The following is a 72089-nucleotide window of genomic DNA, read 5'->3' on the forward strand; positions in this document are numbered from 1 at the left end:
TAATTATTAAAATAAAATTATTTTAAAAAAAATCGTAATCGAACTTCAAAATAGTAATTAATATATATTTTTTATTTTATGTAATTAAAAGTTTTTACTTGGATATTTTAATCATAACATAAGCTTACAATATATTAGTTACTGATCTATTATAATTAATAATTGAAGTTTGGCAACTATAGTTAATATTTAAACATTTTTAAGTGTTTAATTTAAAAAATAAGTCATTTAAAAAAAAAATTAGAGTGTTCGGCAACCATTCAAAATAGCTTTTGAAGTGTATTTTCAACAATTTTTGTAAAAATTGTTTAAATAAAAAAGATTTTTTTTTTTTTTTGAAAAACACTTTTTTCTCAAATTAATCCAAAGGGCACGAAAAATTGAAGTAGACGTTTGGAGTGTCGAATTAGTTACTATAGTCAATGACTATAATAGTATGCATTTTTAGATGTAGACTATTTTAGCATGAGAGAGGAAGTACTCATAGGCCAAAGCAAGTTTAGTTTAATGGTATTGACATGTGCTAATATAATCTATGAGATTGTAAGTTCAATCCTGTGGGAAATAATAAATAGTTATTGTTCATAATCATGGGTGGGTTATAGTAGTCTAAATACCCCAACTTGAGGGGTAAGATTGTAATTTGACACTTGAGTTTAATTTGAAATTAATATCTATATTATATTAAAAGGGGCAAAATGGGAAGAATCTTTACTCCCAATTTTTCAAATAACTGTTTTTTTTAAGTCTCCCACTTTTCTAATAACTGTTTTTTTAAGTCTCATATCTTTTCATTATAGAACTTTCATAAAATTAATTTGTTGCAGAGTGATTTCTTTGTTAAAAGTTGTCGAATCCCAATAACTATGTTCAAGATTTCTGAAAGGTTAGTGGTTGTTTAATTTAGTTTCATAATTTTTAAAATTTTGATGATGGGCATGGGTGAATGGTCATTGGATTCACATACCATTCATTCATTACCATTGATTTATTCAGATTTTCTTACTCCACTATAAATTTCTACCGGTCTTTATAATTTGTGCAAATTGAGGATTTTCGTGGATTTGATCTTTTTTTACAAAAGTAAAGGATGAACAAATCATTTGAAATTTGTGATCCTATTATGAAGTTTAGGTTTGGGTTTGATTTAGCTGGTTTTTTCTTTTTATATTCGTCCATAATAATAATTTGTAGATTTTTATTTTGTATCTTGGATGCAAATATATGCATGTTACTCTTCATTGATATTTGTGCAATCTCCAAAGTCCTTGCTATAATGTTTAAAAAAGTATAATTATTTTTTCTTTTCATTTATATATATAACGTATGTAAACCATTTTTATTCTTAAATTTTGGATTTGATGGGCAATTTAAAGGTTAATTTAAAGGGTATTATGATATTTTGATATACAATTTTGTGATTTTTTTATTCAAGTTGTATGAGTTTTTGTGGCATATGTTCATCTTCATTTGTAGTTTTTGGTATATTATTAAGTAGAGACTTTTTTGTTATTGATATATTTTATTGCTTTTTTTTTAATTACAATTTGAGATAAGTTTATTTTAAAATGATATTTATATTGTAAAGAGAAAGAAGAAAGTTGATTGAGATATGGAGAAAATCATTGGATGTAGAAAAAAATAAAGAGAAAATAAGGGAATGGGAGATATGGAGGGAGAGTAGAGAAAATTAGGGAATAAGTGAATAATGAATAGAGATATAAAAATAGGGAGTTATTGTGTAAAAATTCATTTAATTTTATTCTTAATGTTAAAGGTACAAATCATCTATTGGTTTTCATCTCTGTAATCTCATAATTTTAAGTCTCCATTTCCATAATCTCATAATCTTTCACAAGTTTTTTTCTTATTTCTTTCCCCCAATATTTTCTTTCTCTTCGTTTTTTTATTCTTGGTTCAGTCGCCTTGGACATGTTCAACCAAATTTTAGGTAAGTACTTATAAATTTATTGACTTTTTTCCATTTATTTTACCTTATTTTTTATGTGAAAAATATTAATGATTACTATTTTTTCAATTCCTCCATTTTGAAACTTTTAGAAAATCTACATCTTAATAAAAACACACAATTCCAATAAATTAAACATCTCTTCGGCAACATTCATCTCATGGTTCAAATCACCACCCCCATTTATACTAAAAAAAATCTCTTATGCAAACAAGGTAATGACCAATTTCCATATTTTTTTTAATCTTTTTATATGAATTTTAAGGAGACGACAGAGATAAATTATGATAAGTTTTTTTCTTTCAATTTGCTAAATGGGTCTTCTCCAAATTGGTCAATTATTTAATATATGAAGTAGAATTTGGATTGAACATGAAGAAGCAAAAATAAACAAGAATTAAATCTTTTGAGAAGAAATGAAAATGAGTTTGAACGGAGAAAATGGGACGAATAAGAGATGCGAAAGTAAAAATAAGATTCAAGAGAGAGTGCTAATAATGACGATTATTTTGTATTCACAAATATAACAGTTGCAAATTGCGACTTGGCCTCACAAGACATGAAACGTAAAGATGCCACAATTTTATTCATTACTGTGTGTTCCGTTATTTGTGAGAAATTACATGATACTTTTTAATTTTAATTTTCAAGTTCAAATAGATTTTCTCTTAATTGGCAAAATATTTAGTCTATTTTAAAATTTTTTCCTTTTGGTAGCGCACAATTTTATTGAGTATCCCTTTTCAACCATAAGAAAGATTAATAAATTTGTCTCATTTTTAGATTATAATGTTAATGTTGAGCATGTAGTCTTTGTTAGTTCGTGAAATTTTATATTGTTGTTATTTTATTATTTTTAGTTTGATCTTTGATTAGATTTCTAAGAGCCAAAATTTTTATTTGGTTTTCATGTGTTTCAATTTAATATTTTTCATTCATTATGTTAGGAGAACTACCCATGCCAACAATAAAGAATAACATAATCAAATTCGATAGATTCAAAAGATCTAAAAAAAAATATATCAGTATATATCATACATATCTCTCACTTTTTATCTTAATTTATTCTCAAATTTTCTCCAATAAAAAGAGTTGCATATTTTTTGGATATTTGAAATACTTCAAACATAAATTTTGATGATTGCTAGTTTTACTAGTATGTTTGGTTATGAATTAACCTAAAATAAGATATATATAATTTTGGTTATTAATGGTTTTGTTTTAATTCTCATGTTAGATATTTGTTATTTACATTTAATAAAATCTAAATTCATTTGTTCTTACATTTCATAAACAAAATGAATGTTTTTAGTCACGTGGACCGTATGTGTTTTATAGCTAGTTATAACAAAAGGCAGGATCAAAATTCTGTTCACATGGCTAGACGGTTACACACAAATCTCTTTCGCTCTCGCTCCAACATGCTACCATATAAATAGCCCCACCGACGCCCTCCAATTACCGTAAATTCTCAGCGGCAAAAATCAAATCTAAAACAGATACCAGTGAACATAGCGAAATCGAGAGGTCTCTGTGAAGTTCTATTTGACCTAGCCGCTCACAGACCACTTCACTGCCGCCACCGCCGTCGATAGTCTGGAGTTTCGGTCATAATGTAATTTGTTCTTCAGCTTTCTGTATGGAGTGAGTATCGATCAATTCTCACTCGTCTTTCGCTACTTTTTCATTTCTCTTGATCGGTTAGTTTAAACTATATATTCTCTACACTTAATGTATTTATCATTTGATCTTCCTAGCTAATCTTGATTTTCTTTATGTTTTTACTCGATCATTTATCTGTGTTGAATTGAACTGATCGTGCTGATGGATTTCGTTACATTTCGCTTTATTTTATGTATTTTTCTTTACAATTTTCTGATACTTGCTTGAGAGCTACCCTAATTTACTTGATGATGCTTGAGTTGTTGTTAGTTAATGTAAGACTGAAAAAGTAAGATGAAAATGAATGCTGCAGAATATGAAAAGCGAAAAGATGAAGGGTCAAGGAAGCTTAAGGGACAACTTTCTCTATCGAATTTCTTCTCATCAATCTATTCAATCGACCTTTACAATTAAATATACAAACCCTAAGACAAGAGGACAAAATAATAAATGAATAAAGAATCATTAGTATACAGGTGTCAACTTTTTGTAGGTAGTCCTTGGACCAATTATAAATCTCCCTAAAAAATTTTGTTGAGTGGGAATAATCCTAGTCACCTGCTGACTGTTGTCCCAGGTGGCTCTACAGCTCCATCTGTTTTTCTGACGTGGACATCTTCTTTCTTTCCTCAATACCCCCCTTAAACGAGGTGGTAGTTCAACGACTTCGAGTTTGTCTGGAAGAGTGAAGAACTGACTATGTGTAAGTGTTTTGGTAAGGCAATCAGCCACTTGATCAATCGAAGGGATATACCGAACATCTAGGAGGCCTTAGAGAACTCAATCTCGTGTAAAATGGATGTCAATCTCAATGTGTTTTGTTTGGGCATGAAAAACTGGGTTAACAACCAATGCACCAGCACTTAAGTTGTCACACCATAGGATAGACTTGCTGCGTTGAGGAACACCACGTGCAAGTGCCCTATACTCAAATTTAGTGCTTGATCGGGCCACCACTAATTGCTTTTTCGAAGACCATGACACAAGTGTGCTGCCAAGGAATATACAATAAGCCGCAACTGACTTGCGGTCATCTATGTTTGCAGCCCAGTCAGCATTGGAGAACACTGAAATGGACAGATCAAAATTTGATTGGATGTAGAGACCAAAGTGTTTGGTGCCACTGATTAGATGACTTGCGGTCATCTATGTTTGCAGCCCAGTCGGCATTGGAGAACACTGAAATGGACAGATCATAATTTGATTGGATGTAGAGACCAAAGTGTTTGGTGCCACTGATATATCGAAGAAGTCGTTTGACAGCAGACCAATGCCTATCAGTGGGACACTTTAGAAACTGATTGAGTTGATTTACTATAAAGGTTATGTCAGACCGAGTGTTGGTGAGATATTGGAGAGCCCGATAGTACTTCGATAGAGGAAAGGATCAGCAAGGGGAGTGCAACTGTTAAGAGACAGTTGTTTGTTCATTACATTTGGTGAAGGGGCAGCCTTGAGATCAGACATATTCAACTTAATTAGAAGGTCTTCAACATACTTTTCTTGGCTAAGTAGGACACCTTGTTCTAGATAATGAATCTGTACACCAAAGAAATAGTGAAGAGGATCGAGGTCCTTTAAGGTAAAACGATTATCTAGCATGGTGGCCAATCTTTGTATAAGGGCAACATCATTTCCAGTCAATATCACATCATCCACATAAACTAATAGCAGCACAACCGTTGAACCTCTTTTGAAAATAAATAGGAAAGTATCTGACCTTGCGTTTTGAAATCCTTATGACAATAGTTCTTCTTTAAGAGTGTTATTCCAGGCCCTCGGAGCTTGTTTGAGGCCATAGATGGCCCTATTTAGCTTGCACACATGCTAGGGATGATGAGGATCAATGTACCCTGGTGGTTGGCTCATGTATACCTCTTCTTGTAGCTTGCCATTGAGGACGGCATTGTTGAAGTCAAGTTGTCTCATCGTCCAACCGTGGGCTACAACAAAAGTGAGGACTACTCGAATGGTTGAAGCTTTAACAACAGGACTAAAAGTCTCAAAGAAGTTCACACCTGGAGTCTGATGGAATCCTTTGGCTACTAGTCGTGCCTTGTAGTGTTGGATCATACCATCATGATGCCTCTTTATTTTGAAGACCCATTTGGCACCTACAACATTCAAAGAGGGAGAGAAAGGAATGATGTTCCATGTACCATTTTTCATCAAGGTAGAGTACTCTTCATCCATTGCACTTTTCCATTGTGGTGTTTTGAGTGCATCAGTAACCCTAGTAGGCTCGGTGATGGACCAATCTCTTTTTGACTGAGTAAGTAATATCCAGGGTTTGAAAATGCATCTCTTTTTGACTGAGTAAGTAATATCCAGGGTTTGAAAATGCCAGCCTTCCCTTGGGTTATCATAGGATGAGTAGGGAGAGGGAGTTGGGCTGGTGGATTGATTATGCTTGATGATTGGTTAGCTGTGGTAGGAAGGGATGTTGGGGTTGAAATAGGTGCATCAGGGGATGATTGAGAGGTAGGGAGTGGTGATTGTTCTAGAGACTGTAAATTATGTTGGTTGGAAGGCAGAGAGTTGGTGGAGGGAGTGGCTGGTGAGGCCATGCCATGAGTAGGACATGATACTGATATATTGGAGGGGTCTGGTGTGATGGCTGAGGCAGGGACATCAATGTAAGGGTAAAAAGGGACTGGGGAAACAGTCGACACTGTAGGGGCAATGGGTAGCCAAGAAACCGAGGTTGATGGTTGTGTTGACACTTTTTTTGCACCTGTAAAATTGGACTGAAAGGGAAATTCATCCTCATTAAAAATAACATTTCTAGATATGAAAAGCCTGCTAGACATGTTTAAACACTTGTAGCCTTTGTGATGTAAGCTAGGCCCAAGGTAAACACATTTTTCCTTGCGATAGCTCAGTTTTTGGTCATTATATGGTCTTAGGCAGGGAAAACAAGCACAACCGAACACTTTTAAATCTTCAAACACTAACCTCTTACCAGCCAATAGTTCAATAGGAGACTTATCTTGTAGGACCAGAGTTGGCAAACCATTGATGAGGTAGGTAGCATAAGCAAAGGCTTCCCACCAATAGGAAAGAGGAATAGAGGCCTAAGCAAACAATGTCAATCCTTTTTCAACAATGTCCCTATATCGCCTCTTAGCCTTTCCATTTTGCGCCGAAGTATAAGGACATGAGAACCTTGAGAGGGTACCCTGTTGTCCACAAAACTGATGCACTTTGGCATACTCCCCCCCATTGTCTGATTGAAGTATTTTCATAGCCCCATTGTCTTGTTGTTTAATCATAGCAGTGAAGTGTTGATAGGCAGCCATAGTATCACTCTTTTACCATAGGGGATATATCCAAGTGTACCTACTATAATCATCCACAAATATAACATAATATCTATACCCTTCAGATGACAAGATTGATGCAGGCCCCCACAAATCAGTGTGTACTAAATCAAACAAATTAGTAGATCTCGACTTAGAATTTAGAAATGCAAGAGAATGAGATTTCTCATATTGATAGTAGTCACAAAATTGAACTTCATCATTCATAGTAATAGGAAGATTACAATGTTTAATGACAAGTTCTAGAGTTCTCAAGGCAGGATGACCAAGACGTTTGTGCTTTAAGTTTTTAGACACTTTGATTCTAGGGGACTGACTAAGACTAGACAAACTTAAAGCAGACAGATGGTTATTTATATGCATTGTATGCTTCTGATCAGACTCTTCAATAGGACTTCCTCTCGAACAGACTTTAACATCCTCAAGTTGATATAGACCCTCTTTAAGTTGCTCCTTCAACATGATTAGCCCTGTATCCTTGTCCTTAATGAGACAAAAACCATTGTGAATCTTAATAAGTATGTTGTTATCTTTAGTAAGTTTGGACACACTCACAAGATTTTTGGTAATATTAGGTACACACAATATATCTTTCAAATTCAGCTTAGTATTTCCATTCACAAGATAGGCATCACCTATATAAGAAATCCTAAGATTGTCACCGTTTGTAACTACAACTAATTCCTTACCTCCATATTCATTCGGGTTCCCTAGGTTGGTGTATTCCACTGTTACATGGCTTGAGGCACCACTATCAGCATACCAGCTTGGATTAGTGAGGATTTCAGGACCTGCCGTGTAGGGTTGGGGAGTATGAGAAGCCACAAGAGCAGATTGATTGTGAGGGAGGGGTCCCTTGTTTTGCTATTGACTGGTGTGACCTCCTTGTTTTGTGAGAAATTTAGTGGTGCCAGCTCTCTGTTGTAGCGCCCATAACAATAGTATACAGTGTGACTAAGTCGACCACACACTTGACAGGTTAGTTTGTTGCCTCTTCCCCTGCCTCAACCTCTGTTACCATTATTACCTCTATGATTTCCGTCTATGCTATTGTTGTTACTTCCTTGAGACCTTGGATTTGAACTGATAGGGGGGCCTCTTGTGTTAGCCAGATTGACGTGGCATTGTGACTAAATCTGTTTGACACTTTGTGCATAGCTTGATGGTCTAAGCATTGCTCAAATAGGAGCAATTCTGACTGCATATCTAACCAGGACACATCCGTTTTGCTTTGAATAGTGGCCACCACTGCATTGTATTCCTCATCCAAACCTAGAAGAACCTGTGACACTAAAGCCCTAGTAGAGACTGGACTACCAGCTTGTTCAAGATTGTCAGAGTTGTTTTTCATGATCCTTAGATACTCTTCCATTTTCAAGTTACCTTTGCGAGTGGAATGAAAAACTTGCTTGAGGTAATCTTTTTCAGCGTGCGATTGAACACCAAAAAGTTGGTTGATGCTGTCCCATAACGCTCTGGCACTCTCACACCCCATGACTTGAACCGTAACTTCAGGGGTCATTGAGTTGTACAACCACTCAAGTAGTAGCTAATCAACTGCCATCCAAGCTTCATATTGAGGATTCACCTCAGTGACCAAGGTGGAGTTCGAGCTTCCTGCACTTCCACTTAAGCCTCCATCAGATGTGGAAGCTCCGACAGCAACTTTGCCGAACAACGCAGCTCCTGAGATAGTTGCATCTCCACTTGCAGGTTGAAGATAGCCTCCATCAGATGTGGAAGCTCCGACAGCAACTTTGCCGAACAACGCAGCTCCTGAGATAGTTGCATCTCCACTTGCAGGTTGAAGATACATTGGAGGACACGGTTTTTCACCGGTGAGATGGCCTTCAATTCTATAGCTCCTCAAAATCGGTAACGCAAGATTCTTTCACAACAGAAAATTGCTTCGGTTGAGTTTTATCGAGGTGATTTGATTAAGGAGTTGGTTTAGTGGAGGGCTGTTGAAGACTGTATTCGAAGGGTTAAAAAAGAAGTTGGTATTGGAATTAACATTGGCCATAATAAAGGCTCTAATACCAAGTTAATGTAAGACTGAAAAAGTAAGATGAGAATGAATGCTGCTGAATATGAAAAGCCAGAAGATGAAAGGTTGAGGAATCTTAAGGGACAACTTTCTCTATTGAATTTCTTCTCATCAATCTATTCAATCGACCTTTACAATTAAATATACAAACCCTAGGATAAGAGGACAAAATAATAAATGAATAAAGAATCATTAGTATACAGGTGTCAACTTTCTGTAGGTGGTCCTTGGACCAATTATAAATCTCCTTAACAAATTATGTTGAGTGGGAATAATCCTAGTCACCTGCTGACTGTTGTCCCAGGTGGCTCTACAACTCCATCTGTTTTGCTGACGTGGACCCCTTCTTTCTTTTCCTCAATATTGTTTCCACTTGATTTTCTACTAAGTAATCAATTCGTTCGTCTGGTTGTTTCTTCTTTTTTCGATTATGCACGGTTAAATTAAGAGTCATTTTGCTTTTATTACTGTTTCGTTTTGTTTCCGGCTAGCATTTGAAATGCTCACGAAAAGTGAAGGATGTGTTCTTCTAATCATTGAAGTATTGCTTGTATTCGTGTGAATGCATTTGTTCTTTGTGCATAGCATTCACTCCACTTGTATTCGTGTGAATGCCTATGTTCTTTGTAGATTATGTATTGACACACCACAATCGGCTAAATTTTATGTTCTTTCACAAAATTTTGTAGTTTAAACTGGCGTTGTAGTTTAATTTTATTTTTTTATTTGAATTCCCCCTGCTTATTCACTTTCAATCTCATTAAAAATGTAATTATACTTTAGGTATCAGTTTATCTAATTCATCATTTTTTGTTGGGTAATTGCAATCGATAGCATTTTTGGAATAATAACTAAGTGTATAACATCATTTAAAAAAAAATTACAAATATATACAAATCTATCAGCGATAGACTTTTATCGTTATAGACTCCTAAGTATATCAGCGATTACTTCTATCGTTGATAGACTTTTACCAGTGACTATCACTGATAGACTTCTATCAATAATATGGTGTAACGACCCGACCCCCTAGGACTTAGGTTAGGTCGTTACTAAAATAAATGCATGCATAGAATTTAAAACGACGCACAGTTATGTTGAAATAAATGTTAATTAAACAAGAGAAGTTCAAAAGACATTTATGAAATGCAATTGTTAAAACAATAATAGGGTACCCGTAATTCGTAAAGACTATTAAAAGTATATTAAAGAGATAATCCTTAATAATAAGTTTAAAACAATAAAACTAAACACTTAGGGAAAAATAAGGACTCTAAATGTCATGATGCAGAAGCGTAAAAACTAGTCCTAGTGGCACGATCACGAATTCCGCTGAGCCATCGCCAGTGCATCTCTACCTTACTTGAAACATCAACATAGGAAAGAATGAGCATAAAATACTCAGTAAGTAACCCCACCACTGGGGTCAGACTAGGTATCTATGTCCTCTAGATACCCATCGATGACACATAAACAAATGGAAGAAACGAGAGACTAAGTCCTATCCTATTGTAGTTAAGTATGCCCACAAAACTGGTGAATCCCGAAGGAAACACAAAACTGGTGAATCCCAAAGAAAACACAAACTGGTGAATCCTGAAGGAAACACAAAACTGGTGAATCCCCAAGGAACCACAAACTGGTGAATCTCAAAGGAAACACAAAACTGGTGAATCCCGAAGAAAACACAAACTGATGAATCCCGAAGGAAACACAAACTGGTGAATCCCGAAGAAAACACAAACTGGTGAATCCCGAAGGAAACACAAACTGGTGAGCATCTAACTAATCAATGAGGATATTCACACAGTCTTAACGTGCTAAGATTCAACATTGTACAATTCTAAAACATACATAAAAATTCTTGATACCATGGCTTCATCACATACACATATTTCTTAATAACATATTATACATCATCCATGTATAACTTACATCATAAATCCACAACATGTAAGTATGCCTCAACACCAGCAGATCAGACATCGACATATGAAAACACATACTATCACATATTAACGATCAAGTACTTAGGTGTGTACGTAAACAAAACAGAATTCGTGCCAGAACATAATTTGATTCAGGTCATACTGTCAATCAACATGCTAACATTTACCATAACATACACTTATCATGCTAGCATACAACTAAAGCCTGGCCCGTGGGCAGTTCCAGTAGTAAGATTACTTACCTCGGAATCAAATTCCGATTTTAATCCAAGCTAATGATCTCCAAACAAAAACCCCTGAACTAAGTCCCCTAATACAGAACATAACACAAATTTTAAATTTTGGGAACCAAGATCCATACATACAAATTAAATTTAGGGATCACCAATGAACTTACCCAACGAAACTTGATCAACCAATACTCGCGAGATTTCGACTCAAAATTTCCTCTTAGCAGATTTTAGAACCCAAAAGACGACAACTTGGAACCTTCGAGAAACTAAAACCAAACTCTCCATCAGTCCAACAACCAAAAGGTGCCTAACAATCAACAAGAAGGGTCACAACGCTTACCAAAAATACTTGCCGAACGAACTCAAATCTGCTAAACAGTACGCTGCGCACTCTGAAGTACTCCAATCTTGGATCTGGATTCCAAATATAGAGATAACAAATTTTTAACCCAAAATCCAAATAGGTAATCAAACTAGATCAACCAAAATCTTGTCCAAAAAATAATCAATCGCTTACTCAAAACACAAGTCTAATGGTGTAGGCGGGTCCTAGCGACGAACAGGGCTGGCGGCGCTGGAAGCAGTCGGCAACGATGCGGTGGGCGATGGAGGAGAGACTCGGCTCGGATCTGGGCGGAAGAGGACGTAGGCGGCTCGAATCTGGTCGGGCTGAGAGCGGCAGACGTACGACGAAGGAGTCGGCTAGACAGAAGCTTACACGGCGAACGGCGGTGGAGACCAGCTTGGCTCGGGTGGCGGCAGTCTGGACGAGCGCTCGACTGGAGAGCTGGGCGACTGACAGCATGTCTGACCGGTGGGATCTGGCCAACCGGAACCCATGAACGGCGACGATTGGATGGCTGAGAGGTGCGGCGCAGTGAGGCGGCGTGAAGCAGAAAACGGAGGTGGGGGGGGTCCTTTTTATTTAAAAAAAAAATACTAATAATAATAATAATAATAATAAAAGGAAAATAGTATAACCCTAATTAAATCCTTTCCTTAACCCACTTTATACTATTTAATTCCTTTCCTTTTTCCAAAAATAATTAATTCCTGCCATAACTTTTCAAATTGAATAATTTTTGAATAATTTCCATGACAACACTTAAATCCTCGCACTTATATTTTAAATTCAAAATTCCAAACATGCCCTTCAACTAAGGACAATTACTGAAAAAGGAAAAGTTTTACATTATTAATAAATAAATAAAAAGATGTGGGATGTTACATATGGTCTATCACTGATAGACTTCTATCAATAATATGGTCTATCACTGATAGATTATTTAAATTTGGTCATATTTGCAATTTTTTTTTACATTATATTATATCTGCTAATACTTTGGATCTAATGTCTATATTTGCAACTGTCCCTTTTTTGTTCTAAATCATAGGTCCTTTATACAAAAGATAGGAGCACTAATCACCAGAGGACTCACGTATGTTTATAAATTATAATTGTACTCTCGATTTATATGTTTGAAATTCTTGCTCTACAAATTGTAATTGAGTTTTGACCGTGGCGGTAGGATGATTTTGGGCTATGCCTATCCTGCTTATGAGTGCTACAAAATTGTTAAAACTAGCCAGCCAGAGATTAAGCAACTTCATTATTGGTGCCATTACTGGCAAGTTACACAACTCCTCAAATTTCATCATCATCATCATCATTATTATTATTATTATTTAAAATATCATGTGAACAAAAATGTTGATGTATCAATTTTATTAATTAACTATTGATGAAAATTTCATTAAAAGCTCATATAACCAAGGTTTAAAATATTTATAAAATTTTCTTAAAAATTTATAAAAAAAAAACAAAAAGTTTAATAAATGAACATCCCTTTTTAAATAAGCTAACATATTATATTGAAATTTTGTTGTTGGTTTTCTTTTCTTTTCTTTTTTTTTTAAAAAAATATTTCATGAACTTTTTGCGAAATAAGGAAAATATCTATTATTTTTTTTATGTTAAGATAAAGTCATAATATTTAAAAATATCAATAAAAATGTCATCGACATATCATTCATAAAACCTTGTTCCGAAGTAGTTGGATATTGTACAGTTTTTCTTAAAATTATTTTTTATGATTGTATTTACGAATGGTATGACATGCTTTCTGAAACCGTTGGAATTTTTAACGTGCTCGAAGAAAAATGTTGATATTAGAAATCACTTGATCACGCTGTCTAAAAATTGGTTTTAATTTTTTTTTAAAAAAAATTGTTTCATTCTTATTCTCATACAAATTTCAAGTTCCTTTCTAGTTTCTTAGAAGGTATCTAAATTCCTTTTAATTTGAGAATCTTGAAATTATTAAGAATAGTCTTTTAATAAAAATAAAACCTAATAATAGAAAAAGTGTCCGTTAATCAAATGTCAAAAGTTTTTCAACTCAAACAAAAGGACAATGATTAGTTGCAGTCTAGATTGTATCCAATCCTTATGGGGATCTTTAAATGACCACATGTCATTTTTCCATTGGGTTGTACCCAAGTTTTTTCCCAAACAAAATATACCTTACTTGTGATACCCTCACCTAAGGATAATTAAATAGGGTGGTAAAAATTGGCTAAGTACAAAATTAGACATGTGTGGGTGTTAGGTAACCAGGATGCATGGGGCTTTGTGTAGGAGTGGCTAGGATTTCCAAAGAGTCTGCAAGGTTATGTGGAACCTAAGAATAAGTTAGGTGTTGAAATCGAGGCTTGGATGCATAGGGTAAACTTCCATAACACGTGGATGAGAGACCAAGCCATGAACATAAGGTATCATGAGTAACCGTTGATTAACTTTAAGTTGAGACTTAACAGGTGGACATTTGACTAATTGTTGAAGCCTAAGACAACCATGCATTGAGGCTTGTGAGGCATGGGCGCATGATTATGTGTTAGTCTTCATGTGAAAGGGTGTCATGTTGACTAAGAGGTGGATGCATAAAAGACTATGCGTTGGTATAGGATGCGCGACCAAAATACCAAGCTTTGAGTCAAACTGTGGTAGATGTATGATGGCCGAGCGTGGGCATGAGGTCGGGGTTGGCATGACAAAATGCTGCTCATGCATTGGGATGATAAGAGGGATGGACAATAAGCACAAGGCGCTAGGGGATGGAGCATGTGCGCGGACGATCGTGTAGTTGCTTACAGTGCTAGACGATACGTTAGGCGTGAGCGCTAGATAATGGGCATGATGCGTTAGACAATGGAGTTAGCGCTACACGATGAGCGACAGTGAGAGCTATGCGATGGGCGCAAGCACTAGACGATGAGCGACAACAAAAGGGCTAGATGATGAGAGACAGCGAGAGATAGCTAAACGATGAATAGCAGCGAGAGGGTTGGATGATGAGTGACAACGAGAGATTATTAGCAATGAGCCACGCGATGAGTGCAAAAGATATACGATATGCTATGAGCTAAGGACATCTGAGGGCTGTGGGCTGAAAGAACTTAACCAGACATGTGGTAATCAAAGGGATGTCTGAAGTCCATGCAATTTGACCTGGGCGAAAGAGAAGGCATGCAAATTGGTTAGGTTGAGCTGGAGGAAGAAGAGGCAGACACTTCAAGCTGGTGGTGGCAAGAGAGGGCGTTGGCAGCCTGAGTAGGGGATGCCTGGGGATGCAACAAGCTGGAGGTGTCAAGACCAAGTGAAGTGGGAACGCCTATAAATAGGGCAAAGGACTTTACTTCAGTTCACAAGAACATTTCCACTTCGAGAATCACTTAAGAGGAGAGGTTGAGAGTAATTTAGAGGGAACTTTGTGTCAAACAGAGGAAGGGTTACGTTGATCCATGCGTTGATCAAAGCAAGGATGCAGGGGCTATTTAGACTGTGCAGACATACATCAGTACTAAGTTCAAACAAAGAGTTCTTCCGAACTACTCATGCAAATCAAGTGATTCTTAGACCAAAAACTTTTAAATTCAATTGTTTTTGTATGAGGGCTACTATAAGAAAACTTTAAGTATAAGGCTATCAAAATTAAAGGAAACCCAGAGGTGTTCATCAGAAAGGAAACAACTGAGCCATATGGAGAAAACTTGAGACTCCAAAGTCTTGAGAGGGAATCTCAGGGCCAGACTTTAAGGTAAGCTGGTTAAGACATTTATAAACATGTTTATAGAAGGAAGTGTCTTGAGATATGTCTGGAATGATGAGAAATCTAAGCTCCAAAGTGAATCTAAAATAGGGTTCAATAGAAGGCCAAAGGAAACCGGGTAAACTAGGAAGGAAGAGAAATCCCAACAGATCACTGTGGGTGGTTTCTTACTTTAGTCTTTTAGCATATTCTGAATTATATGCTATTGTTATGAGTGAATGCTTGTTACCATGAGGAAAGCATGGGATTGAGATAATCAGGAGGTCAACGAACCTAGCTTCTAAGCTCGAGATAAAATCTCACATGATGGTCAGGGGATCGAGAAGTCTAGTTCTTGAGCCTGTGGGAGGAACCTTGCATGTGATGGTCAAAGGGTCGACGGTCCTAGCTTTTGAGCCCATAAGAGGGAGAATTATGTACACATAAGGTTGTGAATAATTTAAATGTGAGATGTTAACTATCTACCGTGTGTGTAGGTAGGTTTGTGAGAGGCTTCATTTAGGATGGAGGTTTACGTAGTAACCTCATATTATGATATGTTGAGATATTTATAAGTTGAAACAGACTTATAGAACTATGATTCCACTCACTAGGCTTCAAAGCTCACTTTTATTTTCATGTCTTCCTTGCAAGTAGCAGAAGAGTCCGGGTTGCAGAAAGTGGTCAAGGTCTACCACGAGATAGATTAATTACTAGAATAAATTTTGTAGTCGGGTGGGGCTACTATTATAAAACATATTTTAAAAAGTATAAACTGGTTTTCTAAACAAAGTTGCAATTTCAGTTATTTTCATTAAGTTTTCCGCTGTATAATTAATTGTTTTTGTTGGGCTTGAGTTGAGAATAATGGGCTGTAAAGAACAGACTTACTGATCCTTTTAGGCTTTGACAATGCGATGGCCCTTAAACGAATACCAGAGACCACCTTATTTCTTTACACAAACACAAAACAACGTGTTGAAAGCACAATCCGTGTAATGAAGGATCTCGACCTTACACTTTGATGGCTGAGATTAGAGTTCACACTTCTGCTGATTGTGCACTTCGAAAGACTAACTTTTCTTTTCTTTTGCAGAGAAAGAATGAGAGAAGAGAAAAGAGAGAGTCGCCGGAAGGCTTCCAGAAATCGCAGAGGATGATGAGTCTTCGGTCGTCTAGGCAATGATAGGTAAAGCTGGAGGTCATCTAGACGATAAGGGACAAGCCGTCTAGACGATGAAGGCTTTACTGAAGATCGTCTAGAAGAAGGCGTCTAAACAATGGTCGTCTACACAATGAGGCTTGTAGAAGTAAATGATCATTGGCTAAAAGCTAGACGATTGTTTTCTAAAAGCTACATGATCGGTGGGTCAGAGGTATACGATAGGAAGAAGAAGAACATGATAGTTTTACGTGGTTCGGCCAAGGAAGGCCTATGTCCACGGAGAAGCTGACGGGAGTTTTATTTAAGATTGCTTCAAGATAAGTTTGATCACTCAATTACAATTTTTACTCTCTCTCTCTTTACAATTAGTTACACAATGTATTTAAAGGTAGCTTGATTTGTAACAAATTTTGTAACTGAATGAAGTTATTTTCACCTTTCTGTATAACAATCTCCACCTTGAAATGAACTTCATACTTTCTTCAGCTTCTCTGATCTGACTGTCTTTTTCCTTTAACCTTTGTCTCTCAGCTAAAACCTTATTATATCAAGGCACTTTTGGAGTTTGAGCTGAGTGATTGTTTTTGTCAACATGTCGGAGGCATTCTCTGAGGTATGAACTTTCAGAACTTCAATCTGTTTAGCTTCTATTTGCTGTCGAATGAAACGATATTTAACATCTATATGTTTAGTTCTGTTATGGTACTGAGGATGCTTAGATAACTAAATTGTACTCTGATTATCACAAAAAAACTTCACTGTGTTATGTTTAATTCCAAGTCACTTAGGAGACCCTTTAGCCATAGGCCTTCCTTCACTGCTTCTGATAGTGCTATGAACTCTGCTTCAATAGTTGAAAGGGCTACTACTGATTGTAAGGTAGCCTTCCAGCTTAGGACACACCTTTCAAAGAGGAAGATATACCCTGATAATGACCTCTTCTTGTCTAGATCTCCGGCATAATCTGAATCTACATAACCAATAAACTCTGGTTCACTGTCTGGTAGCTGTTGGTACATTAGTTTAGCATTAGTAGTACCCTTTAGATACCTCATAATCCACTTTGTAGCCTCCCAGTGCCTCTTACTCGGATTAACCATGTATCTACTCACTAGGCTAGTAGCATAGGCAATGTTAGGTCTTATAGAGACCATTAGATACATCAAATTCCCACAACTTGGGAATAGGGACTGTTGACATGATTTGCCGATGTTCAATATTTGATTCTCTGGGTGAATTGTCTACTGAGAGTTTGAAATGGTTAGCAATAGAAGTAGTTACTGCTTTAGCCTTTGTCATCTAATACTTTTTTAACAATTTACTGCAGTATTGTGACTGATCAATGCTTAGAATACTATTTTTTCTGTTTCTAATAATGTCAATTCCTAGTATTCTTGTTGCATTTCCCATGTCTTTCATTTCGAACTCTGATTTCAGTAGATCTTTTACTTTATTCAGCTCTTTCATGGTTGCTCCTGCTAGAAGCATGTCATCCACATAGTAACAAGTAGTTAGGATAAGTATAGGACTCTGTATTTATGTTAACACGGCTATCATAGGAGATTTTATAGAAACCATTCTTCTGAAAAAAATCACTAAACCTTCTATTCCAGCATCTAGGGGACTGTTTGAGGCCATAGATAGATTTTTTCAGTAGGCACACATAATCTTCCTTCCCTTTGACCTCATACCCCTTCGGTTGGCTCATGTAGATAACTTCCTCTAGAAAGCCATGTAGAAAAGCTGTTTTGACATCTAATTGCTCCAGATCTAGGTTATTTTGAGCCACAATAAACAACAATAATCTGATAGAAGTCTGTTTTACCACTGGAGAAAAAATCTCATTAAAATCAACATCTCGCCTCTGTGTAAAGCCCTTAGCAACCAGCCTAGCTTTAAATCTAGGCCCTTGATCATTAGGGAAACCTTCCTTCAACTTGTATACCCATTTGGATGCAATTGGTTTGCATCCTTTAGGCAAATGAGTCAACTCCCATATGTTGTTTCTCATCAGTGAATTAACCTCTTCATTCATAGCTTCTATCCACATCTTAGCTTTAGAACAACTCACTGCTTCCTCAAAGGTTGAGGGTTCTGAATCATTAGTTAGATCGGAAGCATTCAAAGCTAAGTACTCTTTATACCTTGATGGTGGCACAATGTTTCTTCTCTGCTTATCTCTAGCTATGCTATAACTTCTCAACTCTGGTTCTTCTTGCTCAGGATCAATAGTAGCATCTTCTACTTCTTCTTCTAGATGAGGTAATTGATCAAGATATGATTCAAAGCTTGAAGGATCAGAAGTAGGAATTAAAACTTGCTCCACCTCAATTTTATCATTCTTCTCTTGAGGTACTGAAACATTAGGATTAGATCTCTGCATATACACCTCATCTTCTCTGAAAACTACATCTCTACTAGTTATGCATCTTTTCTCAGTAGGGTGCCACATTTTAAACCCCTTAACACCTTCTGTGAAGCCCAAAAACATACACTTCACAGCTCTGGCAGCTAATTTCCCTTTACTCTGATGAACAAAGCCAGTGCAGCCAAACACCCTTAGGTTATTCAGGTTAAGAGGCTGTTTGGTCCACCTTTCTTCAGGTTAGAAGGTTAAGAGATGCATGAGGGCATTTATTCAGTGTATAGATAGTATATGAGGCTACCTTTGCTCAAAATTTCTCAGGAAGTATAGCATCAGACAATAGGCTTCTTACTCTCTCCATTATTGTTCTGTTCAACCTCTCTGCCACCCCAATTTGCTGAGGTGTATACCTAACTGTCTTGTGTCTAGTTATACCATGTTGTCTGTAATAAACAGTGAACTCCTCTGCACAGTACTCAAGCCCATTATCAGTTCTTAGACACTTAATCTGACAGTTAGACATTTTTTCAACCATGATCTTCCATTCCTTAAATTTTTCAAAAACTAAATCCTTAGATTTAAGGAAATAGATCTAACTTTTTCTTGAATAGTCATCAACAAAAATTAAGAAATACCTAACTCCACTTAATGATTGAAAAGGTGAAAAACCCCATAGGTCTGAATGCACATAATCAAGGATGGCCTTAGTTGTGTGCTGAGCCTTCACAAAGCTCTGCCTAGTAGCCTTCCCTATTACACAATGTTTACAAAAGAATAGGCTCTGATGAACTCCCTTAGGTAGAATACCTTGGTTGGCTAGAGCTTGTAGACCTTTGGCACTAATGTGTAAGAGTCTTTTGTGCCATGGATCTCCTTCAGTAGGCTGATTTTGAGTCACAATCAAAGTTGAGTGTACCTTATGAACTCCTTGTACTACATACACTCTATTAATCTTCACCCCTCTAAGGATAGGCTTACTGTTCTTCAAAACTTCACAGTAACCTTTCTTACCCTTGTATTCACAACCAATGGAATCAAGCATGCCTAGTGAAATTAGATTTCTCTTCAGTTTAGGCACATGTCTGACATTTCTTAAGAGCTTGGCTGTTCCATCTTCTAGTTTTAATGAGACTGAGCCAATCCCAACCACTGAACATGATTTATTGTTTCCCATGTAGACTGATCCTCCATCTAATTCTCTGTAAGTACTAAACCAGCCTTTATAAGGTGTCATGTGGAAAGAACACCCTGAATCTAAAACCCAATCTAGGTTCTTATTAGCTTCTTCTTCTGCCCTGCAATTAGAAGTAGCCAAAGCATCAGAATAAAAATAAGAGTCCTCACAAACTAAGGCTTCACCTAACTGATTAGGTTGGACTTTGGGTTGTGGTTGAGATTGCTTATTTCTCTGCTCATTTTTCCACTTCAATGTTCTGCAATCTTTGATCAAATGTCCAAGTTTTTTACAATATTTGCATCTGACCTTGGTCTTCTCTTCCTCTTCTTCATTTGAGCTCTGTTTGCCTTTTTCCTTGTTGTTCTGTTTTGACTTCCCCTTTACAAACAAGCCCTCTGCACTAAACTTGTCTTCTTTGCTTGTAATGAGCTCCATTTCTCTGATCTTAAGAGCAGAAATTATGATATCAGTAGTAATGGAATCTCTCCCATATTTTAAGGTTGTCTTCACTTCTCTATAGGAATTAGGCAATGAGTTAAGAAGCACAAATGCTTCATTATCTGCCCCAATTTCTTCTCCTTGAGTCTTGAACTTAGTAGTAATTCTCTTGAAATCATCTAGATTCTCTGTTAAAGACTTTGAAGCACTCATTTTGAATGTAAAGAACCTTTCTCTTAGGAAAAGTTTGTTGGAAAGATTTCTTGTCTCATATAGCTCATTCAATTTGTCCATATCTTATAAGCCCTCTCTTGATCAATCACTTGCCTTAGGACATTATCTGACAAGTTTAAAACTAGTGTTCCATGAGCAATTAGCTCCATGTTTTCTTTTTCTTCTTCTATTGCTGTGCTTGACAACTTTGTTGGATCATCTAGGGCCTTATGTGCCCTCTGTTGTCCCAAGATAGCCTTAATTTTGGCTTTCAACAAACCAAAATCATCTTTCCCATCAAATTTCTCAATGCCATACCTTGCTATTGCCATATCTGTTTTGAAATTCAACTGAAAGACTTCAAGATTTTTGCTTCTTTGAATCTTGACTAATCTTGAAGCTTTCTTGCCGGCGGGATTAGAATGATCAATTTATATTTAGTTCCATACATATATTAACGATAACTTTGAGGAATGAAATTGATGATTAAAATGTTTGGTAAGCAACATTGTGTTGACAGGGAGCGAACCATGTGTATGATTCGTTTTTCAGACCATATGTTTCAAAGCACGAACCTGTAATTGATCGGAACTTGTCGGAGTTGAAGCTAAAAGCCAGCGATGCTGCATTTCTCTACTTTCGAAGAGCTGCTTCCTACTTTCAAACTACTTTGTTTGATATATTTTCTAAGATTAATACTGCCACTGCTGCTGCTCCTCCACCTCCCAAGGTTAATTCAACAACTTCCTTTTTCCTTACCATTGTTTCCGTGTCTTATAATTACAAATTTGGTTATGTCATTTTTAAACTTTAGTCTCTATAATTTTGAAAAACTAAAATTTAATCCTCTAATTTTTGGACTAAATTCTAAATTTCTTTGAATCATAGAGATCTAATTTTCCATTTAACCATCTATAGTATTTCTAATTTAGTAAAATTGATTTTAGAAGTGAATTTGAATGTAGTTCAACTAGTTTAAATGCATGTCTTTGATCAAGAGGTTAGATAAATTTATGGTTTTCATTGGTAGTTGAACTAAAATATATATATATTTTTAAAAAAAGTCTTAGAAAGAATGGCCTTTTTTTTTTCTTTTTTTTTTTAATGTGGTAAAATGTTTTTTAATATTTAAAAGTTATTGGAAATGCTTCTAGAGATGTAGTTACTTCAAAAACGGTGCTTATAGAAATATTTTCTAACAATTTGGATTTTTTTGTAGAGATACATTTATTGGTTATTCCAAAAAAAATTATTTTTTTTTGGAAATTCTTTTCATAGTAGTAGTTATTTCATCAATTTTTTTTTTTGAAAAAGATAGATAATGAAGCAAAGAAATCAATAGTGAAAGTAAAAGCTTAACTTTTAAAAACCAAATATATCAAAAGAGAGTTGTAGAAGCATAATTATCAAGTTTAATTTAAATTTGTTCACATTCCATACCTTGGATTTGTATTTTTCTTAGTTCAACATGGTAGGATGAGAATTCAAATCTTTAAGTAATAGTAATAGTATTGAGTACACAATTTTTATTTGTACTAAAAAATTAAAAATAAATAAAACTTTTAAAAATAAATTAATTTTGATTTATGATAAAATGAATTAAAATATAAAATGCAATATACATTTTGATTTATTTAATGTTGTCTTATAATGTAATTTACAAAAATGGACTTTTAAGGATTAAACTGTATTTAACCTTAAAACTATGAAAACTTTTATTCAAAAAAAGAAAAAGAAAAAGAAAAAAGAAAAACTAAGGAGATTTAAGGTAGATTTCACTCTTTCACATCGGTTTAAGATGTTCTTTTTTGGGGAACTACTTTTAATATGTATTTGTTTAGTTTTAAGAAAATGTGTTTAGAGCACTACATTCAAAAGTGATTCTACTTTGTGATTAGTAGTCCAAAAATGAGTGAAACCTACCTTAAATCTACTAATCACAAATGTATTTGTCTAATTATTACATTCTATGATACTTTTTTTTTTGGGTCAATCACTCTAGTTTAAAGTCACTTTTTGGAGAGTAACCTCTCTCAATGATTACAAAGAGTTTTGATTTAAATTCTACTTTAATTCTTATACTTTCGATTTTGATTATTTTACTTTCAACTTTAGTTCATTTTTGTTTTTGAACTTTAAAAAAAGTGACAATTTTTATCTTTTAAAAGTGAAAATGAAAAGATCAAAATGATAACGTTTTAAAGCATAGAGACAAAAATGAATTAAAGATGAAAGTATAAGAAAAAAATAAACATTTTAAGAGTGGATGGATCAAAACGAATAAAAAAAATAAAATAAAAGTATAAGAACTAAACCAAAAGTTTTTAAATCAATATAATTTTTTAAAATGTAGGTTACACTGTCAATTGTTTTAGAAAATAAAGTACTGTCAGAAAATCACATTGAAAATTATAGTGAGACTCTAAAATATTATTTTCATTTGAATGTTACATTAAATTGCCGTTGTTCTTCCTGGGTCCTTGTTGCACTTGGAGTGTGGAGGGGAGCTTTTGGCCTCTCTCACATCATATCTCAATGCATTAATAAATTGCAGTTATCCACCAACCACACCAACCATAATTTTCCATAATGCGAGTTCGTCGTGTCAATACGCTATGCCCAGTCGATATCGCAATTCTTTTGAGGATTGGATTAGCAATGCCACCACGCTTCTTGTTCTGTCGCAACGTGATCATTGCAATAATCCGAATAATTTAATTCTCAGTGGGTTCAGTTCTGTAGCGATGGAGCTCGCTAATGCCCTCATTAATGGCGAAACTTATTCCCCTTTTCATTATTTTACTGACATCCTATACCCGTTGCCCGCCCCATTTCAATTGGGACGCAACTTCAATGAGTTCCCATTAATTCCAAGGACCGGGCCCAAACATTGCTTCAAATTAATACCTAATTTCTTCACCAAACTCTCTTGAGCTTGCGACTTCTTTAGAGGGTATCGGGTGTTAGGGAAATTTTAGGGTTAGAAGAGAGAATCGAGAAGGAATGAAGATTCCCAGGAGGCCGATTCATGCAATTACGACATGGGTTCGGAGGCAACCGCCGAAGATGAAAGCGTTTTTGGGAGTGGTGTCTGCGATTATCTCTCTTCTTCTTCTCTATGTGATGGTTCATGATCACAACAAGCTTTTTGTGGCTGCTGAGGCTGTTCATGCCATCGGAATTGCGGTTCTTATTTTTAAGCTCATGAAGGAGAGGAGTTGTGCAGGTATAATTCTGTGTCTCTGTAATTTTAATTTGAATTTCTCGTTATTTTTCTTTGGTTTTGATTTGATCGGTGTTGCTTAGTTGAGTTTCTTTCGAGCCTGATTAACTAGTGGTTGATGGAATTGGTTTTTGTTTCGGATTTTGATGGTTAGTTGGTTCAGCTTCTTCTGGTTGTTTTTCTGATTTTGATGTTCGGGTTTGCCCTTTGATCTGGATTGAGCTTTACTTTCAACAATTTAGAGTAAACTTGAGTTCTATATCCTTCGTTTTTTTCTTTTTTCTGCAGGTCTTTCGCTCAAATCACAGGAATTAACGGCCTATTTTCTAGCTGCTAGACTCTATTGCAGCTTTGTGATCGAATATGATGTGCACACATTTCTTGATTTGGCTACTTTAGTAGCAACTCTTTGGGTTATTTACATGATTCGTTATAAGCTCAAAGCCAGCTACATGGGAGATAAAGATAATTTCAAAGTTCTATACTTGGTGAGTCTACTTCTTGAACTTGGGTTTTTCATCTTGTTCGGCAAAATTGTGATGTGGGTTGAACCTTTGAATGACCTTTCACAGATATTTGCATATGTGCACTGAATCTAACCACTTCAATAAATGGAGCGATTTGCTTTCTTTGCTGAAATTTTTGGCTTACTTTTTGAAGCAAGTCTACAAATTTGATTTGTTTGGAATCATTGCCTATATGTTTTGCAAGTCATGTGAGTTTTCATCTTTGAGATGTCTGTTTATTGAAAATCAGTCTGATAATGCAGACTGAAGTCTGCCATTGACTTCGTTTTAACTGTTTCTATCAATGGTTTAAAAAGCTTTTTAGGCTTAAGTCTTGAAGCCCAAACTTGTTGCCTCCAAGTTGAACTTTTAGAATGCAGTCAGAAATTTTCTGTAATAAAAAAAAAGCAAACTTTCGTTGAGAAGAATGGAAATATATAATACATACACAGGAGCCCACAAAATGGCTTGAGACATATTTCATAAAAGAAAAGAAAAACCAAACTTTCATCGAGAAGAATGCATTGAGATATATTTCATAAAAAAGAAAGAAAAAAAAAAAACCAAATTACTTCTTCTATGAAGTTTCATTATTGTTAGATTTTATAGTTTGTAATACATGCGGCTTGATCAGCAAATTCTGCTACTGATGGTTAATTGCAAAGACTCTTGACTTGGCTTGGAGAAGACTTGAATGCTTCAAAAATTGTTTGATGTGTTGTAGTTCAATACTCAATGGTAATGTTCAGCCTATAGCTCTTCATAACTCAATTCATTGGATATTATTCTTGGATGCAGGTGGTACCATGTATTTTACTCGCCATTTTGATTCATCCGACACCTGCAAGAGTTTCTTTTTTACAAAGAATTTTCTGGGCGTTTTGTGTTTACCTTGAAGCTGTTTCTGTTCTACCTCAGTTGCGAGTAATGCAGAACATAAAGGTTCCTCTCCCCTTTATTTCTGTTCTACCTTTGTTTCTGTTTCTGTTTTTTCATTTTTTCTCAATGAAATGTTGGTTTATCATTGAAAAAAAAGTGAATATTAATTTTACATATTCTTCCATATTTTCTTTATTCGAAAATTGTCCAAAAAATTAATCAATAAGTTGTACATATTTCAACAAAAGAACACTCAAAACCAACTCACAATCAAGGCACAACAACCACCATAATTTGGCCTACTGGTTAATAAGAGCTCATGTAAATAGTAAAAGGGTTGAAAGGGAATGAGTAAAAGTCATGGTGGTCACCTTATCTAGGATTTAATATCCTAATAGTTTCTATGGCGATCAAATGTAGTAGGATCATATGGTTGTCTTGTTGAAATAGTCAAAGTGGTGCAAGTTGATTCAAACACTCTCCTCTATGTATATATATATGTATATATATTACAAGAACATCTTAACCAAACTACGCAATACCTAAACTTAGCTACAGAACCAAGTAGGTAAATGAATACTTAAACTCAGGAGGGGGGGGGAAGGGGGGAATAGACACCAATGCTCACGTAGTAATCCATATCAGTCATTTTGGGTTAAATTTGATAAAGTTGAAAGTATAATGCTACAATTGGCACATGTCATTGAGTAATTCTAAGGTAAAAAGATGAATTCCTCAAAAAGAATTTTGCTCATTGTGGCCGAGTAGAAAGTTCAAAATTGCTTATATTTAAATTTTGTTTCTTTTGCAACTCTCTTAAATTTTGTATTCCTTTCATTTATTGCTTTCACTGGTCCAGATCGTTGAGCCATTCACTGCACACTATGTATTTGCCTTGGGAGTTGCCAGGTTCCTGAGCTGTGCACATTGGGTTCTTCAGGTTTTTCCATGAATCTCAAACTTCATATGTTGCATTTGTACCTTAATTTTTTTTTTAAACTTGTTCAAATCTTTTGGTTGGGAGTTTTATTAATTTCTTTTAAAAATTTGATTTCGATGCCCAAAATTTTATGTACTTCTCTAATCTGGTCTCTTGACTTTCAAAATTTCATTCTAGTCCTACAACTTTAAACTTCAGATTTAGTCCATGCCATATATATGTCATATCCTAAGTTTTTTAAAACATGAGGTAATGTTACACGTTATCTGTAATGTATGTATATACATCTTACCGTAATTGATCCCTACTTTTATGGCAGGGACTAAATTTGTACTTCAATGAAAACTTGAGTTCTAAAATTGAGCTTTCCAAAATGAAAAGTGGATAAAAGTTGAAGGACGAAAACCATATTTTAACCTTACCTCCGTAACCAAAGGCAGGACTTGATTGATTTGGCTCTTAACATTATTTCTTTATTGATTCATTGATTTTGTTGCATGTCCTTTATATCAACTTTAGTCTGTAATTTGAATATACATAGACTTGATCTATAGTTAACGTTCTTTTTCTCTTGTTTTTTCAAAAATAATAATGCATAGATGGTAGCAACACGTGGGAGAATGCTGGTAGCATTGGGAACTGGATTTTGGCCACCTATGGTTCTCCTTGCAGAAATTGTCCAAACTTTTGTTCTTGCAGATTTTTGTTATTACTATGTTAAAAGGTTGGTGCTCTACTCCCTTTAATGATTTATATCATTATTACTATTGGATTTGTTCCTAAGGTCTCGTTTGGTAATAGTTTTGTTTTTTATTTTCGAAAATTAAGCCTATTCCTTCATAATCTCACAATGATTTGCATCTTTCTCAAGTACAAGAGTCGAGGTGCACATAAATTGGTCCGGACACTCGTGGATAAAACAAAAAAAAGTATAAGAGTTGAGTTCTTAACCAAATTTTTAAAAAAGAAAATAACCAAGTTTTTCAAAACTATTTTTTTAGCTTTCAAAATTTGGCTTCCTTCTTAGAAACATGGGGGAAGGTAGATACTAATTCAAGAAATTTAGAGATGGAATGAGTGTTTATAGGCTTAATTTTCAAAAACCAGATGGTTGCCACAAGTGCCTTTTAAGTTTTATCAAATTTCTCCCTGTTTTGGTATCTCAATTTTCAAAGTCTTAATTCTGGGCATCTGAACATTTTAGTTCGAGTCCCCTGCCCTTAGGCTGTTCTTTGGCTCTTTTGATGAATATATTACCCTCTGTTTTCTAAGTCCTCCAGATCTCATCATATTTCTATGTTTAGTGTTGGTTGTGAAAATTGTGATGTGGATTCAATTTACATTATAAATGGAGTGTTATCATGTATTCATTGACTCGTAAGTAATATTTCTGTGGCAATGACTAAAATTGGGTCGGATGAATTAAGGGTTAAATATTATAATTAAATTTACCTTAAATCATGTTTGAGATTTAAAAAGTCTTGTTAATGTAAGAAATCATGTTTGTTCTTCTTGCTATGTATAAGTTTGTGAGCTCTTTCAATACTATTGTTGCAGTGTTCTTGGTGGTCAGCTCATCGTGCGCCTCCCTGCCGGAGTAGTCTGAGATAGAAATCGCACCAGAGGTGGCTACCTGTTGCCGTAGTGTGAAACAGCGTTCGGTGACCATACCTGTGCATATTTTTGTTTTCTTTCTTTTGTAGTGAACGCTGTGACTGAACTGGAAAAAAAATGCTTCCTAAACTGGTGCATATGCAACCAACCTACATTATAGTCACAAAAATAATAAAAGATGCTATTGACATTTCACTTGCTTGAGTCAAGATCACTCATTATCTTCCAACCAGTTTCGCCTTAATACTTTTCAAACTGATTCTTGTTTATAGTGAAATTTGCAAAATGTCAAATCAAAAGAATAAAAGTAGTTTTGAAAAGCAAGCACAAGCACAACAGAGTAGGAAGAAAGCAACAGAAAGGGAATATGTAAATTTGGCAGAATTTCAACTATCAACTTTCAAGACTTCAAACTCCATTGATTCAGAATTTTGATTCTGATGTTAACAAAATTAAATATATTCCTTGTTAGTGAGCTATAAATGAACTGACAAATTGTCATGTAGTTACAATGTCATATTTATCAGCTCGACCATTATGCTGGTGAGCAAGTTAACCCAGATCTTAATTTAACTTATTTAACTAGGACCTATGTAACTTTTCCGACGTCTCTATGGCTTGCTCATCCTTGGTAGTGATTATAGTAGCACTTGTAGCGACAACAATATTTAAAACATTTTCTCAAACCTTGGAGACGAACAATTTTGGACAATTTTTCCCGCTCTCCCTCAAACGAAGATTCCCTGGCCTTTCGAGGTGGGTTTCAATTGGATAAATGAATATCCTTAAATGATCATGACCTTATCTCATATTGTTGAATATATATATATATATATATTGTCTATTACATTACTCTAAAAAAACATCAATATATAAATGATCATGACCTTATCTCACATTGCTCTAAAAGAACATTAATATTTTGTCTCTTACACATGTACTAATATAACTAGTAATTTTAGGCAACATTCACCAAATCGTAATTAAAAGTGATGTAATCGTAATGGTAATGAGTCTGAACCACAAATGTAATTAGATTGTTTTTTTTATCGCGTTTACTTAGAATTACAAATCTATTTATTAATACTGTTATTGGCACCTCTAGATCCTAGTAGTAATGGTAACGATAATGATAAACGATACCAATCAATTTGACATATTCATAATTTTAATACTATAGCAATAACAGTATCTGTAACGATAACAGTAAAGATAATGATAACGACTGGTAGGTCCCACGTAAATTTCAAATGCAATCAGATTGATGAGCAATAAGCACTCTCGATACCCCACTCAGATTAAATTCTTTGTAACAAAATTCAAAGTGGCCTTCACATTTCATTACAATTATGGAATACAATAAACAACAACAAACGTAATCAAATGGGACAAACTTTTCAGATTATCATTGATTTATTATGTTTACAGGTGGGTAAACGCAGTCTTATATCATAGAGAGGGTTTGTGTCTATTTGGTCCTTAAACTTTAAAAGTTACAAAATTAATCTCTTAACTTGAATCTAATATGGCCAAAATTGAAAGTTTAGTGTTTCCTAAGACATGATACTAAATCATATCTAATAGATCAATTATCTTAAAATGTTTTGAAGTTATCCAAGTTTTATCATATACAAAATTGAAAATTTAGAGATATTAGATCCAAAAAGAAAAGTTGAAGGACATATTAGACAAATAGACACACCTTCTGCGATTTAGAGACACTAAAGTTATTTGATATAATAATAATAATAATAATAATAATAATAATAATTAAAAAAAAAGTCCCAAACATCACTCTTAATTTGAGAAACACCCCCATCATCACCACTAAGAACAGAGTGTAATAATATTACCAATAATTACCGCACGAACATTCGCCATTTTTGAAATGATGAAACCTCTTTCCATCTCTTACTACTATCTCCCTCCTCACCACTCTAGACATAAACTTGAATGCATTGTGACAATCCCCACATATCCTAAGGTTCTTGAAAACCCTTACAGTGGCCCCTTGAGGTAGCTTCATTAGCCCAAACCCAACTGCAAGCTTCTCACTGTGAGTAGATAAGGCATATTCTTTGTGTTCAGATTCCATATCATGTAACACATACTTTGTGTCTGGAATATATCCTAATTTCTTCATTTCAAGGTTCAACTTCTCTAGATATTTGTACACAGATAACACCTCAGGGTGCACTGTATCATCCGCTAAGAACACATGAACTTTGTTCTCGACCTCAGTCCAACTACAAGCAGGCTCCTTTTTAATCCCTCGATCCCTCATTAGTTTTCGCGTCCTAGCGACATCGTTCCATCGCCCAACATTGGCGTACATGTTTGATAAAAGTATATAGGTTCCATCGTGTTGTGGTAATAGCTCGAAAAGCTTTTCAGCAGCTTCTACTCCTAACTCCATGTTTCCATGAATCCGGCAACCAGCAAGAAGAGCCTCCCACATTGGTGCCCCAGCTTCACAAGGCATGGAATCGATGACATTCTTTGCATCTGAAAACTTCCCTGCTCGACAAAACAAATCGATCATCCGAGCGTAATGATCCTCACCCGGGGTAATACCATAATTTTCAAGCATTGAATTAAAGTAGCGGCGTCCTTCTTCAACCAGACCTGCATGACTACACGCGGAGAGAACTGTAAGAAACGTTATTCTATCAGGGAGTATACCCTCTTTCAACATTTGTTCATAAAGTTCTATTGCTTTTACGCCATGCCCATGTTGTCCCAGTGCTGCAATCATCGCATTCCATGAAACGGAGTCCACAAAAGGCATGGTTAGAAACACAGTTCTGGCAGCTTCAACCACTCCACATCTTGCATACATTGAGATCATTGCATTGCCAACTGAGAGGCTTGAATTATGGCCGAGATGAACAATCTGAGCATGGAGTTGACGACCATTCTCCAATGCTCCAAGCACAGAACAAGCTGTGATGGCACCTGCAAATGCATAATCACAGGGTTCATAGCCATCTAACCTCATTTGGTTAAACAGCTTCAAACTCTCTTCTCCAAATCCATTTTGTGCTAATCCTGAAATTATCACAGTCCATGTAAGAAGGCATTTCTCTGGCATTTGTGCAAAGAAAGATTTTGCATCCTCCATACGCCCTGCATTTACATACCCCGATAAGATTGCATTCCATGAAACAATATCTTTAACTGGCATCTCATAAAAAATCTTCCGTGCCCCATCAACCTTACCATATTTCCAGTACAAAGTAATCAATGCATTACTCACAGACAATAAAAAATCATGATTTGGGTTCAATTCATTTTTCAAAATGTAAGCATGCACCTCTTTTCCCAGTTGAAAAAAACCACCATTGGCACAAGCACTGATCACGCTAGTGTAGGTGAACTCATCGTGCTGGACACCAAGCAAACGCATTTTCCTAAACAATGTCAAGGCATCCTCAAAAAGACCATGATGTACATATCCAGAGATCATGGCATTCCATGCTACACTTAAATGTTCAGTCATTGTGTCAAGAAGTTCACGTGCCCCAGTCAGATCATCATTCCGCACGTACCCAGTAATCAAAGTCGTCCATGTCAACTCATCCCTCTCTGGCATTTCATCAAACAGTTTCCTAGCTGATGCCATCAATGACGACGATGACACCAATGGTGAAGAAGCACACTTAACATAAACAGATAGAAGAGCATTCAACACTGAAGAAACAAGCCCAATTCCAAATTTCACCACTGCACCATGCATTTGCCCACACTGGTGCTCATCATCAACAATCAACGCTAAAGCACTGAGCACGCTTGTAAATGTAAAGTCATCAGGCTGAAAATTGGCCCGTCTCATAGCATGAAACAATTCAATAGCAGAATGGCCATCATCCTTGTGCGAATACGCTGTAATCATTGCATTGTAGAAAATAGTGTCCCTCATATTCAATGGAGTTCCATTGAATATATCTCGAGCCATATTCAAATTCCCCAACGCAGAGTACGCCGAAATCAATGTAGTTCTCGCTACAGCATCTGGGTGGGGAATTTCGTCGAACAGTTGGCGGGCACAAACAAAATCCGACGATTTCCAATATATATCAAGAAGACGATTGACAAGGTGCCCACGAGGCTTGAATCCCGAAGCAATCATGTGGGCATGAACAGTCCGAGCAAGTGAATATGAAGAAGGATTTTGTGGGCAACAGAGTTGCAATTGTGCGGCGTACCGGTTCGCCAAAACACGGACGTCCAATGCATTTCTCATGGCGTGTAAAGGGAGTTAGAAGCATTGTTTCAACTTACAGAGTAAACTAGAAGTAAAAATTAGATAAAGCAGCATTGGCGTGGCGATGAAGCATGGAGAACTAACATCAAACAAGAAGATGCTTGAGATCCTCCATAATTGGGGAAAATGGCCTATTGGAGGTTTTATTTTAGAAAAATGACAATTTTTAAAAATCATGTATTTTTTATCACTTGTAGATAGGAAAAGACCATTATACCCTCTTTTTTTAGGAAAAAGATTCAAAACCCTCCTTTCCTCAATGACCGTTTTCTTGTAACCCTTAAAATTTCTCTCAAAATTTCTCACAACTCGTCACATTCTTTTAGTTTTTCATCAATATTCAGTTCATCATCTTTAGGTTCATCAGTTCATCTTCATCAAGTAAGTATTTTAGGAGGGTTTTGGTTTTGGATTTTTTGGCATTTTGATTTTATGGATTTTAATGGGGTTTCATAATTTTTTCTGATTTATTTGTTAAAAAAACATTGCATTTTAGAATGATTTTGAGGCCTATTGTAGGTTTATGAGTTGATTTGTACATTAGCAATCATATTTTTGCTTTAAATTTCGATTTTCGAACTTTGAGAATCTCCAATTCGATGAAGCCCGACTGGGCTTCTTTAGATACCGGGCAGGCAACCGGGCGGGGAAGGCTTGACCAGGAAGGGGGGACGGGTCAGGCGAGATGGGGTGGGAAGGGGTTTGACTGGGAAGGGGGGCGGGACGAGGAAGAAACGGCCGGGTATGGGTTTGCCGACAAAAGATTGGAGTAATGTATTAAAGTACGTCAATGGTAAACACACTGACCATGATGTACCTTGGAGCAATGTCGATGTTGTTTACATGGCTTTCAACCTCTCTGGGATGCACTGAGTGCTTGTTTGTGCGGACTTCCAGGTTAGAGAAGTAATCATGTTCGATTCATTGATTGGATTACATTCGAATGCAGACTTGGAACACCAAATGAGATCAGTGTGCGAAAACTTTCCCGATTTACTCCGTACTGGTGCGGTAATTTAGCCTCGTAATCTTCTAGTGGATCGATGGACTCTACGCCGAGATGCTTTCGTACCTCAACAACATGAGAATGGTGACTGTGGTATGTTCACATGTAAATTTTTTGAATATGATGTAACCGGGTCCAAAATGGACACCTTAACACAAGATAGAATGACATATTTTCGTAGACAATATGCCATTCAGATTTGGGCAAATAAAGCATTATTTTAGAGGTTAGTAAACTTTTTTGTAATTAATAGTTGAAGTGATGAATGAAAATTTATAGTTGACTTAGATTGTTTTTATAATTAATGGTAAGGATATATAAGAAAATCATCAAAGTATATCGGGCTCATGCAAATAGGCGCCAATTCCCGGACGGGCTCATGTAAAAAATCATGAAATAATACCAATTCCTGATCGGGCTCATGCAAATAGGCGCAATTTTCAGCCAGGCTCATGCAAAAAATCATAAAATAATACCAATTCCGGCCAGACCCATGTAAATAATACCAATCCTAGTTGGGCTCATGCAAAAAATCATAAAATAATACTAATTTTGGTCGGGCCCATGCAAATAATACCAATTTTCGACTGGGCTCACGCAAAAAATCATAAAATAATACTAATTCTCGGTCGGGCCCATGCAAATAATACCAATTCCCGGTCAGGCTCATGCAAAAAATCTGAAAATAATACCAATTTCCGGTTGGGCTCATGCAAATAGTCGCCAATTCCTAGCCGAGCTCATACAAAAAATCATAAAATAATACCAATTTTCGGTTGGACCCATGCAAATAGACACCAATTCCTGGTCGAGCTCATGCAAAAAATCATAAAATAATACCAATTCCCGGGCCCTCGCTCATGTAAAAAATCATACAAAAATCATCCAAATGCATAAAAATCCATAAAGATATGCAACATAATTAGTAATAAAGATTCATACATCACTCGACAGTATTGAAAAGTTGATTGCATGTCATTTTGTTGTGACCCCTTTCCCACATCTAGAACACCTGTGGACTAGACAAAATTCACCTGCAGAAGGAAATCTTGTTGTTCGTGGGCGACCTACTCTTGGAACTCTTTTTGGAGGCAATGTTTCCACATCGACGAATTCCGATGATTGCTTCCTCTCCGAAAATTGTCCAAGTGGTCGAATAGGTTCAACATACGCAACCAACACTGATTCAACAGAGTATACCTGTAAAGAAAGAGAGATAGGATCAATATTCCGAACCCTGCATGCAGCAATCACGTGTGAACAAGGGATTTCATAATAATCAAACTTGCGACAAGTGTATGTTCTTGCGTAAATATTTACACAGCCTTCTAAACCTCCATCTATCACCTCGAACTCATGTTGGTCAATTGGCCTAACTTCATGTCTGCTTGCTCTGTCTGCTGTGTCACGAATTATTGCCATTGCATAGTCCGACAGTTTTGACGTACCATTTGCATCCGTTCGACGTCTAACAAGTCATGTAACCAACCTCTAATATGGTATAGAAATTACGTGATTGGTAGCTGTCGTGCATCTTTTAACACCCCGTTTATGCACTCTGCGAGGTTTGTTGTCATTTGATTGTACCTTCTGTTATATTGGTACACCCTAGCCCACCGCTCAAGACCAATATCTTTTAGGTATTTGCATGGATCTGGATACCCTGCAAATTGACTCCAATGGTAGTTAAATATAGACTCACGACTTGCCTTGGCTGCTTTATTGAAAATATCCAAAATATCTTTATTCTTAAAATTAGTTAATAAATTAGCTTTCAAGTGATGGATGCAGATACCATGAAATGCTTCTGGGAAGACCATGATAATTACCTTTTTTATGCTTGGGTGTCTATCTGATACGATAACCAAATCACAAACTTGCCCAATTGCACATCTTAGTTGCTGAAAAAACCACACCCAAGATTCATCAGTTTCTCTACTAGATATACCAAACGCGACTGGGTATATTTGATTATTTCCATCAATCCCAGTCGCAAGTAGGAGTTTACCACTTTACTTACCCCTTAAATGTGTTCCATCTACAATTAAAACAGGGCGAATGCAGTTAAGAAACCCCCTAATGGAAGCACCAAGAGCCATGAAGACGTGCTTGACATATTTATCTCCCTGCAAATTATATTTAAATGCTGAACCAAGATTTTCAATTTATAAGGCTTCACCAAATTTAGGTAACTTATTGTAGGATTCTTCTAGTGACCTCATAACAAGCATTAACGCCTCTTCCCTTGCCCTCCATGTCTTGTCATAACTTAAACTCACACCATACTCTTGTTTTATATCCTTCACAATGTCCTTCGGTCTATATGAATGACTAAAGTCTTCAAACTTCGATGAAATAAAATGTCTGAAAACCCAACTAGAAGCTTGTCTATGATCGTTAGTAAATATTTCATTTCTATATGTGTGGACATTGTCATACTTAGAGATCTTAAATATTTCACAATTGTTCAATTTAGCGGCTCGAAATCTCCATTTGCATTCTTCAATTAAGCATATACCTTTGTATAATGTTGTGTTCAACTTCTTTACCCTAAACTGAAAGTTACCTCTAATTGCTAACATAGATAACTGCATCTTTAAATCCTTCTTAGATATAAATATGTGATAACGGGCAGAAATGCATGTTATTACAACGCAAAGATATAAAACAATGAAGGATTGCGACTGTAAAAATATATAAAATCGTGTCCAAAAGCATTAAGTTTAGAACATTGCGATCGCATGCGTCCATTGAATTAAAGCAGCTAATTTACGTATTTTGAGCGGAAAAATGCGTTGGCGCAAGGTAGAATTGCGATCCAAGAAATTTAGTGTCCGAGCGCATTAAGAAATTGTGACCGCAAGGCTATGTGATCGTATGCGTTCGCGAAGATCCGCTCAAGAAGGTGGTCGCATAAAGCCGGCGCATCAAGGTGAAAGCTTAATAAATCACGATGGGACAGAGAGCTGATGACGATCAAATCCGAATTTAGTTGACAAGCCGTTAATGACACACTGTAGCAAGTACACTCAACTTTTCGATGACAATTAATCGGCGCGTCAGACAGAGAATTAATGACATCCCATTAGTGCAATCATTTGAGAGAAAAAGCTCTTCACCCTGAAGCTCTATAAATACCGAAGGCCACCTTCATTAAAGAAGTTCGGTTCTATTCTAGCTGAGCCATATAGAGAGTCACCACACAGAAGATAATTAACCTTTGTTCATAGTTTTCTTACACTTAAAAGGCGGAGGTGAGAGAAAAAAGAAGACACCGGAAGATTGTTCCTGGTCAGCTCGAGAGAGTGCCGGGAAGCGTTGAGAACAGAGAGAGGGCCGACTCTTACGAGAGCAAGAATATTCTTTGGGGCAGAGTAGAGAAAAACAGTGTAAAAGCCTTGGGAAGCAAGAAATTGCTACCAGGCTCCCTATCTTTACCTTTCATTGTCATCCTGTATCTTGATTTCATTTATAAAATGGAACTTGCATCTCTATATTTGCTCACTCTCTTTACATTACGCATGAGTAACTAAACATCCAGATGGGTTGAGAAATACTTAGCTAGCATGACCTAAGATCTTCATTGAATGCGATCATCTTGTCTTATGTTGCGTCCATCACCCCTTTAGAGCTACTCGAGAAAGAGTCTAAAGAAAGAACCTAGACTTGAGAGAGCTAGGTTAGAATCTAGACTTGAGAAAGCAAGATTAGATCTGCATAAGCAAGAGATAGAGACTTAGAGATAAGCTTTGTTTGTTGACATGCATCACATGCACCCTAGAAATAGGTTATGGTAGTATACGGTTACCTTGTATATGTGTGTGTCATTCATCATCGCATAGACAAGAATAGGGGCTTAGACATAAGTTCTATAGACATCATCGCATACATCGCATGTATTTTAAAACTAGGAGCTATAGCATTTGCATTGAAATATGACTTGTTGTTGTATGTATGTAGCATGATTGCATAACGTGAATGCAATCTTAGGAAGTGTTAGCTAAAACCCTTCTCAACCCGTTCCCCCGCATACTCATTGTATCTTTCGTGTTATTAACTATTTCCTCAATTTCGCCGCATAGAATCTATACCTTAAATAACATATCAACCAACGCATTGTCTATTTCCTATCGCAAAGTTATCAGAAATCACCGTCACATACTGTCTCCATAGTCTTTGTGTTCAACCCTAGGCTTACCAGGCAACCTAGTAGAATTTATACTTGGATTTTGCTAGGAAAACTTGCATGCATAATGCATACACCACCATCGCATTATACACTATTATTTCATCATATTAACCACACATCAAGTTTTTGGCGCCGTTGCTGGGGACTACGACAATACATCGTGCTAATGGTAATTTTTTTATTTTCTTTGCAGACTCTCCGTCTCTGTGCATTGCCTCTCCTTAGGTAAGGGAAGAAGCAGGCGTCGTATGAGTGAAGGACAAAATCCTGAGCCCAATTACGACCTAAAGATTGAGAGAACTTTCCGAAGAAGAAGAAGAAACAACCGCCAACAACAACAACAAGAGAAAGATCCCAATATGGCGGAGCAACCAAAAGACAGAGCACCAAACGCAAATAATATCATGGCGAATCCCATCCTCTTGGCAAACGACTGCAATCGGCCCATCCAGGACTATGCGTCGCCCAACCTTTATGATTTCTCACCACAAATTATGAGGTCAGCTCTTGACGGATCGAGATTCGAGATGAAATTGGTGATGTTGCAGATGATTCAAACTACCGAACAGTTTGGCGGTAGGCGTGGCGAGGATCCGCACGCCCACCTCCAGAGTTTTATTGAGATCTGCAATACGTTTGTGTTCCCAAAAATCTCTGCTGAGGAGGTTCAATTAACACTGTTCCCGTTTTTGTTGTGTGACCAAGCACAGAAATGGGCTTATTCTCTCGAACCAGGGGAGATTACATCATGGGAACATGTAGTGGAAAAGTTCATGAAGAAGTACTTCCCTCTGATGGAAAACGCCAGAAGGAGGAAGCTGATTACCAATTTTGAACAAGATATCGATGAATCACTCAGTGACGCCTGGGCGATGTTTAAGAGGCTGGTAAGAGATTGCCCGCATAATGGCTTACCAGATTGTCTACATATGGAAATTTTCTACCATAGTTTGAACCTTGCATCGTAGAAGGCTGCGAATGCGCCAACAACTGAAGGTCTGCTCCACAAAACTTATGACGAAGCTAAGAACATACTTGATCGCATTTCAAAGAACCATGAAGACTAGAGAGAAAGCGATCAAAGACTAAGAATTAAGGACAGTGATGCAAATAACGGGGCCATCGCATCCCTACAGAACCAAATGGCTGCGATGATGAATTTGATACAAGGAATAATAATCAGCAGTCTAGGAATGCAAAGGGGCAGGTCAACACAATCGACTAAATGAGCGTAAGTTGTACCACTTGCAGTGAAGGCCATCCAATGGAAGAGTGTCCGAGGAACCCACAGTCTATCTATTTCGTGAAAAATAATCCTTTTTCCAATACTTACAACCCTGGGTGGAGAAACCACGTTAATTTCGCGTGGAAAAATCAACAACAAAATTTTCAACCAATGGCACAAAAAGAAGGGCCACAAGGATTTTTCCCGCGAACAAATGGTCAAACGCAAAATCAAGCCAGCAGTTCGCAGGCGCCACAATCTTCATCTTTGGAAAGCTTACTGAAGCATTATATTGAGATGAATAAAACAGTGCTTCAGAATCAAGCGACGTCCATCCGCAATCTTGAACTTCAGATAGGACAGATTGCGGGCGCACTCAAGAATAAACCGCAAGGGGCACTGCCGAGTTCAACAGAACTCCCGCGCAACCCAGGGAGTACGGGAAAAGAGCAATGTCAAGTTGTGATGTTGGGAAGTGGAAAGACAGTAGCGGAGGAGAAGAATGAGCCTAGCCAGACTACTCCAATTGCGATGGAACCACAGACCCCGTTGACTCAAGAAGAAACAAAAGAAAAGAAGGTGATGGAAACAGAGATTGCATCCACTTCAAAGCCGAAAGAATAGGGAACCGTGAAAATACAGTTGCCACTATTCCTCCAGAGACTTAAAAAGAAGAAAAATGATGAAGTGCAGTATCAACGCTTCATGGACATGCTGAAACAGTTGCATATCAACATATATTTCACTGAAGCGATTGATCAAATGTCGAAATATGAAAAGTTTCTGAAGGATATGGTGACGAAGAAAGAAGCACAGGTAAGTTCTCAACGATGGCATTGACGCAAAGGGCAAAAACCATTATTCCACCGAAAATGTGCGACCCTGGGAGTTTCACAATACCCTGCTCAATTAGAGGGTTATATATTGGTCAAGTGCTTTGCGATCTCGGGGCCAACATCAACTTAATGCCCCTCTCAATTTTTAAGCAACTAAATGTGGGACAGCTGGCGCCCACGACAGTGACTCTCCAATTAGCTGACAGATCCCTTGTGCTTCCAGAAGGGAAGGTGAAGGATGTCCTAGTCACGATTGACAAATTTATCTTACCGACAAACTTCATCATCCTGGATTATGAAGTGGACAAGGATGTACCCATCATCCTAGGATAACCATTTTTATCCATTGGTCGCGCTCAGATTGATGTGTACAAGGGAGAGATCACACTGAGCGTGAATGGACAGAAGCTCAGGTTTGATATTATCAGAGTCATGAAATACCCAGAAGAAGAAGACCTCACTGAATTCGATGATAATCCTAGTTTGAATGAAGAAGAAAAGTCTGAAGATGAAAATAAAGATGACGATGCGACCGCATCCATAGAAGCCTGCAATGCGATCACAGAAACAACAACCAGAGAAGAAAAGCTGACAGTGAATGAAGAAAGAAAAACCCACAAACCATCCTTGGAACAACCACCGACAATAGAGCTGAAAACCTTTCCAAACCACCCAAAGTATGCTTTTCTAGGGCAGAATGAAACACTACCTGTAATAATTTCCTCTGCACTTAATGAAGATAAAGAGAATGCACTGTTAAGCATCCTGAAAAGGTACATAAAAGCAATTGGCTAAATGCTAGCAAACATTAGAGGAATCAACCCCGCATATATCATGCACAGGATATGTCTTAAGAACAATTAGAAAGGGATCGATCGAACATCAACATAGACTCAACCCTGCGATAAAGAAGGTCATGAAGAAGGAAAAAATCAAATGGTTGGACGCAGAGATTATCTATCCAATCGCCAACAGCACCTGGGTCAACCCTGTGCAATGTGTGCCGAAGAAAGGAAGGATGACGGTAGTCCTAAATGAAAATAATGAACTAATACCGATGAGAACCGTCACTAGCTGGCGGATCTGCATAGACTACCGCAAACTGAATGTGGCGACAAAGAAGAATCATTTTCCTTTGCCTTTTATCGACCAGAAGTTAGACCGCCTAGCAGGAAATGATTACTACTGCTTCTTGGATGGATATGCCAGCTACAACCAGATCATGATTGCTCCTGAGGATCAAGAGAAAACCACATTCACCTGCCTTTATGGAACATTTGCGTTTCGACACATGTCGTTCGACCTATGCAATACGCTGAGCACATTCCAGAGGTGTACGATGGCCATCTTTTCAGAGTATCTTGAAGATTTTGTAGAAATTTTCATGGACGACTTCTCGGTGTACGGGAAAACATACGAAGTCTGTCTCAACAATCTAGAGAAAATACTGAAGAGATGTGAAGAGACGAACCTGGTGCTGAACTGGGAGAAATGCCACTTCATGGTGAAGGAAGGTATTGTGCTTGGGCACAAAGTCTCCAAGGACGGGCTAGAGGTGGACAAGGCAAAGATTGAGGCGATTAAAAAGCTCCCACCTCCAGCAAATGTGAAGGTTTTCAAGAGCTTGTTAGGACATGCGGGCTTTTATCGACGTTTTGTGAAAGACTTTTCAAAGATTGTACGACCATTGAGTGCGTTGCTGAAGGCAGAAAGAGCGTTTGACTTCGATGACCAATGCCTCAACACATTCAAGATATTAAAGAATGCATTAACAACCCCACCTGTGTTGATTGCACCGGACTGGATACACCCTTTGAGCTAATGTGCGATGTAAGAGGTTATGCGATGGGGGCAGTGCTGGCGCAAAAGAAGAAAACAATGCTACACCCCATCGCATAGGCAAGTAAAACCTTGAACCCTGCTCAAACAAATTACACTACTATAGAAAAAGAATTGTTTGCGGTGATATTTGCGTTGAAAAAATTCAGAGCTTTCCTGCTAGGAGCTAAAGTAATAGTTCACACTAACCACTTGGCAATAAAATATTTGATGACAAAGAAAGACGTGAAGCCAAGATTGATTTGATGGGTTCTCCTCCTTCAAGAATTCAAAATGGAAATCATTGATCGCAAAAGGACGGAGAACCAGGTTGCGGACCATTTGTCAAGACTAGAAAATCCAGAAGTCGACCGTAACTAGTCAGAGGTGAACGCAACCTTCCCAGACGAGCAACTATTTAAAATTGAAGAATTACCATGGTATGCGGATGTGGTCAATTTTCTGGTTTGCGAACAATTCCCTAAGGTTGCACAGCCCACCAGAAAAGGCGACTCAGACATGAATGTAGATCATATTATTGGGACGAGCCGAATCTTTATAAGAGGAGATCAGACCAGATTTTACGCCTATGCGTACCAGACGCTGCTCACCAACACATACTGTCACAATGTCATGACTTACCATATGGAGGACACTTTAAAGGCCAACGCACAGCTTCAAAGGTGCTACAAAGTGGATATTTTTGGCCAACTTTATTTAAGGATGCAAGAGACTATGTAATGAAATGTGACTGGTGCCAACGCACGGGAAACATTTCATGGAAGCATGCGATGCCCATGAAAATCATCTTAGAATTGGAACTATTTGACGTCTGGGGCATAGACTTCATAGGACCATTTCCACCATCAAATGGTCACAGATACATTCTTTAGCCGTCGACTATGGTAGAAGCGGTATCGTGCATCGCAAGCGATGTGGCAGTAGTCTCCAAGTTCTTGAGGAAGAATATTTTCACTCGTTTTGGCACTCCACGTGCTATAATAAGTGACGAAGGCTCTTACTTTGTTAATTACATCATCAACAAATTGCTGCTCAAGTATAATATCCTCCATAAGGTGGCCATCGCATACCATCCACAAACAAATGGTCAAGCTGAAGTGTCCAACAGGGAGATCAAGCTGATTTTAAAGAAGGTGGTAAAACCTTCACAAAAAGATTGGGCAATGAAGCTGGACGATGCCTTGTGGGCATACAGGACCGCATATAAGACACCTATAGGCATGTCTTCGTATGCGCTGGTGTTCGAAAAGGCATGTCATTTACTGCTTGAGCTGGAGCATAAAGCATTGTGGGTAGTGAAAAAGCTTAATTTTGATTTAAAGGCTGTAGGGGAAGCAAGGAAACTTCAATTAGTCGAGCTTGATGAATGGAGGACTCACGCATATGAGAATGCCAAAATCTACAAGGAGCACGCAAAATGTTGGCATGACAAACAATTATGCGAGAAGAATCTCCAAGTCGAACAAAAGGTCTTACTATTCAATTCGTGATTACGACTCTTTCTCGGTAAATTAAAGTCACGGTCGTTTGGTCCTTTCATAATCAGAGAGGTATTCCCGCATCAAGCGGTTGAGTTATCCAATGAGGATGGAACCAACACATTCAAAGTCAATGGGCAAAGAGACAAAATATATCACGGAGAAGACTTGCATTGCGAGAACACCTCCGTGCACCTGAGGAATTCTGACTGAAAAAGAAGTGGGCAGTCCCTGCACAATCATACGATTCAAATTCATCAGGGACGCAAGTTTTATGAAGTATCCTTTGAAACCTTCGATTCATGAACTTAATTCTACCTCTTTATATTCATTATCATTTCTTTTTCCTTTGCATCTCTAAAAAAACAAATAATTATTAAATCTGTCTTTTATTTAACCCTCTCGATGTTTTTTGCAACGATTGTGGTGAACGATTGCGGGGGAGCCACACGATAACCGAAAGACGCAATTAGCCACCGCAATCGAAGAAATTATCTCGCCGCAAAGAAGGATGCGATAACAAATAATGCGGGCGACAGAGAAAATTTGGGGGTTGTATCTTTCCTTGACTTTATTCCAAATTTTGCACTATCGCATCTCACTCTAACTTCGACAACTTTATCATCGCATCCTCTTTAGTCAGTGCAATCATTATACATTGATTAATTTAGTAAGTCACCACATTGTTTTTCTTTGCCAATTATGATTTCAATGATGAAACGTATGCCTTTATTTTTCATCACATGCACTAGAGTTGACTTAATCTTAGGACAGTCAATTCATAAAATATTTCTAGAAGTTAGTGGTCCACCAGCTTCCTTTCAAACTGACTTGTACGAAACCTCCAAAGAGCATCGCATGAATTCTTTCAATCTTTCAACAATGAGGACATTGCTGCATTTAAATTTGGGGGTGCGGTAGTCATTTTCAACCTTGCTATTTTTGGCAGTTCAAAAAAAAATCATAACGTTGTGATCGGATCCTACTCGTAGTTGGATGTCTGTATGACACCCATGGGGGCAAGCCAAAACGAAGGCAGGAATCGAGATCAACGCATAAATAAAATGATCGCAACTCCACTGCTAAATGAGCATGAGTTTAGTCTGAGGAAGAACGCCTTGCTCGTAGTTGGATGCTCGTATGACACCCGTGGGGATAAGCCAAAACAAAGGCTAGGCACTCGGATCAGTGCAAGGTCATAGAAAAAATATCTAAACTACGCAAGGATAAAAATCATTTGAAAACACCCCAGTTGATTTTTTTTTTTTTTAATGAAATAAATCATGTGATGTCGTGGAAACTAGTAAAGACTTTTTTAAGGTTAAACTTGCTATCCCTAAATTTTAAAAATATTCTAAGAAGATACCTAGATAAGAATTAAGGAGATTTTAGTACATAGGATTTGAATAAGGCAACCTTGAGAAATTTGGTCGACTTTCTAGAGAAAATCTTTAGTTTATGCTTGAGGACAAGCATTGTTTTAAATTTAGGGGTTGATGACGGGCAGAAATGCACGTTATTACAACGCAAAAATATAAAACAATGCAGGATTGCGACGGTAAAAATATATAAAATCGTTCCAAAAGCATTAAGTTTAGAACATTGCAATCGCATGTGTCCATCGCATTAAAGTGGCTAATTTACGTATTTTGTGCAGAAAAATGCGTTGGCATAAGGCAGAATTGAGATCCAAGAAATTCAGCGTCCGAGCGCATTAAGAAATTGCAACCGCAAGGCTATTTGATCATATACGTTCGCGAAGATCCGCTCAGGAAGGTGATCGCATAAAGCCCGCGCATCAAGGTGATAGCTTAATAAATCACGATGGGACAAAAAGCTAATGACGGTCGAATCCGAATTTAGTTGACTAGTCATTAACGACACACTATAGCAAGTACACTCAACTTTTCGGTGACAATTAATCGGCGCATCAGACAGAGAATTAATGACATCCCATCAATGCAATCATTTGAGAGAAAAAGCTCTTCACCCTGAAGCTCTATAAATACCGAAGGCCACCTTCGTTAAAGAAGTTCGGTTCTATTTCAGCTGAGCCATATAGAGAGTCATCACATAAAAGATAGTTAGCCTTTGTTCATAGTTTCTTACACATAGAAGGCAGAGGCGAGAGAAGAGAGAAGACGCTGGAAGATCGTTCCTGGTCAGCCTGAGAGAGTGCTAGAATGTGTTGAGAACAGAGAGAGGGCCGACTCTTGCGAGAGCAAGAATATTCTTTGGGGCAGAGTAGAGAAAAACAGTGTAAAAGCCTTGGGAAGCAAGAAATTGCTACCAGGCGCCCTATCTTTACCTTTCATTATCATCCTGTATCTTGATTTATTTATAAAATGGAACTTGCATCTCTATATTTGCTCACTCTCTTTACATTACGCATGAGTAACTAAACATCCGGATGGGTTGAGAAATACTTAGCTAGCATGACCTAAGATCTTCATTGAATGTGATCATCTTGTCTTATGTTGTGTCCATCACCCCTTTAGAGCTACTCGAGAGAGAGTCTAAAGAAAGAACCTAGACTTGGAGAGCTAGGTTAGAATCTAAACTTGAGAAAGCAAGATTAGATCCGCATAAGCAAGAGATAGAGACTTAGAGATAGGCTCTGTTTGCTAACATGCATCACATGCACCCTAGAAATAGGTTATAGTAGTATGCGGTTGCCTTGTGTATGTGTGTGTCATTCATCATCGCATAGACAAGAATAGGGGCTTAGACATAAGTCCTATAGACATCATCGCATACATTGTGTGCGTTCTAGAACTAGGAGCTATAGCATTTGCATTGAGAGATGACTTACTGTTGTATATATGTAGCATGATCGCATAACGCGAACGCAATCTTAGGAAGTGTTAGCTAAAACCCTTCTTAACTTGTTCCCCCGCATACTCATTGTATCTTTCGTGTTATTAACTCTTTCCTCAATTCCGCTACATAGTTACTATACCTTAAACAACATACCAACCAATGCATTGTTTTATTTGTCATCGCAAAGTTATCAGAAATCACTGTCGCATACTGTCTCCATAGTCGCTGTGTTTGACCCTGGGCTTTAGGCAACCTAGTAAAATTTATACTTGGATTTTGCTAGGAAAACTTGCATGCACAACGCATACACCACCATCGTATTATACACTATTATTTCATCATATTAACCATGCATTAATATGTCACTAAGTTGCACATCTTTAGAAGAATAAGATTGACCTAACATGACGATTGTGCTACTAGATGGATGTGAAGATTGACCTAGTATGACGATTGTGCTTCTAGATGAATGTGTCAAGTTACAACCCGTTGCATGTGACGAACCTCCATAGTCTTCGATTGTTCATTCTTCTCCATGCAGTGTATAGTGGGTATTAATCTTGGGTTCCTCTCCATCATCCTTCTCCCTCTAAGACCAATCATTGAAATATTGACCTTGGTATACATCATCCCCTAAGTTATAAGTCGCCAAATTACTAGGCGACGAAGTAAGTGATGAGTTAAAATATGTGAGAAAATGGACTATCCGACTCCATCTTGCAATGTACTGACCTAGATGTTGAAGGGATTTCTTCAGTTCGTCGGATATATGAATGTTTTAGATGAAATCCTTGATTACTTGAACACTTTGGAAGCGTGGATATGTAAAGAGGTATTATTGAGACCTCTTCCCATGTAAGGAATGTGTGTAGATCTTCATCATTCTGAATTACAAATGCAGGGGTTTTAGATCTCAATTGAAGTAACATCTTATAACAAGATTATACTCATCTGACATTATACCACTTATCCTTTTGGTCGTGTCGACCTCAATGTCATACCCCACAACTCTCCTCCATTGTAATCCTTTTCTCTTTCATTCCAAACGTCACCGAAACACATTCAAACACGAGGTATTTTCCTATAATTTATAACAAAGTTAAAGAAAAGGAAAAATAAAAAAAAAGAAACTAAAAAAAAGGCTCGATCGTCCACCTGACCGGGTACAACACCGAGCCAAAAAAATAGAATGCTTAGTTTTTTGTACGCCAGACCGGGCCAAATTTAAATCTATCGAGCCCTAGACCAGTCCTAACCCAGTTTCTATCCTGTATCCGGGAAGACAGACCGGGTCAATCAATTAATTTCATGCCCAGTGAAGACTTGGTGAAGCCCGACTAAGAATCAAACTTATTCCAACAATTATTTTGTACCCGATGAAGACCCGATAAAGCCCAACCAAGAATCAAACTTATTTCAACAATTATTTTGTATCCGGTGAAGTCCGACTGGGTAATTTCAACTCATTTTCTTTCTACCCAGTGACGACCCGATGAAGCCTAACTGGGAATGAAACTTATTCCAACAATTATTTTGTACCCGATGAAGTCCGACCGAGTAATCTCACTCATTTGCTTCCTACCCGGTGAATATTCGATGAAGCCCGACCGGGTATCTTCAAAAAAAAAAATCTATTTTTTTCATGTTTTTTTTTTAATTTATAAATATCAAATGCAAAGCATTATAGAAAGAAAAGAAACAATCAAAAAAGAAAGAATAAATCAAACTCCAAAAAGGTCATTTACTTTTGTCAGTTTTTTCAGAAATGATCGAACTATTGAATACATACAAAATAAAATACATACCTTCTTACGGAGTGTACAAAATTACAACTTCGTGAAATATAAGTTTTGGACTTGACAAATTTCATTCTGAAATAATTTGGTGAAGAGAACTTTTTGTGGGGTTGTAAACAAATCAAATTTGGTGGTGGAGAATTTTTTGTGTGAATATTTTTTTGTTAATGGTTTTTGGATAAATTAATTTTTTGTGAATAAATTTAGGTGGATAATTTTTGGTGAATTAATTTAGTAGGTTGGTTGTTGAAATTGGAGGTGGGAGTTTAATAAGGGCATAAGAATCATTGGAATTTTTTGTGTGAATAATTTTTTGTTAATGATTTTTGGATAAATTAATTTTTGGTGAATAAATTAGATGGAGAATGTGAAGTAATTTGGTAGTTTGGTGGTTGAAATTGAAAGTGGGAATTTAATAAGGGGCATAAGATTAATTATACAACCAATATTTACCATGCTTACAATATTTTCATCATCAAGGGGTAAAAAAAAAAACTTGTTTTTAAAAAAGGAGTAAAAAATACAATATCAAACTTCTAATAGGCCATTTTCCCCAATTTGTCCTGATATTGCGGGTTCCTGTAATTGCTCGTGTGCCATTTTATAGAGTGAAAATGCGAATTGCCCATTATGTTGAAGAATTCTAATAACTTCAGTTTCTCGTCAAAGATTGAGCAAAAATAGAAAATTTCACAAAATGACCCAAAAACCAAAACCTTTTCTACCAATGACCTCTTCCTAAAAACTATTCAACCACTAACCTTTTTCCCATGCAAAATTCCAAAAATACCCCTAATTTTAAAAATCCTTTAGACCGTTTGCGTGTCTCTACAAATACTTTACAACGATAGGTCCTTTCACTTCATTTCTTTCATTTCCTTCTCAAAGCATTTATCTTCGAAGAATTTTCTCTCAAATTTACTTCTGTTTTTTTCCAAACTTCAGCCGAGAACTCCTCACAGGTTTCTCTTCGAGCTTCATTTCCACCGTCGTTATGATCTGAAAAGTATGAGACTCTTCTCCTTGAAGAATGCATGTTGATATTCGAGGTTTGACTATCTTTTAGGGTTTAATCGCGTATTTGTGTGATCGTTTAGCCAACTGTTACGCGATCGTTTAGATATCTATTATACGATTGTTTAATTTTCATTATGCGATCGTTTAATTTTTGTTATGTAATCATTTAGGTTTTCTAGACGATCATTTAGATTTTCTAGACGATCATTTAGATTTTCTAGACGGTTGTTTAGATTTACTTGTAATGTACACAATTGTCAGATTGTTAAGATGGTCGTCCCTGTTAAGAAATATTTTCCTGCTACAGTCGCTTGCCAAGTCCACAAAATTACCCCTATGATTAAAAATAAGTTGATAAAAGAACAGATGGGATTATATAGAAAAAGGGCCTTTGGTCCACTGTTTTATATAGATATTATTTTTAATGGACAAATTTTGCACCATTTTCTATTAAGGGAGGTAGTAGATACGAACCCAGACGTTATATCATTCAATATTCTAGAGAAGAAGGTAACATTCTCCTAAGAGGATTTTAATTTGACAACTGGGTTGTGGCCGACCAGGGAAACAGTAGAAAGAGAAACAAGCGGTGAAAGGCTGTGAGAACTCATTCTTGGATCGAAGGACCCAAATGGAAAGGATAGTTCTTACAAGGGTGTGGAGACCACATTCGAGAACTTCAATTTTACTAATGACGAAGACGCTGTCAAGGTTGCATTGGCACTGTTTATTGAAACAGTGATGATTGGGAAAGACAAAAAAACCATTTGGGATTGTCGATGACCACGACGTCTTCGTACATTACGACTGGTCTTCTCTCTTTTACCAACATACATTGAATAGCATGAAGAATATCATGCGTGGGAAGAAAGAGGCATATGATTCAAAAAAAGCCAAAGTGATCATCATGCCTCACATTACTATATAAAAGGATTCGTACTTTCTTTCCAGGTTTGTACTTTTGTTTCTAATTCACTTTAATATACATTGAATCTATGTGTAATGTACGTGTAATAAAGTTTCCATATTGTAGGTTTGGACTTATGAAATTTTATCCACATCAAGTAAGTTTATAGCCACCAAAGTCAGCAAGAATGAAATTCCTAGAATTCTTAGATGGACTTGTTCTCGTGCTCCATCTTATAAATCATTGAGCAATAAAGTTTTTCACCAAAAAAAGTACATAACTGATCACTTCTGACTTGCTCATTTGTTTATATTTTCATGCATTCTGATTTACTCATTTGTTTATATACAGACTATAGTTGTGTCGGGACTTGTACCTAGCACAAAGGAGATAAGGTACAAGGAGAACCGACTAGAAGAACGTAATGGTGTTCTTGTTGTTGGAGAAAGAAGGATTGAAGGGGTTGAACACTCAATCGATACTCACGAGTCCTTTGGGGGGGCACGAAAAGCATGAACCCTATGTAGAAAGCTCAGAATTTTTGCAAGGTATAGAGTCAGAACCACATATGCCAATTTAGGCAAACCCAATAGAGCTGAAACCACATAGGCAACTGAAGTCCTCAAGGCATCGTCATTCCAAATCATACAAGATTCTTAAGGAGGAAATTAAAGAAGTTTGCAAAGATTTGGTGAACTTAACTACCATGGTCCGTCAGATGGTAGATACATTTACTATCCAACATCATCTAATGGGCCAATTGAACGAAATAGAGATGATGGTCCATTGTCCGAATGAGGTATGAAATTCGAGGCGATAACGATCATTTAGCTTTTGTAGACGATAGTTTAAATTTTGTAGACGATTGTTTAGATTTTGTAGACAATCTTTTAGATTTTTCAGATGATAGTTTTTAGATTGTCTAAACGATCGTTTACATAATCTTAAACGATGTATTACCTCCCTTGACATAATAGTTCGTTTGATTTGTTTAGGATAGTAATAGTAATGAGGGGCCTCGTGATGATAATAATGGTGATGATGACAATAATAGGGGACCTCGTAATAATGATGATCCCCCTTAAACTGATGCAGAAGATACCCTTCGTACCTAAAGAAAATCTAAATAGAGATCTCCATGAGCAGCGGAAGTGGATTGTTCTAAATCCATTCAGAATGAACACAACAATTACAGTCTTAACGGAAACGAACAGATTATGCATAAACAGAGATTACAGCATGCTACAAGAAGATACAAGGGATAGAGTATGCGTACCTTTGAAGAACTATTCTTCAAGTATCCCTCGATCGATTTCTTACGCGTCCAATGAAGCATTCAAATGCAACAAACGGAACAGTCAACAACACAAACAACTAGATGCACCTCAAACCCAATCGAGTCCAACTTGATCCTAGAACTGAAATAGAACACCACCACAAATGTTACCTTGGTATTCTCGGTGTGAGAATTCAAGAGTTGTGGGCTCTGTATGATCTTGGATTGAGGAAGACAGGACGTAGATGATCGAGTAAGTGGGAGATGAAGATCGTCTATCGTATAGACGATGTACTCGATCGTTTAGAAGATGAAGCCCATCGTATAGACTTTGCTACTCGATCATGTAGCAATAATCAAGCGAGTAATTATCGTATAGTCAACTCGTAGCTCGATCGTGTATGCTCTCAACGCTATCGCTTAGTAAAAACACTTTTTATTCGATAGCCTTTTTCGTGAGATTTTTCAAATGAATCATCAATCTAATTTTGAAAAATAATTTTTCTTTTTATCTCACGGTTACCATAAAATTTCCAATAACCCACTCAATTCGGTTATTAGAGAAAAAGAATTAATTATCATATAATAAATATATTATAAATAAATATGATAACCAACTTATCATATTATATTTATAACCCATAATTTTAATATTTCATCATATGAAATATATAAACCATAGTTCTTTTTCTATTTTATGGTATAAATCAAATTTATATTAATTCCTCCAATTAATGTATCTAATACATCATATCAATTATATCAGATATAATTGAATTTCCTCTTGTTAATTTGAACACTTCAAATCAATCCAAAATCTGATTCTTAACTTGAACCCATTGAGCTACCAAGGGGACCTCATGGACATGTAGCTTGAAACTCATTTGCCGTATCCGTAGTGTCACCAGGATAAGGTATCCCTCCCTTATCCTTATACTACAGATCATTTAGGTTATTACTTAAGGCATGATCCACTTGTATGTCTCATATACATGCTTAAGTTACATGAAATAACCACGGATCTTAGTTTATTGGATTTGAGTAAATGCATATAAAATAACATTTATTTTATTAATAACAATGTGTACAAAATATTTACAAACTACGAGACCACCAGGAGAATTAGGACATCAATCCCAACAATCTCCCACTTGTCCTAATACCTCGGGAGATAATGTACAATACATATAAAAAATAGTACAATATACAATAAACTAGGGTATACTATATACCCCAGTATCATCTCCCACTTCCCCTAGACAAGGTGTCGCATGTCCTGTAGACCCAGACTTTCTAGATGACCCTCGAACACTTTCGTCGTGAGAGCCTTTGTAAACAGATCAACAACGTTGTGCTCCGACACGATCTTCGTGACTATCACATCACCACGATGCACAATCTCCCTGATCAAATGATACTTCCGTTCAATATGCTTGCCTCTTCGGTGACTCTGAGGTTCCTTAGAATTTGCCACAGTCCCATTGTTATCACAATAAAGTGTGATCGACAAAGACATATTTGGAACAACTTCCAAATTTGTAAGCAACTTCCTAAGCCAAACAGCCTATTTAGCAGCTTCACAAGTGGTTACGTACTCCACTTCCATAGTGGAGTCTGCGATGCATCCCTACTTGATGCTTCTCAAAATACAACCCCTCCATTCAGAGTGAATATTGAACCCGATGTTGATTTCTGAGAATCTCTATTAGTCTGAAAGTCAGAGTTTGTGTATCCTATAAGGATTAAATCCTTATCTCCATACACGAGTATATAGTCTCTCGTTTTTCGAAGATACTTGAAAATCGTTTTGACCGCCGTCTAGTGATCTAATCCTGGATTGGACTGATATCAACTGAAAATCCCTACTACATAGCAAATGTCAGGTCTAGTACATAATATTGCATACATGAGGCTTCCAACAACCGAAGCATAGGGAATCCGTGCCTGAAGGGTAATAAACACTACTTGGAATTCTGCATTGAGTACCTGATCAACAACTTGTCAATATGATCCCTGAGACAAGGTCAACCTCTTGTTCTTACGATCTTGAATGATCTGGATCCCTAGAACAAACTGTGCCTCTCCTAAATCTTTCATTTGGAATTAGGCGACTAGCCACTTTTTAATGTCAGTCAGAAAACCTACATCATTCCCAATGAGTAGGATATCATCCACATACAACACCAGGGAAGCTACTGAGCTGTTGATGATTTTCTTGTAAACACAGGGCTCATCAACATTTAGATCAAAGCTAAATGATTTGATCACACTATCAAATCTAATGTTCCATGATCTAGATACTTGTTTCAGCTCATAAATAGACCTATTAAGCTTGCAAACCTTTTGCTCTTGATCTAGAACAATGAATCCCTCTAGTTGAGCCATGTAGATGGTCTTCTCAAGATTACCATTCAGAAAGGCAGTCTTGACGTCCATTTGCCATATCTCATAATCATAAAACGTGGCCATGGACAGAAGAATTCTGATAGACTTCAACATGACAACATGTGAGAAATTTTCCTCATAGTCCACTCTCTCGACCTGGGTATAACTCTTTGCCACGAGTCTAGCCTTGTGGATCAGCATGATGGGGTAAAACCTATAACGTATAACTGGATCTACAAGAGAAAACGAGGTGTAGATAGGAAGGTGCAAACCTTTAAGGCAATGCTTGATCTTTCCTGAATCGGTTTTCCCTACGATTGGCTCATTGGGGCGGAACTCTAGAATCTAAAATGAGGAGTTACACTTGCAAGAAAATGTTAAGAAAGTTAACAGTTTTTGGACCTAACAATGGTGACTAATATTTACAATGACAAGGAGTTGTTCTGTATATTGGTTGAGACGATCCCATTTTAGTGAAGGGTACCTGATCACCCTACGGTGACTTTTACCCTAACTCACTAAAATATCATTACAAAATAGATGTCACATAGGGTGCATGATATTATTGCTAAATTTGATTGGTTTTTCAAATGGGTAATGCTTGATTTCTAATGTAAATAATTTGTATGTTTCAGCAAATTCATTATGACTCGTCACGTACACAGCAGTAGGAAGGACACCACCACTTAGAACTCTCGGTATTCTCGGTGTGAGAATCCATGAGGTGTGGGCTCTGTTGAATTTGGTAGAGAGAAAGGGGAAGAGAAGATTGTATACCACGACCAAGCAAGTAGGAGAATACTGGTGTCTATCGTATAGACGATGCTTGATCATTTAGGAAAAGGTACACAATCATTTAATAAATAGGCTGTGATCGTATAGACGATCGTTTGGTAAATGCTCAGGCGTGCTATCGTTTAGAAAAAAGCTAGATGATCGTTTAGCAAATCCTATGCGATCGTTTAGTAAACTTCATGCGTGTATACAATCGTTTAGAAACGTTTGCTATGTGATAGACAGTATACACTAAACGTGAGCGAATTTCTGATCTTTTTGCAAAATGAAAACGATTTTCATTTTATCCTTCAGTTATAAAAACTGAAAGCAACCTCCCACTATCACACAGTTACGAAGAAAAAACCGGCACAACAATTATCATATAATTGTATAATTAAATAATAAATATAATCATATTATATTCATTAACCTATAGTTTAATATCACATCAAATGCAACATATGAACCATAGTCTTTTTCTCCTCCACTAGATATAAATCATATTTATATCATTTTCCTCCAATTAATGTATCTCATACATAAAGTCAACCATATCATATATAATTAACCAATTCAATCATATCTAATCGAACTCTCTCTTGTCAATTTTAACATTTCAAACTGACCTAAAATCTGATTCTAAACTTGAATCCATTAAGCTACCAAGGGGACCTTATGGACCAATGGCTTGAAGCTCAAATGGTACGTGAATAACTGACTAAACTCTTTAGCCACGAAATCCACCATCCGTTAACTGCCAGGCATTCCACAAAGATCGATAGCTGCACTCTTCTCACCATAGATATATTTCTGTGTCCATCGGATATAACCAATCAACTGTACGATAACCTTTCACAGATGCTCGTAAGTACAGCTAGACAATTTTCCGTTTTGCCCCTGTAGTTACATCTAATTCCTTAAGTACTATTGATCCCTCTAATGAACAATATAACATAGTCCTACTATGTGTTGACACCTCTCAGGCCATGAGAAGGTGTGTGGCGCCACATCGTTCAAGCCCCGGAATCAGCCCTTAAGAGAACAATCTATCTACTTACCCCTACTTCGAGGAATGAGTGAATTCCATCTTGTGTAGCCAAGTTTCCAACTCCCAAATCAGACGAATCCCTAAACTGGTAGGTTTGAGTCGGCGAACTGGCCACTCGTACCCATGCAAATCAAAGGACCACCCTCAAAGGCAGAAGTTCCCAACTCACTCAGGATTGAGGTTATGTTACCTATGATCATCCTAGTGAAGTGAAGTCTCTATCATGAAAGACGTTATATAACGAGACTATAACACTTCGTGGTCCGGTCTTATACAAACTCTTTTGTATAGGACGCCTCCGCTCGCATGTCTTCACATGAATGATCAAGATCAGACCATCTGTAGCAAGTCACAACACTTGTAACTATTCTACAAAGCGGGCCGCATCCGTAGCGTTACCAGGATAAGGTTTCCCTCCTATATACATATACTACAGACCATTTTGGTTATCACTTAAGACATGATCCACCTGTTTGTCTCCACATACATGCTTAAGTTACAAACGACAACCAGGAATCTTAGGTTATTGGTTTGTGGTAAAGCATATAAAACATCCAATATTTATAAACAAAAGTGAAGGAAATATCATATATTATATATCACGAGCGTTTGTTCAAAACTATGTTTACATTGCTAAATGCAACCAACCACTTACCCTCCTTGGCAGTTAGTTGCTGTTGATTCTACTCATAGACAAGCATTGCGTCCGCTTATAGACAAGCGTTGCTACAGCTTCACACTAAGCAAATAAAGTTTTCTCACAACGCTCGCGCAACGCACACCTCTCGGTGGTTCATATTCCTATGTCGCATGATTAAGTATGCGATACTCTAACAATCTTACTTAGTGATGCGATGAAAGTAAATGATGCTAAGTAAATGAAGATGGAGATGGAATCGAAGGAAAATATAGAAACGCATTTATCACAAAATGTATTAATTCCTTAAGCCAAAATGTAATACAGTACAAGGAAAGAAGAGAAATGGAGGGATAGCTGGAAGCAATATCTTGCTAACAGCAGATGTCTGTCAAGGCTGCCGGTGGTGCCACGGATGGGCGGTGGAGTAGACTCTCTTGAGCTCTGACTCTGGCGAAGGCTCCGGTCGTCACTCAGAATGATTGAAGAGGATGAAGAACTCTCAAGCTATATTCTCACGCTTTGGTCTGGATCACAAGGATCCACCCGAAAGAAGAAACTTGGATGATTTGAAATTTTGCTCTACGACTTCTATTTATAGAGCTTGATCGCCAATAGCATTTCTGGACCTGCTATGAATCTGACATTCGTGGCGAGATGGTCATTTTCTGAATCTCTGCTGCTAACGACATGGTAGGTGAAATGTCAACATCATCTTTTCATACTCCCGAGGTATGCGTTCATGTTTGCATTCCACCAACCTTGAGGTCATCCCTCTATTATGGTTATTATTCTGTAGCCACAACTTCTGTGTGATGACCGAATTCGCTTGATGGCCGCAACATCCATGCGTTGAACGTATGCATTCGCCTCTGCGATGGAGAGGTCCCCGCATGCAGTCATCTTTACGATAGCCTGGCTTCCGCCCATGCGATCGCTTTCTGCAGTTGCTACAAAAATAAACAATTGAACACATAATAATGCATAATAGTGGGTTAGCTGAGATTCTTAATACAGATCGGTGCAAACTTGTTTTCTCATGAATTCCTAACATATTCGCCACATATTCTTCTTAACAACCCTCATAATTCTAAATAAAACGCCTATAATGACATGCATTTCTACCCATCATCATACCCCCAAACAGAATCATGCATGTCCTCAAGCATGCTTTATACTCAAGAAATTCATAACTCATCCTCTGACTTTCCTTTGCGATGACCAGCCTCTCAGGATATAATTTACTCATACCTCTAACCATGGTAGCCACGCTCGCCTCCACTTTGGCTACTTCCCTATTCTAAGCTTAAATCCGGAAAGCCTCTGCTCAAAAAGCTTCTACTCATTCCCCGCAACTTTGCATTTAGCTTTTAAGAATGCATTCGTTGGAACAATTCAAAGTTTTTCGATTTCTTATTAGAATGCGGCGTTGAACCTGGTTATACTCTTCGTTTTGGCTTGCCCCCACGTGTGTCATGCAGACAACCAACTTTGATTGTGTGCCATATTCAATTTAACTCTTGTCTTTGCTTAATTTGGCTTGCGCCAGACAGAGAAGTTGCACTTATGCATTGATCCTGGCGACTTACTTTCGTTTTAGCTTGCCCCCACAGGTATCATGCGGACATCCAACTACGGGTAAGTGTCTTTCACAATTTAACTCTTATTAGCATGGTTTTCCCCTATGCTGACAGTGGAGTTGTTATTCCCAATTTTTTTTTTTGAATAACATCGCAATATAGTGAACGCATTTCTCCGTGATCGCTGCCACCCCCAAATTAGAGGTTGGCAGTGCTCTCGCCGCAAAGCTAAAGACAAACACAACAGGAATGCAGTAACAAATGTTTGAGTAGAGGTTTGCACCTAATAAAACTTAGACTGTTAAAATTTAACGATGCTATTAAAAGTAAGGTGAGCTTTGCAATACTTAGTTAGCGGATGTAGTGAATTATATGTACCATCATAGATGCATCACAAAGGAAAGCAATTGGACAAAGAGAATTTCAAAAGGATAATGCATAAAAGATAACAAGAAAAGAACTTTAAGTAGAATAACACTTGCGACCATGCTTTGGAATTTATGCGGTCGAAGCCATGCTTTGAATGATGAGAAGGATCCTTCCGTTGTAACTGTGCACCAAGGAGAATAATTGCCGCACCTACAAAGAGCAAACGCACCACATCCAAGAAAGCAGTCGCATATCTAAAATAACAATAAAAATAAACTAACTAGGAAAGCAAGGTAAAGATAGAGTAGAAGACATCCCTGGAGAAATTGGAGTGAGGTCACCGCAAGGAGTCTCTCATGCAAGAGATCGCTCTCAACTGCTTAGGTCAAGAAGCTCGTTCTGACCACTAGAACTACCGACAATTGGTGGGCACGTGTCGGCCGTCATGCGCTTAGAACTACCTTTAGCTCATGTGACTGATTTTCCTTCTATCTTAGGGTCAATACTGGCTTTCGGCGCATCGCCTACACTTCAATATTGTTTGTAACTTGGTCGCACAAGCTACAATACTCCCAAAGTAAAAAGGTTGCTTGCGAAAACACAAAACTCAACACACAATTAGCTACCAAGTCCCCGGCAAGGCACCAAAACTTGGTGACGTAAATTTGTGAACATAATATTGCAATGCATGTCTTAAGTTATGCGTTAGTTCTCATGCGTCGGTGGTCATGCGTTGGAATGGAATGTATATGTTGATCTTATATGCAATGACCATGCATTCCTGTCACAAGTTTTCTTGCGCTCTCGCCAAGTATAACGAGAACACAAGTTTCTTGGGTGATTTGAGGTAGAACTCAGGGACTTGTAGCTAAATGGTATGCGGTAATGTGTATGCAGCAAATATATAAAAGAATGATGAGTGTTATGGGCTAAGCACTACTCCTACTCCTAACTAACAGACAAAGCCAAGTATAACTAAGAGGTAGAGACACGAAAACTGTTAATGCATAGTAAAATGCATGGAAAAATAGATGAAAAGGTGAGGGTGTCTTCACTACAACACTAAACTTGACCGTAAGGGCAACCCCGGCCAACGCAAGCTATGCGATCATGCTATACATACTTAACGTAGACGCATGCGATGTATATGCAATAGTGTTGAAAAGCCTATTTCTAAGCCTCCATATGCCCGCTCACATGCTCTCACACATAAGCGAAATCACCGCATACGACCATATCCTACTTAAAGGGTGCATACGCTGTGTAATAGCAAACGAAGCTTATTCTTAAGTTCCCATTCTTGCTTATGCGATCTAATCCGCTCTTCCGAGACTTAGATTTGGTTTTTAGACTACTCTCCTAAGTATGCCTAAATGATGAATGATGCGCTCATAAGACAAGGTAATCGCATAAACCTAGTTGACGTAAAATTATTCCTATCTCTAGTGAACACTTGCTTATATTGCTTAATACAACCAACCACTTACCCTCCCACACAGTTAGTTGCTGCTGATTCTACTCATAAACAAGCATTACATCCAACAAGCGTTTTTATAGCTTCACCCTAAGCAAATAAGGTTTTCTCACAACACTCGCGCAACGCACACCTCCCAGTGGTTTGTTAGATGCTTCATATTCTTATGCCGCATGATTAAGTATGCGATACTCTAACAATATTACTTAGTGATGCGATGAAAGTAAATGATGCTAAGTAAATGAAGATGGAGATGGAATCGAAGGAAAATATAGAAATGCATTGATCACAAAATGTATTAATTCCTTAAGCCAAATTGTAATACAATACAAGGAAAGAAGAGAAATGGAGGGCCAGCTGGAAGCAATATCTTGCTAACAGTAGATGTGTGTCAAGGCTGCCGGTGGTGCCATGGATGGGCGGTGGAGTAGACTCTCTCGAGCTCTGACTCTGGCGAAGGCTCCGGTCGTCACTCAGAATGAAGAACTCTCAAGCTATCTTCTCACGCTTTGGTCTGGATCACAAGGATCCACCCAAAGGTAGAAACTTGGATGATTTGAAATTCTGCTTTACAACTTCTATTTATAGAGCTTGATCGCCAATAGCATTTCTGGACCTGCTCTAAATCTGACATTCGCGATGCGATGGTCCTTTTCTAAATCTCTGCTACTAACGGCGTGGTAGGTGAAATGTCAACATCATCTTTTGATACTCCCAAGGTATGCGTTCATGTTTGCATTCCACCAACCTTACGGTCATCCCTTTATTATGGTTATTATTCTGTAGCCACAACTTTTGTGCGATGACCGCATTCGCTTGATGGCCACATGCAGTTAATGGCCGCAACATCCATGCGTCGGACGTATGCGTTGACCCCTGTGATGGAGAGATCCCCGCATGTAGTCGTCTTTGCGATTTCCTGGCTTTCGCGCATGCGATCTCTTTCTGCGGTTGCTACAAAAATAAAAAATTGAATGTATAATAATGCATAATAGTGGGTTAGCTGAGATTCTTAATGCCGATCGGCGCAAACTCGTTTTCTCATGAATTCCTAACATATTCATCGCATATTCTACTTAACAGCTCTCATAATTCTAAATAAAAGGCCTACAATTACGTGCATTTATGCCCGTCATCAGTGTACAAATAACTAGTACAAAACAATAAACTAGGGCACTAAGGCCCAGTACAAAAATATCTCCCACTTCCCCTAGTCCAGCCGCGAGCGGTCCTGTAGACCCATGCTCTGAAGGTGACCCTAAAAAACTATAGCCATGAGAGCCTTCGTAAATGGGTCAGCAACGTTTTGCTCCAGAGTGATCTTTGTGACTATTACATCTCGATGCACTATCTCGCATTTGAGATGATACTTTCGCTCTATGTGTTTGTCGTGCCTATGACTTTTGGGCTCCTTGGAGTTCGCCACAACACCACTATTGTCATAATAGAGGGTGATGAGCCTAGACATTCTGGAACAACTTCCAAGTCATAGGAACTTCTTAAGCCAAACAGCCTTCTTAGCAGCTTCATAAGCCGCTACATGCTCGGCTCCATCGTGGAGTCAGCGATGTACCCCTGCTTAGTGCTTCGCCACACTACTGCTTCTCCGTTAAGAGTAAAAACTAACCCTGAAGTAGACTTGCGAGAGTCCTTATCAGTCTGAAAGTCAAAATCTGTGTATTCAGTAAGGATCAAATCTCTAGTTCCATACACGACCATGTAGTCCCTCGTTCTCTGAAGATACTTGAGGATGTTCTTAACTACGATCCAATGACCCTTGCTTGGGTTAGGATGATACCTACTGACTATTCCCACAGTATAGTAGATGTCTGGTCTAGTACAGAGCATCACATACATCAAACTGCCAACGGCGTCTTAGGACACATTTCCTTAGACAAAGTAACTCCATGCCTGAACAAAGTAGACCCCTTTTGAAGTTCTTCATCGAGTACTTAAGCAACATCTTGTCAATGTACGATGCCTGAGACAGCGTTAGCACTTTGTTCTTACGCTCTCAAAAGATTTGTATACCCAAAACAAACTAAGCCTTTCCCAAATCTTTCATTTGGAATTGGGTCGCTAGCCAGTTTTTTACTTCAGTCAGTAGTCCTACATCAATCCCAATGAGTAGGATATCATCTACTGTTGATGCATTATTTTATGAGGTGAAATTATGGAATGAAATGCGGTGACGGAAATGCGTTGAGCAACAAGTTTTCTCAGCGGAATCCAATTATAAACCCTACTGAGTTTCCTGGTAAGTCCAGGGTTGAACTCAGGGACTAAGGAAAATGGTATGCGGTGGTAATTTTCAAGAAGATTTTGCGGTAACCAAGAAATCAAATAGTTTTTTTGGTTTATTGTTGCGGTAATAAAATAAACGAATGTGGCAGAGTCACGAAAAAAGTTGATAATACGGAAGATGCGATGAATATGCGGTGAACGAGTTGAGAAGGGGTTCGGCTAACACTTCCTAAGATATGTTCATGTTATGCAATCATGCAACACACATACAATAGCAAACCATCTCTTGACGCAAATGCTACGGCTTCTAATACTAGAACGCATGCGATATATGTGATGAGTCTATAGGACCTACACATAAGCCTCTATTCTTATTTATGTGATGACAAAATGACACACAAACAAATATGGCGACCACATAATATCATAACCTATCTCTAGGGTGCATGCGATGCAGGTTGGCAAACAGAGCTTATCTTTAAGTCCCTATCTCTTGCTTATGCATATCTAATCTTGCTCTCTCGAGTCTAAATTCTAACCTAGCTCTCTTAAGTCTTAGGTTCTTTCTTTAGACTTTCTCTCGAGTAGCTCTAAAGGGGTGTTGGGCAAAGCATAAAACAAGATAATCGCATTCGATGAAGATCCTAGGTCATGTTAGCTTAGTTCTTCTCAACCCATTCAGTAAATTTAGCTACTCATGTGTGCTTTCAAGAGAGTGAACAGATGTAGATAAAGAAATTCCATTGTATAGATATAGAGTTGAAGTACAAAATAACAATGCAAGATAAGAATAAAGAGTCTGGTAGCAATCTCTTGCTTCCCAAGGCTTTTACACTGTCTTTTCTACTTTGTTCAAAAGATAGTCTCGCTCTCACGAGAGTCGACCCACTCTCTGCTTTTCCACGCCTTTGGGTTCTCTCTCGAGTTTCCCTGAGATGAGCATGCTTTTACGTAATTTAAATCATACTTCTCTAAATCATAACATTTATAATCAAGAGAAGATGCATGACCAATACATAACCTAAGGTAGGATTTCTTCTATATGGCATACCATATGACATATAAATAAACATACATCCTATGTACATTCAAAAAAGATTAATGGACTGGGATGAACCACTTTAAAACTGGAAAGAAAAAATCTATCTATTACATAAACCATCGAGCAAACCGATTCACAAGCGAACTGGGTCTTGAATCGTCGGGCGAAGCTCCCATCATTTAGTAAACACAACTGGGTATACAATTATTTAGCTACGATTGAGTACCAATAATTATGCGATGAAGCATGAGATACCCGATCGTTTAACGCACAAGACAAAACATGTGAGTTCTAAACGATCATTTAGATGACAACGTAGTTGTGAAGCGCGATCGTCTAGACAATCACTTAACAAACGATTAAGTAAATTTACTCCGCAATTGTGTAGTCAGGAACTAAGCTATGAAGCTTGCTGAGTTACATGATCGTCTAATGTGCGCGTGTCAACCTGCTCCCGAGTATCCGATACTTTACGATCATTTACCCCATTGTTTACATGACTCGACCAATGCTTGGTCGTTTTCATCTTCGAAGAACAACAAATCCTTGCCATTAAGCTTCTTCATGAGCGACTCACAGACTCAAACAACTTTGAAATTACAGACTCGATAGCAAGTTAATACACCCAAAATGCAGGGGCCCTTACAATTAACTTCAAATGTAAAAGAATTTAAACAACCAGAGGCTTTATCCCAGAAACTCCATTAATCCCACATCCACAAACTCTTTAACGCTTAAACAGGCAGCAAACATGCTTTACCCACCAAGAAAGTAAATGTTATTCTTTGCATCAATGAATTTGGAATATCAGAACCTAGCTCTGATACCAATTGAAGGAACTCTTATCAAAGAGTACCTCTGAGCGGAAACGAGACGTTCCAAAATCATTGTGACAGATTTAATGTAATCATAATCAAACAAAATAGATATGCATTTAACAACTAATTACACGCATGCTTTGAAACTTAAACAACAAGAGAACAAGAAATGTACCAGTTGAAGAACCCTTCTTCGCCTTAGAACTTGTTCTCATACAAGGACTGCTCCTCTCGCTCTCGTTGAGAATGCCCAAGCAATCGTCCACCAAATCGTCTAGCCACAAACAGCCTCATCATGTACACAACAGTAGGGAGGACACCACCACTTAGAACCCTCGGTATTCTCGATGTGAGAATCCAGGAGGTGTGGGCTTTGTTGGATTTGGTAGAGGGAAGGAGGAAGAGAAGATCATATACCACGACCAAGCAACTAGAAGAATATTGAAGTATATTGTATAGACGATGCTTGATCGTTTAGGAAGAGGTACACGATCGTTTAGTAAATAGGCCACGATCATATAGACAATTGTTTAGTAAACTCTCGAGCGAGCGATTGTGTAGGAAAAAACTAGACGATTTTTTAGCAAATTCTATGTGATCGTTTAGTAAACTACGCGACGGTTTACGATCATTTAGAAATGTTGAGCTATCATGTAGGCTCTCAGATTGCTATGCGATAGAAAGTATACACTAAACATGAGCGAATGTCTGATCTCTTTGCAAAATGAAAACAATTTTCATTTTATCCTTCAGTTACGAAAACTGAAAACAACCTCCCACTATCACACAGTTACGGAGAAAAAATCGTCATAACAATTATCCTATAATTGTCAAATTAAATAATAAATATAATCATATTATATTCATTAACCTATGGTTTAATATCACATCAAATGCAACCTATGAACCATAGTCTTTTTCTCCTCCACTAGATATAAACCATATTTATATCATTTTCCTCCAATTAATGTATCTCATACATAAAGTCAACCATATCATATATAATTGACCAGTTCAATCATATATAATCAAACTCCCTTTTGTGAATTTGAACACTTAAAACTGACCCAAAAATTGATTCTCTACTTGAATTCATTGAGCTACCAAGGGGACCTTATGGACCTATGGCTCGAAGCTCCAACGGTACGTGAATAGCTGACTAAACTCTTTAGCCACGAGATCCACCATCTGTTAACTGTCAGACATTTTACTAAAGATCGATAGCGACACTCTTCTCACCACAGATATATTTCTGTATCCATCGAATATAACCAATCAATAGTACGATAACCATTCACAGATGCACGTAGGTACAGTTGGGCCAATTTACCATTTTACCCTTGTAGTTACATCTAACTCCTTAAGTACCACCGATCCCTCTAATGAACAATACAACATAGTCTTACTATATGTGGACACCTCGCGGGCCATGAGAAGGTGTGTGGCACCACATCGTTCAATCCCCGGACTCAGCCCTTAAGGGAGCAATCTATCTACTAACCCCTACTTCGGAGAAGGAGTGAATTCCATCTTGTGTAGCTGAGTTCCCAGCTCCCAAATTAGATGAATCCCCAAAGTGGTAGGTTTGAGCTGGCGAACTGGCCACTGGCAACCAAGCAAATCAAAGGACCACCCTCAAAGGCAGGAGTTCCCAACTCAGTCAGGATTGAGGTCATGTTACCTATGGTCATCCTAGTGAAGTGAAGTCCCTGTCATGAACGACATTATATAACGATACTATAACACTTCGTGGTCCGGTCTCATACAAACTCATTTGTATAGGACGCCCCCGCTCACATGTCTCTACATGAATGATCAGGATTTGACCATCTGTAGCAAGTTATAACACTTGTAACTATTCTACAAAGCGAGCCGCACCCGTAGCGTTTCCAAGATAAGGTTTCCCTCCTATATCTACACTATAGACCATTTTGGTTATCACTTTAGACATGATCTATTTGTATGTCTCCACATACATGCTTAAGTTACAAACGACAACCAGGGATCTTAGTTTATTGGTTTGTGATAAAGCAAATAAAACATCCAACGATTATATACAGAAGTGAAGAAAATATCATATATTATACATCACAAGCGTTTGTTCAAAACTGTGTTTACAAACTACAGGACATAAGAGTTTAGGGCATCATCCTCAACACAGAAAAATGTTTGCACAACTTAGGCATGACGCTTTAAAAAGCATCTTCAATGCTCGTATGCAATAAGGGGCATTTGTATGAAAATACGTTTTCAACATGATGGTCCACTTCAACATGGCAGAGATGAATGGGTCTGTCATCAATGACGCCAATCAAGTTAACTTCGTACTGGAATCTTTTCCTGAAAGTTTCTTGCAGTTTTTTAACAATGTTGTTATGAACAAGATTGACTACATCCTGTTCACCTTGCTCAATGAGCTATAGACCTTCCAATCCTTGATGAAAACCAAGGAAATAAGGGTGAGGCAAATGTTGCTTCATCTTCTAAGAAGTTCTTCAGAGGTTGGGACAAAGTCTGTGCCTTCTTCTTTCAGCACCAAAAAGTGGAAGAAAAATAAAGGTGGAAAGGGGAAAGCTAACCCACCAACAGCTGTCCAAAAGGGCAAGAAGGCCAAGGTTGCAAAGGGAATCTGTTTCCATTGCAACCAAAAGGGATATTGGAAGAGAAAGTGTCTCAAATACTTGTAGAAAAGAAAAAGGTCAAGCAAGATAAATATGATTTGCTTGTTTTCGAAACCTGTTTAATTGAGAATAATGATTCGGACAGGATAATTCATTCCTGACCATGTTTGTTCTTCATTTCTGGGAATTAGTTCCTGACGACAATTGGAAGCTGGGGAAATGAAAATGCGGGTTGGAACTAGACACGTCGTCTCAGCTAAAGCAGTGGGAAGATTTCGACATTGTTTACAGAAATCATATGTTATACTAGATAATGTAGTTTTGGTTCCAAGTTTGAAAAGGAACCTTTTTTCTGTAAAATGTCTGTTAGAACAAAATTATACTATGCCTTTTAATGTAACTAAAGTATTTATTTACAAAAATGACATATATATTTATTCTGCAAATCTCGAAGATAATCTTTACTTAACATTAAAATGTTTAAAATTGCGGTAACTCAAAATGAAAGACTTAGAATTTCTCCTAAAGAAAATGCCTAACTTTGGCACCTGAGATTAGGACACATTAATCTCAATAGGATTGAGAGATTGGTAAAGAATGGACTTCTAAGTGAGTTAGAAGAAAATTCTTTACCTGTGTGTGAGTCATACCTTGAAGGTAAAATGACTAAAATATCTTTTACTAGAAAAGATCACAGGGCCAAAGAACCCTTAGAGCTAGTACATTCAGACTTCTATGGTCCGATGAATGTAAAAGCAAGAGGAGGGTTTGGATATTTCATCAAATTTACTGATGATTATTCAAAGTATGGATATGTTTGTTTAATGCAACATAAGTCTGAATCATTTGAAAAGTTCAAAGAGTTTAAGGCCGAAGTTGAAATGCATTAAATAAAACAATTTAAATATTTTGATTTGATCGAGGTAGAGAGTTTTTGGATCTTACATTCCAAAACTATTTGATAAAGCATGGAATTGTATCCCAACTCTTAGCACCTGGTATACCTCAGTAGAATGGTATATCAGAAAGGAGAAATTGAACTCTGTTGGACATGGTTCAGTCTATGATGAGTTACGTTTCCTTATCCGATTCGTTTTAAAGTTTTGTAGTACAGACTGTAGCGTATATTTTGAACTTGTTCCATTCAAGAGTGTTACTAAAACACCTTTGGAATTATGGAATGGTCGTAAAGCTAATTTACGTCATTTCAAAATCTAGGGTTTCCCAGAACATGAGCTTAAGGAAAATGCTAAGAGACTGGAACCTCATTCAAAATTGTGCCTATTTGTAAGCTACCCCAAAGGAACGAGAGGTGGTTACTTCTTCGACCCTAAGGAAAATAAAGTGTTGTGTCGACAAACGTTACTTTTCTAGAAGAAGACTACATAAGTGAGCAAAAGCCCCACAGTAAAATAGTGTTGAATGAACTTTCCAAAGAAACTATTGAACCTTCAACTAGAGTTGTTGAAGAACCCAACACCTCAACAAGAGTTGTTGAAGTTGTATCATCTAGTAGGTCAAATCCACCTCAAATGTTAAGGGAGCCTCGACATAGTGGAAGGGTTGCGAACCCGTCTGTCTGTTGATAACTTGTAAAAATACAAGTTATCTGTGCTCTTAAGTTAGAACAATTAGGGTTTTTAATGATAAGTTATCCTCATTTTTAATATAAACGCATGGATTTACTTAAACAATAGCAATTTCATGTAAAATAAGTTTATCACTAAAAATCGCAACGCTAACGCACTACTTTGCAAGATTTCAACGCATGAACTGACAATAACGCATTAGACAAATGCCGCAGGAAATGCGCTAACACATGAGCCATGCGTCGGAGGGAATTCAATGCATAGAAGATTCAATGCTCCGGGCTGATTGTGTCACATCACCACTTGCAAGCATGGGCACCTACAACAGGCAGCGTCTAAAAAGCTTCCAGCAGCAGGTGGCGTCTAAAAAGCTTCCAAAGGTCAGGCGGCCAACCAGGACATGGAGTTTAATACTGACCAGGGCATGGACTTAAATGCAGCCCATCCTCCAAGTGGACGAGACCAACGCCTATAAATACTTGAAGACCCTCCAGAATTAAGAGTTCAGACAATCAAAAGCTCCATACTCTCTGTAAATTTGTAGACTTGGTTTTAGTTTGTACAAGCTGTGTCGAGGTGTAAGATGATCGAAGGAGCTGAGAACCATCACCACTACCAGCCAGGGAGTGGAGAAAGTTCTTGAGAAAGATACTCTGTCCTCGGCTCTTTAAAGTGATTGTACACAACAAGATTGAGCCAAAGAACTACAAGAGATTGTATTCTTTGGCTTAACTCAGTTTCTCTCTTAATATCATTTTCATTTCATTTTGATTGAATATAGTTCTTTATAAAGACTCATTGATCCTTTATAAAATTCATATTTTTTATCATCACTTTTGTTACTGTTTATCTTCTGTTGAAAGCATTAATACTTCATGCAAAATTTTGTTCCAACGTCTAAACCAACTTGACAACTTGGTGAAAGCTTCTTTACTTAGTTGTTTGAAAGAATAGTTAACTGCATTAAGTAGAACGCCTAGTACAACCAGAGATAGACTTACTTGTGTTTCTTGCATTCTAAGTTAGATGCATGCACCCTAGAGATAGGCTTGTATGTTATTCGCATTGAGAAGTGTTGAATGATGTCTAACGCATAAACAGAAAGATAAGCAACCCATCCCATTTCATCCACATTACATCAGTTGTGTGCAATTATCTTTAACCGACGTGTCCACCTACTTAAATTCCATTTTCACATGATTCTTCATTTTCCACTCAACTCTTTTGTATTGTCTTACACAGGCATAGTATGTTAGTGTAAATAATACATCTTTCACATTTATTTAGGAAAAACCTCCTACTGCAAGTACAACGCATAATCCGTGTTAGTGAAACTGAATCCCTGTAATCGACCCTGGACTTGCCAGGAACCTAGATTAGATTTATACTTGGGTTTAATCTAGGAAAACTTGAACGTTATTATAAGGAGTTGTATGCCTTCTGTGCATAATATTAAAGCCCCAACGCGTTGCATTCATTTAAACGCATCGAGGCAGAACGCAATACTTAGACTTTATTCTTCTAATTTGTTTTACTTTATACACTCCTAAAGCATCTCACGATAGCAAACAAACATCTGTTATATGAGTTTAATAGAAATCCTAGCTTTAGTAGCTGACGGAGATGTTGAGGATCCATTTTCTTACAAGAAGGCAATGAAGGATGTTGACAAAGATGAACAGATCAAAGCTATGGATCTCGAAATGGAGTCAATGTACTTTAATTCAGTTTGGAATCATATAGATCAACCTGATGGGGATAAACCTATAGGTTGCAAAAGGATCTACAAGAGAAAACGGGGTGCTAATGGGAAGGTGCAAACCTTCAAGGCTAGACAGGTGGCAAAGGGTTATAACCAAGTTGAAGGAGTCTACTATGAGGAGACTTTCTCACCTGTTGCCATGTTAAAGTCTATCTGAATTCTCCTGTCCATTGCCTCATATTATGACTATGAGATCTGGAAAATGGACGTCAAGACTGCCTTTCTGAATGACAATCTTGAGAAGACCATTTATATGCAGTAACCTAAGGGATTCATAACCCAAGATCAAGAGAAAATGGTTTGTAGGCTTAGTCGATCCATTTCTAGATTGAAGCAAGCTTCTCGATCTTGGAATATAAGATTTGATACTGTGATAAAATCGTATGGCATTGATCAGAATGTTGATGAGCCTTGTGTATATAAGAAAATCATCAACAGTTCAGTAGCTTTTCTTGTGTTGTATATAGACGATATCCTACTCATCGAAAATGATGTAGGTGTACTGACTGAAGTTAATAATTGGCTAGCGACCCAATTCTAAATGAAAGATTTGGGAGAGTGTCAAGTATTCAATGCAGAACTCCAAAAGAGGTTTACTACCTTTCAGGCAGGAGTTATATTGTCTAAGGAATAGTGTCCTAAGACATCTTAAGAGATTGAGAAAATGAGACAGATCCCCTATGCATCGGCTATTGGCAGCCTGATGTATGCGATGTTATGTACTAGAGTTGATATCTACTATGTGGTAGGGATAATCAGTAGATATCAGTCTAATCCAAGATATGATCATTGGATCACCATTAAGAACATCCTCACGTATATACGGAGAATGGGGAACTACATGCTCGTGTATGGATCTAAGGATATGATCCTTATAGGATACACAAACTTTGATTTCCAGACTGATAAGAATTCTAGGAAATCCACATCAGGATCTATGTTCACTCTTAATGAAGAAGCAGTAGTTTAGAGGAGCACCAAATAGTGGTGCATTATTGACTCCACCATGGAGGCTGAGTACGTAGCAACTTGTGAAGCTGCTAAGAAATTTGTGTGCCTCAGGAAATTCCTGACTGATCTAAAAGTGGTTCAAGATATGTCAAAACCCATCACCCTTTATTGTGATAATAGTGGTGTTGTGGCTAATTCCCGAGAGCCTGGGAGTCACAAACGCGGAAAACACATAGAGCAAAATTATCATCTCATCCGAGAATGTGTATTGAGGGACGTGATCGTCACACAAATAGCTTCGAAGCACAACATTTTCGATTCATTTACAAAAGGCCCTCACAGCTAAGGTGTTTGAAGGTCACCTACAGAGTGTGGGTCTATGGGATAGACCATATATAGTCTAGGGCAAGTAGGAGATTTTGTAATGGTCGTGTTATACCCCAGTTTATTGTTTGTGTACTTTATATATTAGTATGACTTTTATATTGTATACCCCATTAGTTTTAGGTTAAGTGGTAGATTGTTGGGGTTGGTGCCCTGAATCTCGTAGGGTTCTATAGTTTATAATTGTATATTGTATAATCATTCATGTGGAGACATGTGAGTGAGGATATTCTATACAAAGGATTTTGTGTAAGGTAGGACCACGAAATGACTAGTCTCATTATATAACGGTGTTCATAATAGAGATTTACATTTTACCAGGATGACCATAGGTGACATTCCCTGAATCTTGAGTGAGTTGTAAACTCCTACCTATGAAGGTGGTCCTTTGATTTGTATGGGTGAGAGTGGCCAGATCGCCAACTTAACAAGCCTATCATTTTGGTGATTTATCTGATTGGGGAGCTGGGAACACAGCTACACAAAAAGAAATTCATTCCTTCCCCAACGTCAGGGTAAGTAGATAAATTGCTCCCTTAAGGGTTGATTCCGAGACTTGAACAATGTAGCACCACACTCATTATTGGCACGAGAGAGGTTTGTTCATAGTTGAACTATGATTTATTGTTCATTAGAGGGATCAGTGGTACTTAAGAAGTTAGATGTAACTATAGGGGCAAAACATTGACAACTATACTTACGAGCAATTTGTGATGGGTCACCATACTGTTGATTGGTTATATACAATGGACATAGAAATATATTTGTAGTACGAAGAGTGCAACTGTCAATCTTTAGTGGAGTACCCGACAGTTAACAGATGGTGAATAATTTAATTAAAGAGTTTATGTAATTATTCACGTACCGTTGGAGTTTCAAGTACAGGTCCATGAGGTCTCCTCTGTAGCTCTACAAGAATTAATGAGAATCAATTTTTGGATTAATTTGAACTGTTCAAATTAATTTAGAGAATTAATTATATGTGATATAATTAATTAAATCTAATTATATATGATATAGTTACAATAATGTATTTGATACATTATAATATAAAATTTATTTGAGAGAAAATAAATATTTGAATATGATTCAAATATGAATTATTTAAATTGGATTCATATAATTAAATTTAATATAAATGTGATTTATATTAAAAGCCATTAGTGAGAGAGAATTAAACTATAGGTTATATTGTATTGGATACAATATAAAACTATAGGTTACATGTTATATTTGATATAACATATAGTTTAATATATATTATATGATAAAGTGGTTATCACACAATTATATATTAAAGTTTGTATTAAAATTATTTTGATCTATTATTTTTTTATTTTTTGAAATATATCTTTAGGGAGGGAGTTGTAACTCTCTCCCTCTTTTCTCTCTTTACTACGTTAGTGAGAATAGGGGATTGGTTCAGTTGATCTTCTTTTTCTCATTCTGGCTTTTACAGAGAATAATAGAGAACATAGTTTTACACAAAGACATTCTGAGTTTTTCCCTATCTTCTCCTCCTCCCAACTCAAAAAAATCTCCCTCTTCCAAAATAGCCAAAGCCCACACCTCTTGGATTCTCACCTAGAGAATACAGAGGTTTCCACTGTGGTGGTGTTCCTATCAAATCGAGGGTTCTTTGTTGAAGAATGTTTTTCAAAGGTAAGGGTTTCTAAACCCAATTTTTTCTCTTTTGTAATTTTTCTTCAACATGTTGAAATTAAATATTAGATGCATAATGTCTGTTTGCTATAAAATTCATTATTCTGTAAATTTTGATTTTTAGGTCTGGTCCCTTTTTCTGCTCAAGGACCTTCAATGGTTCCTTCAAATAGAATTGAGAGACTAGTCAAGAATGTACTTCTAAGTAAATTGGAAGAAAATTCTTTACATGTGTGCGATTCATACCTTGAAGGCAAAATGACTAAAAGATCTTTTACTAGAAAAGGTGACGAGCCAAAATACCC

General features: G+C 37.3%; 2 protein-coding genes and 1 non-coding gene across 4 annotated transcripts; 1 reads left to right on the forward strand and 2 right to left on the reverse strand.

Annotated features, from left to right (window-relative positions):
• The first annotated feature begins 23078 nt into the window (after positions 1 to 23078).
• LOC120076757 (uncharacterized) lies at positions 23079 to 27983 on the forward strand. 2 transcript variants are annotated; one of them, XM_039030658.2, is made up of 6 exons: positions 23079 to 23852; positions 24138 to 24337; positions 25154 to 25297; positions 26094 to 26174; positions 26774 to 26898; positions 27732 to 27983. In XM_039030658.2, exons 1-6 carry the CDS (start codon positions 23630 to 23632, stop codon positions 27778 to 27780), a joined length of 822 nt encoding a protein of 273 aa, XP_038886586.1. In that variant the 5' UTR covers positions 23079 to 23629; the 3' UTR covers positions 27781 to 27983. The 2 variants fall into 2 exon arrangements, with proteins under 2 accessions (XP_038886586.1, XP_090169146.1); XM_090313020.1 differs by having other exon boundaries at positions 23115 to 23852; positions 26774 to 26902; positions 27732 to 27932.
• A 1516-nt stretch (positions 27984 to 29499) lies between these two features.
• LOC120076789 (pentatricopeptide repeat-containing protein At1g25360-like) lies at positions 29500 to 32205 on the reverse strand. Its single transcript, XM_039030705.2, has one exon. The coding sequence runs from the start codon at positions 32029 to 32031 to the stop codon at positions 29638 to 29640; it is 2394 nt and encodes a 797-aa protein (XP_038886633.1). The 5' UTR covers positions 32032 to 32205; the 3' UTR covers positions 29500 to 29637.
• A 5848-nt stretch (positions 32206 to 38053) lies between these two features.
• On the reverse strand, positions 38054 to 38160 carry LOC120076915 (small nucleolar RNA R71). The gene has a single exon (XR_005481662.1). It is a non-coding gene; the product is annotated as a small nucleolar RNA R71 (small nucleolar RNA).
• Between the last annotated feature and the right edge of the window lie 33929 nt (positions 38161 to 72089).

Source organism: Benincasa hispida, chromosome 4 (assembly GCF_027475165.1).
Source record: "Benincasa hispida cultivar pf3 chromosome 4, pf3_genome.v1.1, whole genome shotgun sequence".
Lineage (NCBI taxonomy): Eukaryota > Viridiplantae > Streptophyta > Magnoliopsida > Cucurbitales > Cucurbitaceae > Benincasa > Benincasa hispida.

Excerpts from the sequence above, each read along its gene's own strand:
- LOC120076757 (XM_090313020.1), top strand. The coding sequence starts at position 23,630 with ATGAAGATTCCCAGGAGGCCGATTCATGCAATTACGACATGGGTTCGG. Across the intron at positions 25,298-26,093 it reads GAGTAATGCAGAACATAAAG|ATCGTTGAGCCATTCACTGC; the intron begins GTTCCTCTCCCC and ends TCACTGGTCCAG. Across the intron at positions 26,175-26,773 it reads GTGCACATTGGGTTCTTCAG|ATGGTAGCAACACGTGGGAG; the intron begins GTTTTTCCATGA and ends AATAATGCATAG.
- LOC120076789 (XM_039030705.2), bottom strand. The coding sequence starts at position 32,031 with ATGAGAAATGCATTGGACGTCCGTGTTTTGGCGAACCGGTACGCCGCA.